Source organism: Phyllobates terribilis, unplaced genomic scaffold (genome assembly GCF_046119375.1).
Source record: "Phyllobates terribilis strain yellow unplaced genomic scaffold, ASM4611937v1 Scaffold_2__4_contigs__length_985480577, whole genome shotgun sequence".
NCBI lineage: Eukaryota > Metazoa > Chordata > Amphibia > Anura > Dendrobatidae > Phyllobates > Phyllobates terribilis.
Window position 1 is genome coordinate 604,137,522 of NW_027362762.1, and position 72,089 is coordinate 604,209,610.

Below are 72,089 nucleotides of genomic sequence, written 5' to 3' on the forward strand. Positions count from 1 at the left end.
CTCACTTCCGCCGTTCGTATCCCGCAGCTCAATGACTTACATCTCTACAGAAGTCGTTGGGCCTGCCAGTTCACCGGCTGAAATGCGATGTGCTGACACGGTGGAATTCAACTCTGACCATGTTGCAGCGACTGTGGCAGCACTGACAAGCCCTGGTGCAATACGTTCTGACGTATAGCCTGGGCCAACGAGATCCAGAGGTGGGGCAAATCACGCTGCAGGAGTGGTCTCAGATCAGGGGCCTATGAAGTTGACGCGCCCCCTGGGCCGTGGGGTACCCTGAGCCGGGCCGGTAGACGCTGGGGGTTGTAGTCACTGTGGCGGTGACCCGGTCCGTGATCCAGGGCGGTCAATCCAAGGGTAATTTCTATATATGGGTTTTATAATGTCCGACTACGCCACCTCTGGAGTGGGGCAAAAGGGGCCACCGCTGCGGAACAGTCCTCTGAAGCTGGTGGTTTTGCAGCAATGGTATTATTACTCACCACAAGAAGAGTGTAGCTTGAGGGCAGTGTGGGTGGATGATGGTGGTTGTAGTGCAGGGAGTCAGTAATGAACACAGAGTCCGTGTGATGCAGTCCCAAGATCTTTACTCACAGTTGTTGCAGTCCAGATTACAGGTACCAGAGCAATCTCACCCGTCGTGCTGTGCGTACTCAGTGAGGGGCTCAGTCCACCCCCAGATAGCTCCGGAGTACTTAGCAGGACCCCCTTCTGTGTGTCCTTTCTCTGGCCTTCTACCTGCACCTCACACCCAGTGACACTTTATCCGGTATCCTCGGGCCTTGGCGGGCGAATTGTGTTCCGTCCCCTGGGTCCTATGTGGCTACCTTCTTAGTGAGACTGGTGTGGACTTTTATCTGCAGTACATGAAATGCTGCAGCCTCCGGTTTCTAGTTGAGCCTTGCTGTTTCTCCGCTAGTTGAGGGACCGGTTCCCCTTATCTGGTCTGACCCCTCTACCTCCTGGTAGCAGCAGGAGTACGGGTGGCCTTCTGCACGGCCCATAGCCCTAGGGTCCCTTCGGTTCCTGGAGCCTTCCTGCTCCCACTCCTCTCTTCTCTCCTTCAGTCCTGGGCCTCCCAGGCTAGGCCCGCCTCATGCCGAGCCTCTGGTCCTGTCACTTTTCCTCCTCTGACTGGCTTGCTCTTTCTAAGATAGCTTCCTATTTATACTCTCCCTGTCATGTGCTCCGCTAAGCTGCTCCCCTAAGCACCCACTACATAGGACCCTTCCACCAGCTAGGGACCTGGGACTGTGCTCTCCCTTAGGAGCAATCTTGCCCTACCTCCACTGCGGGTATGTGTTGGATGCAGGTGTTAGGGTCCCGAGCCATATGCCTTCCTTAACTGAGGGTGAGATACCACACCTCTGGGTGAGATGCAGTAACTCTGTGGCGACTGAGCCCTCAGGGGCGCCACACACCCTTCTGCACAGTTTTGAAATGGCGACGAAGATGTTTAGTGCTGACGACGATGCCATTATCAGCATGACTATTCCGGTGATTTACATGCTGGAGCACACACTAAACAGAATTCAGAGTCAGGTGGTGGGACAAGAGGAGGTGGAGGAAGTAGAGGAGGAGTCGTATGCGGAAGGGATAACATCTCCAAGGTCCAGGCGGTTGGCAGCACCAAGGCGGCAGGCATGGGAGGGTGGGGGAGAGGGATTAACCAGGGCGCATGGTAGCAGCCAAACTGTTGAGGAAGGTGCAGGAGCCGAGGAAGAAGTGGAGGACGAACTGGCGATGGGCATGGAAGACTCATCAGATGAGGGAGACCTTGATCACATTTCTGTTGTGCGAGGTTGAGGGGAGAGGGCAGAGGAAGGAAGCATGATTCTTACCTCGCTACCAACACAACAAGGACTTGGTCCTCCTGGATGCGCAAGACTCATGAGTGCCTTCTTGCTGCACTACCTGCAACATGACCCTCAGATTGTCAGAATTCGAAGTAATCCCGACTACTGGGTTGCCACACTCTTAGATCCCCGGTACAAAAGTAAATTTGCCGAAATAATTCCTGCTATAAAAAGGGATTGACGCTGTTGCAGAATCTTACATGTGTTTTTCCACAAAACACCAGTGGTGAACGTTGTGAATCTCACAGTTCTAACTTGCCAACCGTGGGACTGTCGAGTCTTCATCACTCAAACCGTAACAGTAACACAGTATCTGCTGGTAACAGCAATTTTGTGGAATCGTTTCACCACTTTTTTAGACCATCCTTTGCAAGGCCACAGGAGACAAGAAGTCTGACACATAGTCAACGCCTAGAGAGGATGGTGCAGGAGTATCTCCAAGTGAACATCGAAGCCATGACTGTGTCACTGGACCCTTGCTCATTTTGGTATTCCAATCTGGAAAAATGGCCGGAGCTCGCCACTCACGCCTTGGAGATCTTGTCATGCCCTGCAGCCAGTGTTCTCTCTGAACGTGTGTTCAGCGCTGCTGGTGCTGTGCTGACAGATAAGCGCACGCGTCTGTCCACTGAGAATGTAGACAGACTCACGTTCATAAAGATGAACAAATCATGGATTCGCAAGGACTTTTCTACCCCTGTGTTATCCTTGGGAGACTAAAACCTTGAGGATTTGGTAAAATCACCTCACCAAACTTTTTAAGCATCTGTGGGGCAGTTGATGCCACTTAACCCTAGAACGCATGACCATAAAAATCTACACTTTCATATACCTGGGGCCTTTTAGGCTCGTGTGCAAATAACATGGAATAACTCAAACTCAAATGACAAACAACTATATACATGAAGAATACCTAGAGTTTCAAAATTCTAACTAAAGTAATCTTGCAGAAAATAGAAAACAATTAACAGGGCGGGCCTGCGAGGCCCCAGGTATGCGTTCTAGGGTTAAGTGGTGTCTGTGCCACAATTTTGGGAAAAAATGGAGACTCTTTTTGGAGTCCCCTTGCTGTGTCTTACGTGACGTTGGCATCGTCAATTCCAGGAGGGTTGGGTCGCTCCCCCCCCTTTTTAACTGTAAGAAACTAGATACACTATGGCTTGGGGTAACACAGATGGTTGAGTCTGAAGAGCTCAGAGGTCTGCTCCAAATCTTCAGTGTCTGCTAGTCAGCGTAGAATTTTTAACTGCATCTAGCCTAGGCAATACTTTGGGCGTAGTAGCCCAGCTGCGAAGCAAGCTGCACCGCCTGTGTATCTAATAAGAATTTTTAAATGCATCTAGCCTAGGCAGACTGTGGGGACCCCCAACCAAACCCAGACGCTCAGCCCCCCTACCGCCCCCCTTTCCTTGACAATACAATAATGTAACTCTTACAACTGGATGGGTGAGGATCGGTCACAGCTTTATTAACTCTTTATACTCATTCCATTAGAAAGGCATTTTATTTCTAAAATAATTCAGCTTGTTGCAGCATGCCCTGGGTCTCCACTCCGGCAAGTTGGCCAACAAGTGTAACTCTCCAACATGTCCTTTCTATTTCCAGGCCACGGAGGATCCTGCGTACTCGTATGCAGGACTCTGACCCCCACCCATCACTCTTAACGCTTGTTTCACTCCGTCCTGGAGTCCTGACAGGAATATGTCCAGTTCAATATTCATTAAGTGAACGTCGGGCCGTATGAGGCCTGCTTTATCTCCTTCCAGTTGTCGGTGTCGTACCACTACACCGCCACTGTCTCTTCTAAATTTTGCCATCCGAATATTTATTACCCGCCTTGTCCGTTCGATGGCCGTGATGTCTCGCGCACCTTGCCATACCGCTATTGGCACAATCTCTGACCATACTATCGCTAGTTTTGTGAAAAATTCTCTGAAGCGCTCAGTGTCTAGTTTCATTATTGCCATTAGTTATGCGCTGTTATGATGACCTAGGTTGTTTCCCCGGGCCTGTATAACTAAGATGACCGGACATCTTGCCTCTCTCCCTACCTTGATTACCTCCATTAGTACCTGTGGCCATAGCAGGCCTCTAATACCTCTCTAGTTGAAATATGTGTTATGAAACTCTAATTTCCTCCCGCCTGGGCCGACTTTCGCCCTTTTTTCTGCCCAATACATATACGAGTGGCCTATCACCCACACTGTTGGCTTAGCGTCATCTGTAAAAGAAACAAACCACGTTAGGATAACAAGTCCGGTCTTATGTATCTTGCCAAACACGTTGATCGCCATCTCCCTATCCTCTGAACTTCCGTTTCTGACAGTCCTGCTCTTGCTGCTTCCGTGGCCGCGCCTATGCGGAATGAGTGTGTCCCGTAATCTTTGGGGTGGTTCCCTGCCGATGTTATGCATTTATTAAATATAGCTTGGAACTGGTATCTTGATAATGGCATTCCATCAATGTGTGATAGGAAGAAATTACTTTGTGATCTGATGGTTAGATATGTTTTTACTATTGTTACCCAACTCAGTGTACCGTTTGTGGGTTGTAGAAGTACCCAAGTGCCCCTGCCCGATGGAACCGTTTTCGATTTGTGTATGCGTAGACGTATTGCATTATTGGCTATGACTACGTCCTGGTGTAATAAGCCTCCACTGGTGGTAATTTTGGATTGAGGGACTAATTCGCTTATGCATAGCGCCACAAAGAAGGCGATCACAAATGCAGTAGACAGTAGTGTTGCTTCAAATTGTGAGTGTCATGTTAATGGTGTTAGGGATATGATGTGAGAAATCAGTTTTAGTGACACGGGACGGGACTTCTACACTCCTGACTTGGCTGACCCCTTTTCCACCCTTTTATGGATTGTCTGATGATGAACCTTTGTCACATCTCCCCAATTCAGTAGTTGGAAGTGAAATGCTACTCCGGTCAGACACCGCTGCGCTGATGCCCCTGATATGCCCCTCATAATTAGCTGGTGGAGAAATTCTATGGTGACTTGTGATCTGGCTTGTTCACATTGGTCAACCCGTCTGCCTGCTACTAGTCGTGTCCACTCTTCCCCCGTCTTACCGTATGCTTGCCACGTCGACGGGGCAACTGACGCTCTGATTAATGGCATCAACTATTCGCCACTAGATCCCATAGGGAAGGTGGGCAGCTGTTGCCCGATGGGTGGGCGTTGTGGAAGAGCTCTGTGAAAATCTGCCAATTGAATTGTTATAAAGCGTTAGCAGCAGCTTTAGACCCCTCAGCATAGTGGCTAGCGCGGACCCATACATTGTGTTTTAGGCACAGGAATGCTAGCCTGGGTAGTAGGCCTAGCACTGGGGGAGACGATGATGCCATCTTATTAATGCAGTGCGCTAGGCTGGTGTTTTTTGTTATGAAGCATATATTTTTGTAAGCCAGGCGCGCGCCCCATATTTCTATTGCTACCACTATTGGGAAGAAAAATTATTTTCAGGGCTAGATGCAGCTAAAAATTATTATTAATTTAAAAGCTGGTGGAGCTTGGTATAGATGGACTAATACAATGAGTCCCACATACTGCTAGAAGGCCAAATATTTTTTCAGAGCTAGATGCAGATAAAAATTATTTTTCATTTGCAACCTGATGGAGGTCAGTATAGATGGACTAATAGAGAAAGTCCCACACACTGCTAGAAGGCCAAATATTTTTTCAGAGCTGGATGCAGATAAAAATGATTTTTAATTTGCAACCTGATGGAGGTCAGTATAGATGGACTAATAGAGAAAGTCCCACACACTGCTAGAAGGCCAAATATTTTTTCAGAGGTAGATGCAGAAAAAAATTATATTCAGTTTGCAACCTGATGGAGGTCAGTATAGATGGACTAATAGAACAAGTCCCACACACAGCTAGAAGCCCAAATATTTTTTCAGAGGTAGATGCAGATAAAAATTATTTTTAATTTGCAACCTGATGGAGGTCAGTATAGATGGACTAATAGAGAAAGTCCCACACACTGCTAGAAGGCCAAATATTTTTTCAGAGCTAGATGCAGACAAAAAATTATTTTCAGTTTGCAACATGATGGAGGTCAGTATAGATGGACTAATAGAACAAGTCCCACACACAGCTAGAAGCCCAAATATTTTTTCAGAGGTAGATGCAGAAAAAAATTATATTCAGTTTGCAACCTGATGGAGGTCTGTATAGATGGATTAATAGAACAAGTCCCACACACAGCTAGAAGCCCAATATTTTTTCAGAGGTAGATGCAGAAAAAAAATATATTCAGTTTGCAACCTGATGGAGGTCAGTATAGATGGACTAATAGAGAAAGTCCCACACACTGCTAGAAGGCCAAATATTTTTACAGAGCTAGATGCATACAAAAAATTATTTTTAATTTGCAACCTGATGGAGGTCAGTATAGATGGACTAATAGAGAAAGTCCCACACACAGCTAGAAGCCCAAATATTTTTTCAGAGGTAGATGCAGAAAAAAATTATATTCAGTTTGCAACCTGATGGAGGTCTGTATAGATGGATTAATAGAACAAGTCCCACACACAGCTAGAAGCCCAAATATTTTTTCAGAGCAAGATGCAGAAAAAAATTATATTCAGTTTGCAACCTGATGGAGGTCAGTATAGATGGACTAATAGAACAAGTCCCACACACAGCTAGAAGCCCAAATATTTTTTCAGAGGTAGATGCAGATAAAAATTATTTTTAATTTGCAACCTGATGGAGGTCAGTATAGATGGACTAATAGAACAAGTCCCACTCACAGCTAGAAGCCCAAATATTTTTTCAGATGTAGATGCAGAAAAAAATTATATTCAGTTTGCAACCTGATGGAGGTCTGTATAGATGGATTAATAGAACAAGTCCCACACACAGCTAGAAGCCCAATATTTTTTCAGAGGTAGATGCAGAAAAAATATATATTCAGTTTGCAACCTGATGGAGGTCAGTATAGATGGACTAATAGAGAAAGTCCCACACACTGCTTGAAGGCCAAATATTTTTTCAGAGCTAGATGCAGAAAAAAATTATATTCAGTTTGCAACCTGATGGAGGTCAGTATAGATGGACTAATAGAACAAGTCCCGCACACTGCTAGAAGCCCAAATATTTTTTCAGAGCTAGATGCAGAAAAAAATTATATTCAATTTGCAACCTGATGGAGGTCAGTATAGATGGACTAATAGAATGATGCTATGCCCAAAAGATTTTACTTCACTAGGTGCAGTAAAAAAATTGGTATTCTATACACAGGTGGTATATCTTGCAACATAGATAGGCTACTCCACTGACTAACACACTCTGCAATAGACCAAAAAGGATTAGCTTTGCTAGATTCATCCAAATGCTGTGAAAAAAACTTGCACAGCACTGGCACAGACCTGCCTGGCAAAAACTGATAGGAACTGATGTAACCTAGTCCTGAAAAGGACTGCAATTACAATTAGTCTTTACTCCCACAATCTATCTATTTAAGAGCACAGACCTGCCTGATAAAAGTCGTAGGAAATGCTGTAACCTAGTCCTTAAAAGGACTGCAATCACAACTATTCCCTACTCCCAAGCTATCTGTAGATTTGTGCGAAAATTGGCTTGAAATTAACAAGGTATAGCGCACACAGCAACAGCGGTGCCGTCTAACACGCAGCTGCAGCAGTGAGAAAATGGTGGCGACGGGGAAAATGGCTTGGTCTTATAGGGCAAGCACATGTGACATACACTGCCAATGACACATGCCCTTGCTTGTGTGAAAAAAGCACTTCGCTCCGTGTGTGCGCTGCTGATAGGCTGAAAGATTGCACCTCCCCACTGTAAATGCGGGAAAGAGGAAAAAAAATGGAGATCTTCATTATTCCTGCAGAGATCCATCCCCTGCCCCTCCCCCCACCCCGCTGTACACTCAAACTGCGTATTAACATTAATTTTCATCATTACTGAGAAAAAATGCAGTTATGATTTTGGTGCACGAACAGTTATCGAACATAACCTCGAACAGCCGAATTTTTCTCAAATCGTTCGTGTTCGCCGAACGGCTCGAACACCGCCCAAAACAGCTCGAATTTGAGATTGGCGAACAGTTCGAGTAGAACAACGCTCATCTCTAATGATGACTCCGATATTAGATATGAAATAATATGAGTTCTATAGGTCCGACAATAACGGGACCCATATGTGGAGTAACAAAATCAGCCCTGGAATATGCAGGTATTTTTCCACGGCCGTAACCAACATCGGGGGGCCGTAGTGCAAGAACCCCAGAATAGCAGACTGCAGCAATATGATTCGTAATATCAAAAGAAAGATAAAATCATGAGGGAAAATATAGCGTAGTTTGCGAGCTTCTGCGATTAACAGGCGATGAGTTATCGCAGAAATCAGCGGTTCTAATAAAAATGTACAGGCTGGAGACCGGCCCACATGATGTCACCACCAGGGGCGTGTGGCCAGATCTTCCTTAGGAATAAAAGAGTCTATGGGGAAGACAGAAGTACTCATTGCTGGGGGGAATACGAATTATACGCAAATGGTCCAGTTCAATAACAGCAATCTGGAGAACCCCCCCTCCCACTATATTGAATCGTCCCCGCGATCGTGTAGTGTAAGTAATTTTCACTCTTTATCTTGTTTTATTTTATGTAACTGTTTATGCATTTTAATGTTCCCTTTGTAACATCCTTGTATATATTTTTACTAAACACTGCCTCCCTTTTGTATTAAATATAAAATTTAATAGTTCTGCTTCTTTTGTTCTGTAATCGTTCTCCTCCCCGAAGCCATAAACGCTACCGGGTTGGTTCCTGACCCGATGCAAGTCTATTAACACCGGGCTTGTATCAAACGAGAAACTGGTGGCAGCATACCATATGGGGGATTTGAGGAAGGCTGGCAGTGACGGTCGGAGGTGTGGATATATATTACTGGCGCAGCCAGGGGAATATATATATACCGCTCTCACTGCAGAGGGCCTCAAATACCCAGTGGGCTACAGGACAGCCTCTCCGGCGACCACTCGCTCTAGGTGCAGTACCTTGACTGACCTGAGAGGCAAGGGGGCGCCAGAGAGTTGTGCCTGTATTGTGGAGTCACGGATTGGTGACGTGTAAGGGACAACACACCACCGTGTTTTCCCCCCGCTGGTAGCAGCTTCCTGGCACTACTTACTCTAGGTGCAGTACCTTGACTGACCTGAGAGGTAAGGGGGCGCCAGAGAGCTGCACCCACCGGCCGGCATTTTCCTGACAGATAGCATTTCAAGGGCCATTAGTTTTGCATTGCCAGCATTCAGAGCCTGTGCTCGGGGGTGGTTTGCCGAGTATGGGTGCCCTTTCTCCCATGCTTGTGCTAACGATGGCTGTAGACTGGCCTGGGAGTGTGAGGATGACAGGTAACATGGTGCTGTGGGTGGAATGACACTGTGTCTCTGTACAACAGTGCCAGAGGTTCTTCCATGGCGAACCTGTGAGGAAGCCGAACCAGCTGTGTGCGAGCTGGAGGAAGAGGCTACAACACGAGCTGAAGAGGTGGTAGGTGGCTCTGTAGGTTGGCCTAGGTCTTCAGTGTGTCTTTGTAACTTCACCACGTGCTTGGTCCGCACATGTTTCCACATATTTGTGGTATTGAGGTTGCTGACACTTTTCCCTCTTTTCACCTTCTGATTACACAGCTTGCATTTGACAAAGCAAATGTCATCTGCAACTGTGTCAAAAAAGGACCAGGCACTGCAAGTCTTGGGAGCTCCTGCTTTGGTTTTTGGAAGAGCCATGCTCCTAATGGGTGCCGAAGTGGAGGCTACAGGCAACCAAGTCTGCCCCCTCCCTCTCCCTCCTTTTTGGGCCTTTCAGGGAATCTCTTCCTCAGAGCTGCTCCCACCACCTTCCTGTCCCTCACGCCATGATGGGTCAAGGACCTCATCATCTACACCACCCTCTTCTCGACAGCACTGTACGCATCAGAAAGTGGCACCTGAGTCTCATCATCAGATGCGTACTGAGGTGTGCTGCTGACCATAGCCACTGGCCCACCCGCCTCTTCAGATTCAGAGAGACAAAACGGTTGCGCATCACTGCATACTACCTCTTCTTCAAATTCTCAAATTCTGCTTGGCTGGCCCCCCCTTTCCAAGCCAAGAGATTCAGAGAACAGAAGTAGAGATGTCTCCTGTCCAGGGCTCTCTGACTGCCTGGGCAATTTGGCAGGTGGTGAAGAGACAGATGGGTGCTCTTCAGTGCTCAGTGCTGAGAGGATCTGGAACAAATTGAAGTCGATGCGTTAGCTGCCATCCATCCGACAACGGCTTCAATTTGGTCCTCCCGCAGCAGTGGGGTATGGCTAGATCCTACAAAGCTGCACATAAAGGACTGTTCCCTGGTAAAACTCGGGGATGCTGAGTCACTGGTGCCCGCAGCAGGCACAGAATCCCCACGTCCTCTCCCTGCAGGCACAGAATCCTCACGTCCTCTCCCTGCAGGAACTCCACGCCCACGACCACATGCCTTACTCCCTGCCTTCTTTGTCTTGGTAAACTGATAAAGATAGGCAGAAAAGTACTAAGGGCTTAGTGTGCTTATTCCTGAACAGCTGCTAACAGGTATAAGAAACACTCATTTTATAAAGTGTGGACTAGACTTTAATATGAGCTAATGTGGCATACACAACTGTAAAGTGGAGTGTTTGGTCAACTTTATTTAGGTTTTGTTTGTCACGAAAAGACACTGGATGTGCCCAAAGATGTAATACCGATAGTATCACAAACTTTTTGTAGCTATTACAATGCAGGAAGGTAACCTACAATGCAATAGATGAGGCTACAAAAAATAGGCTAATACTAATCTGGCTGGGGCTGCAGGGCACAAGGCTGCAGAAAGGCTCCTCTATCTACTCCTATATAATGTGTTTGGAACCAATGTAGCTGGATGCGGATGGAACCACCACAATAATAGGAGAAATCAGGAAAAATGATCAATTAGCTAAAAAGGACAATGTATGAGGCAGTGACGCACGCTAAGCGCACTACAACCAGACTTGGCTGAAGCACACACTACAGTGTGAGCTGCACTCACACACAGAGACCTTGCAGACAGCCGTGAACAGTGCAGATGCAGAGTAGTGTTGAGCCAACCCCGTAGTGTTGGGGTTCGGTTCGGTTTGTCGAACACCGGGATGTTCGTGGAACTGTTCGTCGAACACCTTAAAACACAGTCGAACACCGTCGAACACCGTTAAAACCAATGGCAGGTAAACAAAAACACATAGAAACACATAGAAAGCACCTTCAAAGATGTCCAAAAGCTGACAAACTGCTCAGAAGACACTCTGTTTAAAAAAGCCGGCCGGCAATTCAGCAGCGGCATACACCGGTACCCGACAACTTAGACAAGAAGGAATAGAGCATCACACATAGATTAGATAGATAGAAACATGTCAGTCACATATATAAGAAGTACAGTGACAGTGTTGGTTACTGTACTTGTCATTTAGTGTTAAAGGATTTATTTAAAAAAATATTAGTGTTTTCATGCACCGTCTCTTTAAAAAAGCCGGCCGGCAATTCAGCATCGGTACCCGACAATTTATAACCGAAAGAATAGAGCATCACACATAGATTAGATAGATAGAAACATGTCAGTCACATATATAAGAAGTACAGTGATAGTGTAGATTACAGTACTTGTCATTTAGTGTTAAAATAAAGGATTTATTAAAAAAAAAATTGGCGTGGGGTTCCCCATAATTTTAGTCTCTAGCGGAGTTTAAGCAGACGGCTGGGGCAGATGTTTGAAGCCTGGGAAGGGGGTAATACCCACGGAGCTTCCCAGGCTACTAATATCAGCCCCCAGCTGAATACCTAGCCTTTATTTGCTATTAAATTGGGGGACGCCAAAAAAAATTATGTGGGGTCCCTCCTATTTTAATAGCTAGCAAAGGGTAGGCAGACAGCTGGGGGCTGATATTAATAGCCCAGGAAGGGTGCCATGAATATTGGCCCCCTCCCAGGCTAGAAACACCAGCCGTCAGCCGCCCCTGAAATGGCTCATCCATAAGATGCGCCAATTCTGGCACTTAGCCTAGCTCTTCCCACTGCCCTGTAGTGGTGGCAGTGGGGTAATAGGGTTGGGGTTGATGTCAGCTTATAATGCCAGCTGACATCAAGCCCAGATTAGTAATGGAGAGGCGTCTAAAAGACACCCCCATTACTAACCCCTTAGTCAAAGTTAAAAAAACCCCACAAACACCCAGAATAAAGTCCTTTAAATGAAATAAAGACACAATTCTTTATTGATCTAAATTAAACCATACTTACCGTCACGCCCATTCCAGCTGAAGCCAACGATCTCCTGCAATAAAAGTAAAATAATAAAGCAACATCATCCTTACCTTTCCATGGTTCCCACGACAGCTTCAGCTCTGCTACATTCACATGACAGGCTGGACCGCAGCAGAAAGCTGCCATCCAGCTTGCCATGCCGCAGACACTGAGAAGCGCAGGCATGTTTGCGCTCCTCAGTGTCTCGCTGTGACGGCATCCAGATGAGCCGAGGTCATGTCCAATGAACTCAGCTCACCTCATGCACGTCACTGACATGAGCTCACCTCATGCATGTCATTGACAGCGTGGGAAAATTTTCCTGCACTCACTTCATGCGCAGGAGAATTTTCCCACGCTGTCAGTGACGTGCATGAGGTGAGCTGAGTTCATTGGACATGACCTCGGCTCATCTTTATGCCGTCACAGCCAGACACTGAGGAGCACAAGCATGCCTGCGCTTCTCAGTCTCTGCGGCAGGGCAGGCTGGATGGCAGCGTTCTGCTGCGGTCCAGTCTGTCATGTGAATGTAGCAGAGCTGAAGCTGTCGTGGGAACCATGGAAAGGTAAGGATGATGTTGCTTTATTATTTTACTTTTATTGCAGGAGATCGTTGGCTTCAGCTGGAATGGGCGTGATGGTAAGTATGGTTTAATTTAGAACAATAAAGAATTGTGTCTTTATTTCAATTAAAGGACTTTATTCTGGGTGTTTGTGTTTTTTTTTTAACTTTGACTAAGGGGTTAGTAATGGGGGTGTCTTTTAGACGCCTCTCCATTACTAATCTGGGCTTGATGTCAGCTGGCATTATAAGCTGACATCAACCCCAACCCTATTACCCCACTGCCACCACTACAGGGCAGTGGGAAGAGCTAGGCTAAGTGCCAGAATTGGCGCATCTTATGGATGCGCCATTTCAGGGGCGGCTGACGGCTGGTGTTTCTAGCCTGGGAGGGGGCCAATATTCATGGCACCCTTTATTATTTTACTTTTATTGCAGGAGATCGTTGGCTTCAGCTGGAATGGGCGTGATGGTAAGTATGGTTTAATTTAGAACAATAAAGAATTGTGTCTTTATTTCAATTAAAGGACTTTATTCTGGGTGTTTGTGTTTTTTTTAACTTTGACTATGGGGTTAGTAATGGGGGTGTCTTATAGACGCCTCTCCATTACTAACCTGGGCTTGATGTCAGCTAGCATTATAAGCTGACATCAACCCTAGCCCTATTAACCCACTGCCACCGCTACAGGGCAGTGGGAAGAGCTAGGCTAAGTGCCAGAATTGGCGCATCCTATGGACGCGCCATTTCTGGGGCGGCTGACAGCTGGTGTTTCTAGTCTGGGAGGGGGCCTATATTCATGGCACCCTTCCTGGGCTATTAATATCAGCCCCCAGCTGTCTGCCTAGCCATTGCTAGCTATTAAAATAGGAAGGAACCCCAAGTCATTTTTTTGGGGGTCCCCCATTTTAATAGCTAGTAAAGGTTAGGTATTCAGCTGGGGGCTGATATTAGTAGCCTGGGAAGCTCCGTGGGTTTTAACCCCCTTCCCAGGCTTCAAACATCTGCCCCAGCCGTCTGCTTAACCTCCGCTAGAGACTAAAATTACGGGGAACCCCACGCCAATTTTTTTTTTAATAAATCCTTTATTTTAACACTAAATGACAAGTACAGTAATCAGCACTATCACTGTACTTCTTATATATGTGACTGACATGTTTCTATCTATCTAATCTATGTGTGATGCTCTATTCTTTCTGTTATAAATTGTCGGGTACCGATGCTGAATTGCCGGCCGGCTTTTTTAAAGAGACGGTGCATGAAAACACTAATATTTTTTTTAATAAATCCTTTAACACTAAATGACAAGTACAGTATCCAACACTGTCACTGTACTTATTATATATGTGACTGACATGTTTCTATCTATCTAATCTATGTGTGATGCTCTATTCTTTCTGTTATAAATTGTCGGGTACCGATGCTGAATTGCCGGCCGGCTTTTTTAAAGAGACGGTGCATGAAAACACTAATATTTTTTTAAATAAATCCTTTAACACTAAATGACAAGTACAGTATCCAACACTGTCACTGTACTTATTATATATGTGACTGACATGTTTCTATCTATCTAATCTATGTGTGATGCTCTATTCTTTTGGTTCTAAATTGTCGGGTACCGGTGTATGCCGCTGCTGAATTGCCAGCTTTTCATGTTTCACTGTGAGCACTGTTCCCATCCATTTGGGCAACAACTGTAATGCCACAACCACCATGGCTGTGACATTACAGTGAGTGGCAGATAATCCCTGCATGATGTGAAAAAATCCAGTTACACTTTTGGTGCACGAACAGTTATCGAACATAACCTCGAACAGCCGAATTTTTTGCAAATCGTTCGCGTTCGTCGAACTACTTGAACACCGCCCAAAACAGCTCGAATTTGAGATTGGCGAACAGTTCTAGTCGAACACCGCTTAATCTCTAATGCAGAGCACTGTGCACTAGCACTGCAAGACAAAATAAAACTTTTCTATCTGCTCCTTTATAGTGTGTTTGGAACCAATGTAGCTGCATACGGATGGAACCATCACACTAATAGGAGAAATCAGGAAAAATGATCAATTAGCAAAAAAGGACAATGTATGAGGCAGTGACGCACGCTGAGCGCACTACAACCAGACAAGGCTGAAGCACACACTACAGCGTGAGCTGCACTCACACACAGAGACCTTGCAGACAGCCGTGAACAGTGCAGATGCAGAGCACTGTGCACTAGCGCTGCAAGACAAAATAAAACTTCTCTATATACTCCTATATAGTGTGTTTGGAACCAATGTAGCTGGATACGGATGGAACCACCACACTAATAGGAGAAATCAGGAAAAATGATCAATTAGCAAAAAAGGACAATGTATGAGGCAGTGACGCACGCTGAGCGCACTACAACCAGACGTAGCTGAAGCACACACTACAGCGTGAGCTGCACTCACACACAGAGACCTTGCAGACAGCGGTGAACAGCACAGAGAAATGTGCACTAGCGCTGCAAGGCACAGCGGTTTTTAAAGTAGCTTGGGTAAAGCAGAATAGAGCAAATAGGTAGCTAAAACTGTCCCTCAGAACAACAGCGTCCTATCCCTAACTGAATTCACAGCAGAGTGAACTCAAAATGGCGGCGGCAGCTTTTATAGTGCATCATGACATAATTTCAGCAGCCAATCACAGCCATGCCATTAGTTATCATGCTTACATGCCTAACACGATGTGCCCACACTTCTTAGGATCCTCATTGGCTGAATAAAATGAAACTGGCTCATTGCATTATGGGAACTTCTGATTCCGGTATCCGATATTCTAAAAGTTTCGGAACTAAGCATCGGAATTCCGATACCCCGAATATCAGCCGATTCCGATATTTCAGCATCGGAATGCTCAACACTAGTCATGAGGTTATTCTTCTTCAGATACTCTAGTATAGCATCTCTTAGGAAACCCTCCAGGATTTTACCCACAGTAGAGGTTAAGCTTTCTGGAATATAATTTCCAAGTTCAGTTTTTGTCCCCTTTTTGAATATTGGCACCACATTTGCTATACGCCAGTCCTGTGGTACAGACCCTGCTATTATGGAATCTTTAAAGATTAAAAATAATGGTCTATCTATGACGTTGCTGAATTCCTGCAGTACTCGCGGGTAAATCCCATCCGGGCCCGGGGATTTGTCAGCTTTAGTGATTTTTAGATGCCGCCGTACTTCCTGCTGGGTTAAGCAAGTGACATTTAATGGAGAATTTTTGTTATCACTGATCATGTTTTCTGTCATGTGATTTTCTTGTGTAAATACTGTTGAAAAAAAAATCATTTAGCATATTGGCTTTTTCCTCATCCTGATCCACCATTTCACCCAGTCTATTTTTAAGGGGGCCAACACTATCATTTTTTAGTTTCTTACTATTTATGTAGTTAAAGAATATTTTGGGATTATTTTTACTTTCTCTGGCAATGATTCTCTCTGCCTCAATCTTTGCTGCCTTGATTTGTTTTTTACAGAATTTATTTAATTTTCTATATTTATTTAATGCCTCATCACTACCTACTTGCTTTAGTTCTCTTAATGCTTTCTTTTTGTCACTTATTGCACCCCTTACAGCTCTATTTAGCCATAGTGGTTTCCTCCTATTTATAGCATGTTTATTCCCATAGGGTATAGATTGTGCACAGGTCCTATTAAGGATGCTAATAAATGTCTCCCATTTGCTTTGTGTAGTTTTATGTCTCAGGATATCGTCCCAGTTTATTGCACTAAGATCACCTCTCAACCGTTGGAAATTTGACTTCCTGAAGTTTAGTGTCCTTGTAACCCCTTTACTACACATCTTATTAAAGGATACATGAAACTTATTATTTTGCAATCACTATTACCCAAGTGATCCCCAACTCGTATATTTGATATGTGGTCTGGCCTGTTGGTTAATATTAGGTCTAGCAGAGCCCCCCTTCTTGTTGGGTCCTGAACCAGTTGTGAAAGGTAATTGTCTCTCATAGTTGTCAAAAACCTATTCCCTTTGCTGGAACTACAGGTTTCTGTTCCCCAATGTATTTCAGGGTAGTTGAAGTCCTCCATAATAATGACTTCTCCTTGGGTCGCTGCTTCATCTATTTGCTTTATGAGGATATTCTCCGCTGCTTCCGTTATTTTTGGAGACCTATAACAAGCCCCTATCAGTAATTTATTATTTTCTCCCCCTCCCCTTATCTCCACCCACAGGGACTCTAGATCTTCATTAGAATCACATATATTCTCACGCAAGATGGGTTTTAAGGATGATTTTACATATAAACACACACCTCCCTCCCTCGCTTGTTTGCGCGGTCATTTCTGAACAGACTATAGCCCTGTAAATTAACTGCCTAGTCTTGGCTCTCGTCCAGCCATGTCTCAGATATCCCTTCCATGTCATAATTATTTTCCAGCAAAATTAATTCTAATTCCTCCATTTTGTTGGTGAGGCTTCTGGCATTAGTGTACATGCATTTTATGTATCTCTCTGTACCTCTATTCCTTCTTACTATATTGACTGTTCTAACCCCACCCCCAATTTCTTAATTTGTGCCCAGGTCACTATCTGCACTATCTTCCCCACCTATAAAATGAATTTTAAACAATCCCTAGTTTAAACACTCCTCCTACCTTCTAGCCATTTTCTCCCCCAGCACAGCTGCACCCTCCCCATTGAGGTGTAGTTCTTCCCTAGCATAGAACCTGTAGCCAACTGAGAAGTCGGCCCAGTTCTCCAGGAACCCAAATCCCTCCTGCCTACACCAATTCCTGAGCCACTTATTTATCTCCCTATTCTCCCGTTGCCTCTCTGGTGTGGCACATGGTACCGGCAGTATTTCAGAGAATACCACCTTGGAGGTCCTCGCTTTAAGCTTGCAGCCTAATTCCCTGAAATCATCTTTAAGGACCATCCAACTACCTCTAACTTTGTCATCTGTGCCAATGTGCACCATGACCACTGGGTCCTCACTAGTGTTGAGCCACCCCCGTAGTGTTCGAGTTCGGTTCGTCGAACACCCGTATGTTCGCCGAACTGTTCGTCAAACTGTTCGTCGAACACCTTCGAACACTGTTAAAACCAATGGCAGGCAAATAAAAACACATAGAAACACATAGAAAACACCTTCAAAGGTGTCCAAAAGCTGACAAACTGCTCAGAAGACACAACTAACACTTGGAAAAGTGACAAGTACATATAGTCATGCGAAAAGAAAAGAGGTGGAGGAGTAAAAGGAGGGGGAGATACAGATATAGGCATGTCATGCCCTTCTAAAACCAAAAAAGTGCGCAGCTGACATGTTCAGTCCGTTCCTGCCCGTGCCACCTCCGTGTCGCCGGGTTTGTGCCAGAGCCGCGGTGTACCCTGACGGCCAGCCCCCCTCTCCCAATACTGGTGCCTGTCCGCTGGTGGGTCGAGCCCCCCCGCGATGGGGGGGTAACATCTGCAGAAGAAAGACCATCTTCCAGCCAAACTAAGATGTCTACTTCTTTTCGTGGATAATGTGATACGATCCCTTTCTTACGGACACGCCCATCACTACAAATTCCCAGTGAGGCACAAAAACAGCAGGTGCTTCAACGGATATCAAGTGCTCCTTCAAGTGGGCTCTCCTCCACCTCAACTTCAACATCACAAATACTCCAGTCCTCAGAGGTGTCACCCCAATCGCACTTGCTTCCTCACAGCTCCCTAGTCTCCAGCTGCCCATCTGAGTATGGGGTAACACAGATGGTTGAGTCCGCACAGCTGTTTACTCATACTATAGCCTGGGAAATGGAGGTCTGCTCCAGAGCTTCTGTTAATCCAGACGAGGAAATGATCTGCACTGATGCCCAGAATCTTTATAAGTCGGATCCAGGACCAGATGAAGAAGGTTCTGAGCATAATGTAGACCCTCGTTCCCAAACTGTAACTCCTGTTGGTGGAGACAATGATGAAGACGATGATTAGACTCAAATACCTGATTGGAGCGACAACTTGACTTTTCGGTCAGGGCAGGAAGAGGTTGGCTCTGAGGACGACGAGTGTGAAAACACACAGGGTGATGGTGACAAGGTTGGAGATCCCACTTACTGTCAACCCACAGTCAGCCAGTCGATGAGGTCAGCAGAGAAGGTGGAGGATGTGACTAGCCCAGGGGATTGGGATGACTCGGTACCCGGGCCTTTGCCTGCCCTTGGGGATGTCGCGGTGGTCGGCTCCAGGGCCCGTACCCTGGGGTCACTCTTTAAAAGGGTGGATAATTGTTAATTTTATAAGAGTTCGTGATGCCACCTGTGGTATCTGGTGAGAAGCACCAGCACTGCAGCAGTCCACTGAGGCCGGTGATGAGGCAGCCATCGAGCTGCCTCATCACCGGCCTCAGTGGACTGCTGCAGCGCTGGTGCTTCTCACCAGATACCACAGGTGGCATCACGAACTCTTATAAAATTAACAATTATCCACAGGTGGAGCTAGGCCTCAGAAAAGCATATGCAGGGGGAATGCAGGACAGGCGAGACCCAGCTGGGTCAGAGCAAGAACGGGAACGGACACGGTAGTCACTTCAGTACCTTTTACTGGTGGAAATTCAGGCACATCCCGGAGCACTGTAGGGTGAAGGGTGCATATCAGGATCCCCCCCAATGAGCGGGTGTAGGGCCTCCTGTTTCTTGCCTCTGCATAGTAAGTTTCTGACCTGCCTGGAGCTAGGCCTAACTTTGTCTCTGTCCTACGCTGGCTGACCTTATGGTAGGGCCTTGTGTTGGAGTTCACGCTCCCAGTATGCGGGGCCTAAGCGTCTCCTGGCTCTATTACGTATCAGCACCTTAGCGATCCTGGGACTTGTAGTTCTCCAGGGATTCCGGTTATGCCTTACTGGGTCATAGAGATCCCGGTAAGCTCGGATCCGGTGTCCGGTAAATGCTTCGGGGTGAGCTGGTTAAGCTCCTCTGCCCCTTATGTACTAACTCTCCACTCGCCTTCGGCCTACTCGGGCCCTCACTAGGCTATACACACTAACGGCAGCTTGCCGCGCTTCACCGATCTTATGGCACCGGCACACCTTAAGCTCTAACTGGGCTCCCTGAAACTAGCTAGCAGGAGCCTCATGCTCCACTGCTGAACTATTAACTGAGTTCTCTAGACTAGACTGAGCTCCACTGCAGACTGACCTCTCTTAGGCTTCTCTACTGCAGGAACTCTTCAGAGGAACTGAACTGCCTAGCTCCACCTTCCCTATTTATATCCCTAACGGGCTCCCTCTGCTGGTCTGAGGTGGAAGGTGGAGATGTGTGAATGTTTACGGGGGCCTTTTGTGGAGGATTCCATCAATGCACTCTTCTAGGATCTGTGATACCAAGCGCAGCTGGGCGTCACAGATGCTATTGACGACAAGGTTAGGTTGCGCCTTCCTGGACAGAGACGGAGTACTGGAAGCACGTAAACAACTGCATCCTCAACCACAACTCTGCCTTTGACCACAAGTCGTAGTGGCTCTTCAGGTCACATGGGCTCTAAGCCTTGCATAGCCTGGGCATTTTTTCAGATCGATAAAGATGACTCAACTCGTGTTATCTGTAATATTTGTCACCAAAAGCTAAGTAGAGGCCAAAAATCCATAGTTTGAGTACTTCATGCATGAACCGTCACCTGGATATGAAGCATAAGTTGCAGTGGGAAGCTCACTGTGCTACAATGCGGAGTAGCGGGCCGGGCCAACCACCGTCTGCCCCATCTTGTGCATCCGCGGCCTCTTCATCCTCTGTGACTGGGAGGACAGCAGTCACACATGTTTTTGGACCCAGACCTGCCACCTCTTTACCCGCAACAGCCAGTTTGATTGGCAGGTCGTCAGTTCATTTGGAAGTGGAAACACCAGCTGGTGTTGAGCGCTCTTCGACATCGAGAGCACCACCTTTGGATCAAGGCAACCTAACATGTCCGCCTGCATCTTCCTCACAGACCGGCAGTTTGCTGGGGACACCCTACTCAACCCTGTCTAAGCACAACAGCCAGCCCTCGGTCCCTCAGATGTGGACAAGTAAAAGACCATTTCCTCCTAGCCATGACAAAGCGAAGAGGTTGAATTTTACCATCTGCAAGCTGTTGGCTACAGAATTGCTGCCTTTCTGCCTGGTGGACGCAGAGGATTTTCGAGACCTTATGTCCGTCGCAGTGCCCCAGTGCCAGATGCCCAGTCGGCACTACTTCTCAAAGAATGGTGTGCCTGCGCTCCACCAGCATGTCGCACACAACATCACCGCTTCTTTGAGAAACTCTGTGTGTCACAGGGTGCATTTCACCACAGACACTTGGACGAGTAGGCATGGACAGGGGTGTTACATGTCGCTGACTGGGCACTGGGTAACTATGGTGACAGCAGGACAAGGGGCTGCAGTCCAAGTCTTACCGTCCCCACGAGTTGTGCGTCAATCCTCTTTATCTTGAAGTTCCTCCACTGCTTCTGCCTCCTCAACCTCCTCTCGGTCCTCCACCTGCACCCAAAGCCTGTCTGGTAATGCTACCTGCTTTCTAACTGCGCAGAAGGAATCCTGCACACCTCCTTACTATGCTGGCAGCAGGGCTTACTTTGAAAGATCTGGGAAATGTGAGTCACACAGCTGAGGAGTTGTGGTCAGCTCTGGAGACCCAGTTTCATGAATGTTCAAATGCAAGAGAAACATTCTGGCACCACGCTGTTTTTTCAAAGGATCAACCACCAGGGCATAATTCACACTGTGTGCTTCAAGACATCAACGGTGGTGCACATCCAAGAAATATTTCAATCACAAGCAAGAATACAAGGAAAGGCAACACTCACCCAGTCTTCTTTAAAACGTTCCTTTATTTTTGTGTGCGGAGCATTTCAGCGTGCAGCATTGGACTGAGACCCCGAAGGGTGTGCGGGGGAGAGGAAAAAAGGGACAACGGCCATTTCGCTGCCTTCCGGCGCTTCAACGGGTCCAGACCAGGTATGCATTCTAGGGTTAAGTGGTGTCTGTGCCACAAGTTTGGGAAAAAATGGAGACTCTTTTTGGAGTCCCCTTGCTGTGTCTTACGTGACGTTGGCATCGTCAATTTCAGGTGGGTTGGGTCGCTCCACCCCCTTTTAACTATAAGAAACTACATACAGTATGGCTTGGGGTAGCACAGATGGTTGAGTCTGAAGAGCTGTTTACTCAGAGATCTGCTCCAAAGCTTCAGTGTCTGCTAGTCAGCGTAGAATTTTTAACTGCATCTAGCCTAGGCAATACTTTGGGCGTAGTAGCCCAGCTGCGAAGCAAGCTGCACCGCCTGTGTATCTAATAAGAATTTTTAAATGCATCTAGCCTAGGCAGACTGTGGGGACCCCCAACCAAACCCAGACACTCAGCCCCCCTACCGCCCCCCTTTCCTTGACAATACAATAATGTAACTCTTACAACTGGATGGGTGAGGATCAGTCACAGCTTTATTAACTCTTTATACTCATTCCATTAGAAAGGCATTTTATTTCTAAAATAATTCAGCTTGTTGCAGCATGCCCTGGGTCTCCACTCCGGTAAGTTGGCCAATAAGTGTAACTCTCCAACATGTCCTTTCTATTTCCAGGCCACGGAGGATCCTGAGTACTCGTATGCAGGACTCTGACTCCCACCCATCACTCTTAACGCTTGCTCCACTCGGTCCTGGAGTCCTGACAGGAATATGTCCAGTTCAATATCCATTAAGTGTACGCCGTCGGGCCGTATGAGGCCTGCTTTATCTCCTTCCAGTTGTCGTATCACTACACCGCCTCTGTCTCTTCTAAATTTTGCCATCCGAATATTTATTACCCGCCTTGTCCATTCGATGGCCGTGATGTCTCGCGCACCTTGCCATACCGCTATCGGCACAATCTCTGACCATACTATAGTTAGTTTTGTGAAAAATTCTCTGAAGCGCTCAGTGTCTAGTTTCATTATTGCCATTAGTTATGCGCTCTTGTGATGACCAAGGTTGTTTCCCCCGGCCTGTATAACTAAGATGACCAGACCTCTTGCCTCTCTCCCTACCTTGATTACCTCCATTAGTACCTGTGGCCATAGCAGGCCTCTAATACCTCTCCAGTTGAAATATGTGTTATGAAACTCTAATTTCCTCCCGCCTGGGCCGACTTTCGCCCTTTTTTCTGCCCAATATATGTACGAGTGGCCTATCACCCACACTGTTGGCTTAGCGTCACCTGTAAAAGAAACAAACCACGTTAGGATAACAAGTCCGGTCTTATGTATCTCACCAAACACATGGATCGCCATCTCCCTATCCTCTGAACTTCCGTTTCTGACAGTCCTGCTCTTGCTGCTTCCGTGGCCGCACCTATGTGGAATGAGTGTGTCCTGTAATCTTTGGGGTGGTTCCCTCCCGATGTTATGCATTTATTAAATATAGCTTGGAACTGGTATCTTGATAATGGCGTTCCATCAATGTGTGATAGGAAGAAATTACTTTGTGATCTGATGGTTATATATGTTTTTACTATTGTTACCCGACTCAGTGTAGCGTTTGTGGGTTGTAGAAGTACCCATGTGCCCCTGCCCGCTGGAACCGTTTTCGATTGGCGTATGCGTAGACGTATTGCATTATTGGCTATAACTACGTCCTGGTGTAATAAGCCTCCACTGGTGGTAATTTTGAATTGAGGGACTAATTCGCTTATGCATAGCACCCCGAAGAAGGCGATCGCAAATGCAGTAGACAGTAGTGTTGCTTCAAATTGTGAGTGTCATGTTAATGGTGTTAGGGATATGATGTGAGAAATCAGTTTTAGTGACACGGGACGGGACGGCTACACTCCTGACTTGGCTGACCCCTTTTCCACCCTTTTATGGATTGTCTGATGATGAATCTTTGTCACATCTCCCCAATTCAGTAGTTGGAAGTGAAATGCTACTCTGGTCAGACACCGCTGCACTGACGCCCCTGATATGCCCCTCATCATTAGCTGGTGGAGAAATTCTATGGTGATTTGTGATCTGGCTTGTTCACATTGGTCAACCCGTCTGCCTGCTACTAGTCGAGTCCACTCTTCCCATGCCTTACCGTATGCTTGCCACGTCGATGGGGCAACTGACGCTCTGATTAATGGCATCAACTATTCGCCACTAGATTCCATAGGGAGGTTGGGCAACTGTTGCCCTATGGGTGGGCATTGGGGAAGAGCTCTGTGAAAATCTGCCAATTGAATTGTGATAAAGCGTTAGCAGCAGCTTTAGACCCCTCAGCATCGTGGCTAGCGTGGACCCATACATCGTGTTTTAGGCACAGGAATGCTAGCCGGCATAGTAGGCCTAGCACTGGGAGAGACGATGATGTCATCTTATTAATGCAGTGCGCTAGGCTGGTGTTTTTTGTTATGAAGCATATATTTTTGTTAGCCAGGCACGCGCCCCATATTTCTATTGCTACCACTATTGGGAAGAAAAATTATTTTCAGGGCTAGATGCAGCTAAAAATTATTATTAATTTCAAAGCTGGTGGAGCTTGGTATAGATGGACTAATCGAACAAGTCTCACACACTGCTACAAGCCCAAATATTTTTTCAGATATAGATGCAGATAAAAATTATATTGAATTTGCAACCTGGTGGAGGTTAGTATAGATGGATTAATAGAACAAGTCTCACACACTGCTACAAGCCGAAATATTTTTTCAGAGCTAGATGCAGAAAAAAATTATATTGAATTTGCAACCTGGTGGAGGTTAGTATAGATGGACTAATAGAACAAGTCTCACACACTGCTACAAGCTGAAATATTTTTTCAGAGCTAGATGCAGAAAAAAATTATATTGAATTTGCAACCTGGTGGAGGTTAGTATAGATGGACTAATAGAACAAGTCCCACACACTGCTAGAAGGCCAAATATTTTTTCAGAGCTAGATGCAGATAAAAATTATATTGAATTTGCAACCTGGTGGAGGTTAGTATAGATGGACTAATAGAACAAGTCTCACACATTGCTACAAGCCGAAATATTTTTTCAGAGCTAGATGCAGAAAAAAATTATATTGAATTTGCAACCTGGTGGAGGTTAGTATAGATGGACTAATAGAACAAGTCTCACACACTGCTACAAGCTGAAATATTTTTTCAGAGCTAGATGCAGAAAAAAATTATATTGAATTTGCAACCTGGTGGAGGTTAGTATAGATGGACTAATAGAACAAGTCCCACACACTGCTAGAAGGCCAAATATTTTTTCAGAGCTAGATGCAGATAAAAATTATATTCAATTTGCAACCTGGTGGAGGTTAGTATAGATGGACTAATAGAACAAGTCTCACACATTGCTACAAGCCGAAATATTTTTTCAGAGCTAGATGCAGAAAAAAATTATATTGAATTTGCAACCTGGTGGAGGTTAGTATAGATGGACTAATAGAACAAGTCCCACACACTGCTACAAGCCGAAGCCCAAATATTTTTTCAGAGCTAGATGCAGATAAAAATTATATTGAATTTGCAACCTGGTGGAGGTTAGTATAGATGGACTAATAGAACAAGTCCCACACACTGCTTCAAGCCAAAATATTTTTTCAGAGCTAGATGCAGATAAAAATTATATTGAATTTGCAACTTGGTGGAGGTTAGTATAGATGGACTAATAGAACAAGTCACACACACTGCTACAAGCCAAAATATTTTTTCAGAGCTAGATGTAGATAAAAATTATATTGAATTTTCAACCTGGTGGAGGTTAGTATAGATGGACTAGTAGAACAAGTCCCACACACTGCTACAAGCTGAAATATTTTTTCAGAGCTAGATGCAGATAAAAATTATATTGAATTTGCAACCTGGTGGAGGTTAGCATAGATGGACTAATAGAACAAGTCCCACACACTGCTACAAGCTGAAATATTTTTTCAAAGCTAGATGCAGATAAAAATGATATTGAATTTGCAACCTGGTGCAGGCTAGTATAGATGGACTAATAGAACAAGTCCCACACACTGCTACAAGCTGAAATATTTTTTTAGAGCTAGATGCAGATAAAAATTATACTGAATTTGCAACCTGGTGGAGGTTAGTATAGATGGACTAATAGTACAAGTCACACACACTGCTACAAGCCGAAATATTTTTTCAGAGCTAGATGCAGATAAAAATTATATTGAATTTGCAACCTGGTGGAGGTTAGTATAGATGGACTAATAGAACAAGTCCCACACACTGCTACAAGCCAAAATATTTTTTCAGAGCTAGATGCAGAAAAAAATTATATTGAATTTGCAACCTGGTGGAGGTTAGTATAGATGGACTAATAGAATGATGCTATGCCCAAAAGGTTTTACTTCCCTAGGTGCAGTAAAAAAAATTTTATTCTATACACAGGTGGTGTAGCTTGCAATACATATAGGTTTCTCCACTGACTAACACACACTGCAAGACGACAAAAAGGATTTGCTTTGCTAGATTTAGCCAAATGCTGTCAAAAAAACTTGCACAGCACTGGCACAGACCTGCCTGGCAAAAAGTGATAGGAACTGATGTAACCTAACCCTGAAAAGGACTGCAATTACAATTAGTCTTTACTCCCAACCTATCTATTTAAGAGCACAGACTGGCCTGATAAAAGTCGTAGGAAATGATGTAGCCTAGTCCTTAAAAGGACTGCAATCACAACTATTCCCTACTCCCAAGCTATCTGTAAATGTGTGCGAAAATTGGCTTCAAATTAACAAAGTATAGCGCACACAGCAACAGCGGTGCCGTCTAACACGCAGCTGCAGCAGTGAGAAAATGGTGGTGACGGGGAAAATGGCTGGGTCTTATAGGACAAGGACATGTGACATACACTGCCAATGACACATGCCCTTGCTTGTGTGAAAAAAAGCAGTTCGCTCCGTGTATGCGCTGCTGATAGGCTGACAGACTGCACCTCCCCACTGCAAATGCGGGAAAGAGAAAAAAAAATGGAGATCTTCATTATTCCTGCAGAGATCCATCCCCTGCCCCTCCCCGCACCCTGCTGTACACTCAAACTGCGTATTAACATTAATTTTCATCATTACTGAGAAAAAATCCAGTTATGATTTTGGTGCATGAACAGTTATCGAACATAACCTTGAACAGCCCCTCCCAGTAATCTGTCAACCCGATCAGCGATGTGCCGGACTCGAGCGTAAGGTTAGCAGCACACTGTTCGACGATCCCTGTCTTTGTGATAGATTGCCCTATCTGTTCCCCTAATGATTGAGTCCCCCACTACCAGCACTTGCCTGGCCTTCCCTGCTCTCCTCGTTCCCCCCTTACTGGAGCTGACACTCCTCCGGCTTTCAGAGGACATGCCTTGCTGCAGCAGTGCTACGCCTGTACTGACATCACCCTCTCATCTGCCAACTTTGCAAACTTATTGGGGTGTGCCAGGTCAGGACTAGCTTCCCTGGCACTCTTCCCTCTACCCTCCCTTCTAACTGTCACCCAGCTAGCTGCCTCACTGTCCTGCAGCTCCATACTACCATACTCCCCCACATCTACCCCATCATTGAGCAGCTGACTCCTTTCCATATTGTCTATGGATCCCAGTGTTGCCAGCTGCTCATTTAGATCCAGTACCTGGGTTTCCAAATGCACAACATGCACGTATCATAACATAACAGTATGCACCCACGACCGGCTGTTCAAAGATTGCATACATGTGGCAAGATGTACACTGGATAGCATTGTCAATAATGGAGCTCATTTCCCAAAGGGGATTGCACTAGACAGAAATGTTAGGTAAATAGAAATGTAAAGAATAATAAAATGCAGACAGCAATTCAGTCCAAATTCCTCCCTTCCAAACTCCCTGAATCCAAAGTCACTGAATCACAAGTCACACCCTTACTTCCATTTTTTCCCTTTAGCAGCAATGCACCCTACAGCTCAATGTACTTCCAAAGGATGGGAAGCCCCAACCAGCTGCCACTTATAAACCCTTAATTAAGACCACTCACCCTTAATTAACCCCTTGTGAGTATAGCTACACCTAAGGATTTAAGTGCAATGTAGTTAACCCTTAGACACACAGGTAGTAAAATAAGAGACTGTAAAACTGTAGAAAGAAAATAGATTTTAAAAAGCCCAATAAAATTATACACCTTGAATGCATCTCCCTTGGGACTATTTTCTCAGATAATATACTTTTTCATAAATTTATGTGGATTTTTTATGGAACTATATACCTTTTATGGATGAATTTTTCTAAATAAAAATACACGTTTTATTGGAAGTGCTGGATCAACTGCCTTTGTTATATGGACTGTCTTTAAGGCATGATGCTGGTGCTGCTCTGGTTGCATGGTCTGCTGGATTCTGGTTGGTTGATACATATCTCCACTGAGAAGGCTGTGAAGACATCCTAATTCTGAGTCCTTGGTTGTTTACCCATACATAGAATTTCCTAGTCTCGTTATGAATGTAGCCTAACACTACTTTGCTATCAGTGAAGAATTCTACATCTTTCAGATGTAGGTCAAGCTCTGACGTGATGAGTTCTGCCAGTTATATGGCAAGAACAGCAGCACGGATCTCTAGTCTGGGTATGGTAGATTCGGGACATGGCGCTAGCTTGGTTTACCCATGACGAATTCTATGTGGACATGACCTGTGACATCTATACAGGCCCGGCTTCAACACACGGTGCACCCGGGCAAGTGCCGAAGCACTGAGCAAGCAGGGGGTGCCCACTAGCTGTCAGGGACACCGGCACTCTGGGGCCCGTGAGTGGGGACCCCCGCTTGCTCAGGGCCCTGGCACTTGAAATACTTACCTCTCCTTGGTCCTCCGCAGGTTCTGCATCTTCCGTGCCTCCTGACTGTGAAGTCTCAGGGCAGAGGGCACGATGACATTACTTTAGCGTGCCCTCTGCTGAGCAGTCACAGTGCAGACAGCAGGAAAACTGCGATGCTGAGGACTCCGGAGCAGCTCTGTATGGAGCATTATATGGGGCCCAATATGTATGGAGCATTATATGGGGCCTATTATGTATGGAGCATTATATGGGGCCCATTATGTATGGAGGATTATATGGGGCCCATTCTGCATGGAGCATTATATGGGGCTCATTATGTATGGAGCACTATAAGGAGCCCATTATACTGTGTGGTGCATTATATGGGGTCCATTATTCTGTATGGAGCATTATATGGGGTCCATTATTCTATATGGAGCATTATATGGGGCTCATTATACTCTATGAAGCAATATATGAGGTTCATTATACTGTATGGAGGACTATGTGGTGCCGATAATTCTGTATGGAGGACTATACTGTCTGGTCTAAAATGAAATCTTTTAAATCCCCCTCAGGGCACACACTATGCGTTGCAAGGATTAGCCGGTTTCTGAGCTATTGTAAGATTTACAATAGATATCATTCATGTAATGGAAGAAGTAAGTGAAATATTTGGCATTGTACTATACCTATATTTCTTTGCCGTATCTGTGCACCATGAATCATGGTATGTGTTAAAGGGGCCCACGAAAACCTGGAGCCGGCTTTGCATTTTAATCCAAGGGTATCATACAGACTGATTGTGGACAAGACGCCTCGTCGTGTGAAGGGTTTTTGCTCTAGGTAAACCTGAATCGTGAAAGTATCAACTGAGCCCTAGACTGCGTTGTACAGGAAGAAAGTCTGTAGCTATGTCTAGGTCTTTCAATTCAGTGGTGTAGTCATTGGTGGGAAAGGCCTCTATCACATTTTTGCTATTAGAAGCTATCCTATGCAGTCTGAGATTAGAACAAACAAGTGCACTCTGAGTTCTCTTGAGTAGGCTGATTGCAGCCTCTTTAGACTGTCATTTATCTGTACATAGAAGTCTCTTTCAATGAACTGTCTTACGTCTTCATCAAAGTCTCTTTCACTTTCTCATCCGGACCGCTTAATACCGTAGATTGCTATCGCAGGGGATGGACTATTGCTAAAAAACTTGCACCTTCAGACGATATTCTACAATGTCTTTGGTAGGTTCATTATCTCTCAACCAGAAGAACCATAGAAAGTCTCTATGTTCATCATCGACAAAAAACAGTGAAACATTTGTTGTATGTCTACAGTGATTTGCAACTGTTTCTTTCCGGTATCTGATGAGAACACTGATGAGAGCATTGTTGAGGTCGGACCCGTTAAAAGAACATCATTCAAGGAGAGTACTTGGTATTGTGAGCTGGAGAGTATAGGTCCAGGCTTTTTGGGGTGATAGACACCGAATATTGGGAGGTACCAGCATTCCTCGTTCTCTTTAAGAGGTGGAGCTACCTCCGCGTGGCCGTTTTCGAATATTTTGCCCATGAAAGCAAAGCAGTATTTTTTCATTTCCAGCTTCCTTAATTAAGAAGCTGTGATTTAGGAAGGCAAGGCGCTTTAGTGCCGTCTCTCTGTTGTTAGGAAGATGGGTTCTCTGTGGGTTTAAATGGTAGCGGAGCCACCCAGCTGTTGTTCTCATCTTTGTGAAATCCTTGATCCATTATCTTCAAGAATGTCTCATCTTCGATGAAATGGTCTAATTTATAATCCTCTTTAGTCCTTTGGAAGACAGCACACCCTAGGTGATCTTTGTCTCTGTAGCAAAAGTAATCCATGGCGTATCTGTTTTCCCTGTTGGGACAGGGTAGGAAAAAGGATGGACGTCTGTTCTCTAATGTGTTTGTGTAGAGAGAGTTGACTTTTGGTTTGTGAGTGTTTCCTAGGGAAACGTCCACTATGATGACCCATCCCAGGTCTACCTTCTGAGCGTAGGGCATGTTATGAGGACCATTTATCTGCTTCCTCATTTTGTGGACACTGATGCCTCTCCACAGCAAAAGGACCAACTTTGCTTGAGGACTGAGTGCGTGAATGAGATGCACTATGCTTCTCAAGTGAGGATGATGTAGAGTTACTTCTAGTATGGAGATCTCTTCTCTATTCGGGATCAAATTACACTCAATTAATGTAGGAAGAGGTAAGGACGTCTGCCCATCTAGGGATTCGATTTGATAACCTGTGGCTCACTTCAGGAGGTGCACTGTCTTTCCCCTCCCTGCTGTGCTCTGTAGGTCAATCTAAGAGTGAGGGAGTCTGTGGCGTTGGCGTAGAGTGTATTGTGCTTATGGCTATTACTCTCTGAACAAGTTAGTTTTATTGGCTTTGCAGTCTCCAGCTAAGTGAGATGTAGATGCACAACACTTGTAGCATATGTTGTTATCTTTGAGGAAGGATCTACGGTCTTTAAGGGATCTTTCCCTAAAACTCCTGCACTTTTGCAGTGGGTGAGGCCTTTTATGTAGGGGGCACTCCTTGTTTGGGTTGTTAGTGACTCTTCGGTGTCTGCTGTAATGTGGGTCTTGTGTAATGAATCTGTAGAAGACACATTTGTTTTGTGCACGGTGATAGGTGTGCCTCTTGGGTTACGGACTGAAGTAGGCTTACCTGTTCTTGGGTTGGCAGGATCTATGGTGGAGAGTTCAAAGCTGGGATCATTCCTGATCTTAGCCTGCTGGCGTACGAAGTCTACAAAGAAGCAGAATGGAGAGAACAGCACGTTGTGTCGCTGTTTGTAATCTGAGCCCCGGTTGACCCATGTCACTTGCAAACTGTAAGGTAGTTTCTGCACTATGGGTTTGATGCCCCTGGCTGTGTCTAGGGATGTGAGGCCTAGAAGGTCTCCTACAGTCTTGGTGTTCCAACAAGAGGTCGCTCAATTCTCTTAGCTTGTGAAAGCTCTTGTTAAAGATTTTAGGAAAGTCCTCCAACCCTTTAAAGAGGGTGTCACAGGTTTATCAGGTGTGACAGACAGTCATTCTGGATCCAACTGTAGAAGGTCACTGCTCTTGGCTCTGCAGGCACCTTCTTGATTTTTTTCTCTGTAGTGTAGTGATATCCTTCGCCCTCTAGGATCTAGCAGTGACCTCCACCTTCTGCTGCTAATTGACACAGCTTTGTTGGATGTTTAAATACCTTCAGTCTCTCCAGAGAGTCGCCGGTGATAGCTCTATTTTCCTCTGTCCAGGCTTGAAGTACTAGTAATCGGCTAGTGTCTTCTTGGAGTTCCCTTGGAGGATAGTTAGCGTGATCTCTGTGGTATCAAGTAAATTTTTTCCCTTGTCTGTTTACCTGTTTGTCTTTAGCTGCAGTGGGGGCCGATTAGTGCTCATACCGTCCCCTCCCTCTCCCTATCTAGGGTCTATTACATAGTAACATAGTTTTAAGGTTGAAGGAAGACTGAGTCCATCTAGTTCAACCCATAGCCTAACATGTTGATCCAGAGGAAGGCAAAAGAAAACCATGTGGCAAACACTAATCTCCACATTGGGGAAAAAAATTCCTTCCCGACTCCATACGACAATCAGACTAGTTCCCTGGATCAATGCCCTATCAAGGAATCTAGTATATATAACCTGTAATATTATACTTTTCAAGAATTCATCCATGCCCTTCTTAAATTTTAATAGTGAATCACTCATTACAACATCATGCGGCAGAGACTTCCATAGTCTCACTGCTCTTACAGTAAAGAATCCCCGTCAGTGACTATTGTGGCACCCCAGGGTTCTGGTTACCACAGTAATAGCAATATTACGTCTGTGAGCAGGTGGGAGGTCTCCTGGTCAGGAATCCTAAGCATGCCACACCTCCTGCCCAGTCCTGGGAGGGGAAGAACTTCCCCTATATAAACTGGGGCTGAGGTGGGGTTAGAAAAGAACACAGACAGAGACAGAGACACAGTCTGGTCTGGTGTGGAGCAGTTGCAGGGAAAGTGACAACAGGAGCTCTGTGGGAGCAGTGATAAAAGGGGTCAGAGACTGGAAGCTGTAGAGCTCGTCCTGACTGAAGAGATCTCACCGGACACGGAGTCCGAGGCTGTGGGGACTGAGCCATACCCAGCAGCAGAAACCGACCGGCAGGGGATTTCAGGTCCTCTGGCCAAGAAACCCGAAGGCACGGTCACACGCAAGGGACCAGCACCGCCGTCGTGGAGCGGAGGCTACCAGAAGGCCCCGAGTCACCGGCCATACGGGTGAGCACCACACGGTACACTCAGGGACGTGGGCTACTTTTACCCGCTTCTAGCAAGGTAGCCAAGAAGAGTACAGTTAGTTGGGGAGGCCTACAACTCCGCCTGGCCAGGGGAGATCCTGTCTGCTCACGGACTGACCAGACCCCGACCGCTAGCCAGTACTCCCGGGAGGGTCTATCTTTGTCACCAGTAAAGACCCTGAACTACACCGCACCGTCTCTGAGTGGTTCCTGGTGCCTGCGTGCAATTCTACCATCCCCTTCATCCACGTCCGCTGCCCTGAGGCCATACCCCTCCCATTGGGGGTTATACTACCCACGCTGCACAACTGTACCACCGGCCTCAGCGGTCTGCCCTGCAGCGGCGGTTTCGTAACCGCATTCAACGGGTGGCGTAGTCGAACAATATCACATCTGCCACTAAAAACATCGCCACTTAGTTTGACACCCTGGGCACGGACCGGGTCACCGCCACGAGAACTACAACCCCCAGCGATCCGGCTCCGGGTATTCCCCCTGCACAGCAGCAGCAGCACAGGCCCAGGGGGCGCGTCACTATGATTAAACCTTCTTTCCTCCAGACGTAGAAGATGCCCCCTTGTCCCCGTCTCTGGCCTCAGAGTAAAAAGATCAGTAGAAAGGTCTTTGTACTGTCCCCTCATATATTTGCACATAGTAATAAGATCACCCCTAAGCCTTCGTTTTTCCACAGTAAATAACCCCAAGTGTAATAACCTGTCTTGGTATTGCAGACCCCCCAGTCCTCTAATAACCTTGGTCGCTCTTCTCTGCACCCTCTCTACTCCAGCTATGTCTTTCTTATACACTGGAGACCAAAACTATGCACAGTATTCTAAGTGTGGTCGCACTAATGACTTGTATAGAGGTAAAATTATGTTCTCCTCATGAGCATCTATGCCTCTTTTAATGCATCCCATTTTTTTATTTGCCTTTGCAGAAGCTGCCTGACACTGGCCATTAAATGTGAGCTTGTCGTCCACCAATACACCCAGGTCTTATTCAGTTACAGTTTTGCCCAGTGTTTTATAATTAAGCATATAATTATACATTTTATTTCCTCTGCCCAAGTGCATTACCTTACATTTATCCCCATTAAAGCTCATTTGCCATTTATCAGCCGAAGCTTCTAGTTTCCATAGATCCTCCTGTAATATAAAATTGTCCTCCTCTGTATTGATTACCCTGCAGAGTTTAGTGTCATCTGCAAATATTGAAATATTACTCTGTATGCCCCCTACAAGGTCATTAATAAATATGTTAAAAAGAAGGGGGCCCAATACTGACCCCTGTGGTACCCCACTGTTAACTGAGACCCAGTCTGAGTGTTTTCAATTAATAACCACCCTTTGTTTCCTATCACTGAGACAATTATTAACCCACATACATATACTTTCCCCTATCCCCATTGTTCTCATTTTATGTATCAACCTTTTGTGTGGAACCGTATCAAAAGCTTTTGAAAAGTCCATATACACAACATCCACTGCATTTCCTTGGTCCAGTCCAGAACTTGCCTCCTCATAAAAACTGATCAGATTAGTTTGACAGGAACGGTCACTCGTAAACCCATGTTGATATTGGGTCATGAGGTTATTCTTCTTCAGATACTCTAGTATAGCATCTCTTAGGAAACCCTCCAGGATTTTACCCACAGTAGAGGTTAAGCTTACTGGCCTATAATTTCCAAGTTCAGTTTTTGTCCCCTTTTTGAATATTGGCACCACATTTTCTATATGCCAGTCGTGTGGTACAGACCCTGTTATTATGGAATCTTTAAAGATTAAAAATAATGGTCTATCTATGACGTTGCTTAATTCCTGCAGTACTCGCAGGTGTATCCCATCCGGGCCAGGGGATTTGTCAACTTTAGTGATTTTTAGAAGCCGCCGTACTTCCTGCTAGGTTAAGCAAGTGACATTTAATGGAGAATTTTTGTTATCACTGATCATGTTTTCTGTCATGCGATTTTCTTGTGTAAATACGGTTGAAAAAAAATCATTTAGCATATTGGCTTTTTCCTCATACTCATCCACCATTTCCCCCAGACTATTTTTAAGGGGGCCAACACTATCATATTTTAGTTTTTTACTATTTTTGTAGTTAAAGAATATTTTGGAGTTATTTTTACTTTCTCTGGCACAGATTCTATCTGCCTCAATCTTTGCTGCCTTGATTTGGTATTTACAGAATTTATTTAATTTTCTATATTTATTTAATGCCTCATCACTACCTACTTGCTTTAGTTCGCTAAATGATTTCTTTTTGTCACGTATTGCGCCCCTTACAGCTCTATTTAGCCATAGTGGTTTCCTCCTATTTCTAGCATGTTTATTCCCAAAGGGTATATATTGTGCACAGGTCCTATTCAGGATGCTAATAAATGACTCCCATTTGCTTTGTGTAGCTTTATGTCTCAGGATATCGTCCCAGTTTATTGCACTAATATAATCTCTCAACCGTTGGAAATTTGCCTTCCTGAAGTTTAGTGTCCTTGTAACCCCTCTACTACACATCTTATTAAAGGTTACATGAAAACTTATTATTTTGTGATCACTATTACCCAAGTGACCCCCAACTCGTATATTTGATATGCGGTCTGGCCTATTGGTTAATATTAGGTCTAGCAGTGCCCCCCTTCTTGTTCGGTCCTGAACCAGTTGTGAAAGGTAATTGTCTCTCATAGTTGTCAAAAACCTATTACCTTTACTTGAACTACAGTTTTCTGTCCCCCAATGTATTTCAGGGTAGTTGAAGTCTCCCATAATAATGACTTCTTGAGTCGCTGCTTCATCTATTTGCTTTACGAGGATATTCTCCGCTACTTGCATTATTTTTGGAGACTTATAACAAACCCCTATCAGTAATTTATTATTGTTTCCCCCTCCCCTTATCTCCACCCACAGGGACTCTACATTTTCATTATATTCACATATATCCTCCCGCAAGATGGGTTTTAAGGATGATTTTACATATAAACACATCCCCCCCTCGCTTGTTTGTGCGGTCATTTCTGAACAGATTAAAGCCCTGTAAATTAACTGCCCAGTCATGGCTCTCGTCCAGCCACGTCTCAGATATCCCTACCATGTCATAATTATTTTCCAACAAAATTAAATCTAATTCCTCCATTTTGTTGGTGAGGCTTCTGGCATTAGTGTACATGCATTTTATGTATCTCTCTGTACCTCTATTCCGTCTTAATTTATTGACTGTTCTAACCCCACCCCCAATTTCTTTATTTGTGCCCAGGTCACTATCTGCACTATCTTCCCCACCTATAAAATGAATACCCTCCCCCCAATCCCTAGTTTAAAGACTCCTCCAACCTGCTAGCCATTTTCTCCCCCAGCACAGCTGCACCCTCCCCATTGAGTTGCAGCTGGTCCCTAGCGTAGAGTCTGTAGTCAACTGAGAAGTCGGCCCAGTTCTCCAGGAACCCAAATCCCTCCTTCCTACACCAGTTCTTGAGCCACTTATTTATCTCCCTAATCTCCCGTTGCCTCTCTGGCGTTGCATGTGGTACCGGTAGTATTTCAGAGAATACCACCTTGGAGGTACTTGCTTTCAGCTTGCAGCCTAATCCCTGAAATCATCTTTAAGGACCTTCCACCTACCTCTAACTTTGTCATTTGTGCCAATGTGCACCATAACCGCTAGATCCTCACCAGCCCCTCCCAGTAATCTGTCAACCCGATCAGCGATGTGCCGGACTCGAGCACCAGGTAGGCAGCACACTGTTCGACGATCTATCTATCTATCTGTTCCCCTAATAATTGAGTCCCCCACTACCAGCACCTGCCTGGCCTGCCCTGCTCTCCCATTTCCCTCGTTAATGGAGCTGACACTCCTCCGGCTTTCAGGGGACATGCCTTGCTGCAGCAGTGCTACCCCTGTACCGTCACTCCCCTCATCTGCCAACTTTGCAAACTTATTGGGGTGTGCCAGATCAGGACTAGCCTCCTTGGCACTCTTTCCTCTACCCCCCCTTCTAACTGTCACCCAACTAGCGGCCTCACTGTCCTGCAGCTCCCTACTACCACCCTCCCCCACATCTACCCCAGTGAGCAGCTGCTCAGTGAGCAGCAGACTACTTTCCATATTGTCAATGGATCTCAGTGTTGCCAGCTGCTCATTTAGATCCAGTACCTGGGCTTCTAAACGCACAACGTGCACACATCTCGCACAATAGTATGCACCCACGACTGGTTGTTCAAGAATTGCATATATGTGGCAAGATGTACACTGGATAGCATTGTCAATAATGGAGCTCATTTCCTAATGGGAATTGCAATAGACTGAATGTTAAGTAAAAAGAAAAGTAAAGAATTAATAAAATACAGACAGCAATTCAGTCCAAAGTCCTCCCTTCCAAACTCCCTGAATCCAAAGTCACTGAAAAACAAGTCACACACTTACTTTCGTTCGCACTTACGCTCCGGTCACACTCAGCTCGTTCACACTTGCAAACTAAGAGATTTAAAGAGTTTTTTTTCCCTTTTGCAGCAATGCACCCTACAGCTCAATGCACTTCCAAAGGACTGGATGCCCAACCAGCTGCCCCTTATAAACCCTTAATTATGACCCCTCCCCATTAATTAACCCCTTGTGAGTATAGCTACACCTCAGGATTTTAGTACAATGTAGTTAACCCTTAAATACACAGGTAGTAAACTAAGAAACTGTAAAACTGTAATGAGAGAATAGGTTTTAAAAAGCCCAATAAAACTAAACAGGTAGAAAAGCACTCAGCAGGTCACAATTCAGCAACTCACAGCAATTCACACAGGTATTTTCTGCAGTATTCCCAAATACCTCTTCACTGAAAAACAAGTCACACACTTACTTTCGTTCGCACTTAGTGAAAGAACATGTCAACAGATAGAGCTGTTGGTTAAGTTATCACAAGACACTGCAATTCAATGTTACAAAGGCATAAGTGAAACTGGTTATTAGAGATGAGCGGTGTTCGACTCGAACTGTTCGCCAATCTCAAATTCGACCTGTTTTGGGCGGTGTTCGAGCCGTTCGACGAACGCGAACGATTTGCAAAAAATTCGGCTGTTCGAGGTTATGTTCGATAACTGCTCGTGCACCAAAAGCGTGTCCTGCATGTCTGGCGCTATTTAGAGCACCAATCATGCGGGGATTGTCTGCCACTCACTGTAATGCCACAGCCATGGTGGTTGTGGCATTACAGTGGTTGCCCAAATCGATGGGAACAGTGCTCACAGTGAAACATGAAAAGCCGGCAATTCAGCAGCGGCATACACCGGTACCCGACAATTTAGAACAGAAAGAATAGAGTATCACACATAGATTAGATAGATAGAAACATGTCAGTCACATATATAAGTAGTACAGTAATCTATGTGTGATGCTTTATTCTTTCTGTTCTAAATTGTCGGGTACTGGTGTATGCCGCTGCTGAATTGCCGGCCGGCTTTTTTAAAGAGAGTGTCTTCTGAGCAGTTTGTCAGCTTCTGGACACCTTTGAAGGTGTTTTCTATGTGTTTCTATCTGTTTTTGTTTGCCTGCCATTGGTTTTTACGGTGTTCGACGAACAGTTCCATGAACATCCCGGTGTTCGACGAACCGAACCGAACCCGAACACTACGGGGGTGGCTCAACACTACTGGTTATATGCATTTCTGTAAAAGCATGACAGGATTAACAATCTGCAAAAATATCCTAATAAATGTTCTATATTAATTGGCGAATCCCAGAAAACATTTCAATACTTTAAAGTCACGAGGTTGAAATCAATCAATTATGGCTTGCACCGTCCCAGGATCCATCTTAAACCCTTCTACTGATACAAAGAATTGATGCAAAGAATTTTCCCTGAGGTTTTGTAAAACTAAACAGATTTGTTCATAGTGCAAATCCAGAGCAGGTGACAAAATTAGAGTATCATGAAGATTGTAGTGTCAGCGTCTCTGCCTCCTGTCCGGCAGAGAAGCTGATCCCCTCACCGCCGTGGCTCCGGTCCTGCATTCTCCGGCTCTCCTGTTGCATCTGCCCAAGATGCGCAGATCCCTGCTTGTGCGCTCCCTCCCTCTTGCCTGTGCAATGTTGTTGTTTGTGTACTAAACACTTCTTCAGCACACAGGTCCCAGTGCTGTCCACCAGCCTGTCTATCAGCCATGCCTGCCAGCCTGTCTATCAGCCGTGCCAGCCTGTCTTTCAGCCATGCCAGCCAGCCTGTCTATCAGCCATGCCCGCCAGCCTGTCTATCAGCTGGGTCCACTTGTCAGTCTGCCAACCTAGCTTGCCTGCCTACCTGCATCACCTACCTGTCTACCAGCCATGCTCATCTGCTTCGTCTGTCTGTGTGGTGCCCCTGAGGGTTCAGTCGCCACAGAGGTGTTGCATCTCAGCCAGAGATGTGGCATCTCACTCTCAGGTAAGGAAGGAGTACAGCTCAGGACCCTAACACCTGCATCCAACACACACCACTCCAGGCCAGCAGGAGGGGCAAGATGCCTCCCACGTACTTGCTGAGCCCCTTTCCTGGCTGGAGTGAGGGGAACCTAGCTGGTAAGGGGAACCACATAGTGGGTGTGGGTGGAGGAAGTAGTTAAGGGGAGCACATAGAAGACAGACTAGTCAGAGGAGGAAAGTGACAGGAGCAGAGGCTCTGCAGGAGCTCTGCTCCAGATGCGGGCCTAGACAGTGAGGCCCAAGTTGTAGAGGAAGGAGAGAAGAGAGGAGAGGGAACAGTAAGGCTCCAGGAACCAGAAGAAAGGACCCCAGGGGTACAGGCAGTGCGAGAGGCCACCCGTACGTCCGAACCTACCGTGAGGTGGAGGGGTCAGGCTGCATACAAGGAACCAGGTCCCTCAGCTAGCAGAAGACTGTACGTCTTAACTAGAAACCAGAGGTTGCAGTATTTCATGTCCTGTAGCCAACATTCCATACCAGTCACACCAGGAAGGTAGCTATATAGGACCCAGGGGACGGAACAGACGTCGCCCGCCAAGGCCCGCAGATACTGGACTGGGACACTTTTTATGAGGTTCAGGGAGACAGCCAGAGAGAAGACACAGAAGGGGGTCCTGCTATGTACTCCGGAATTACCTGGGGGTGGACTGAGCCCCTCACTGAGTAAACGCAGCACGGCACGTGAAGTTATTTTGACGTCTGTAACTTGGACTGCAATAGCTGTGAGTAAAGACCCTGAGGACTGCACTTCCTAGTCTCTGTGTTTCTTGCTGCGCCATCTACCCCTGCACTACAACGCCCAGCACAACCAACCTGCAATATCCACACTGCCCTGGAGCTAACTCTTCCTGTGGAGAGCCACACCATTCCTGCTGCAGTAACATCAGCTTCAGAGGACTGCTCCGCAGCAGCGGCTCCCTTTAGCCGCATTCCACAGGTGACGTCATGAACTCTATAAAAACACTATAAATCCCCTATCCATAACTCTTTTTATTGACCGCCCTGGGTCACGGACCGAGTCACCGCCACTGTGACATTCCCTCAGCATACACCGGCCCGGCACTGGGTACCCCTCGGCCCAGGGGGCGCGTCATCTGCTTAGGCCATCAGTCCCGAGGAAGTCACCTGCTCTCACACAGGGCCGGTCCCAGAGTGACACCTGGTCCACCTTCCCGCTCCCTCCATGGTTCACGGAGTAAATTAAGCCGCCATGCAGACTGGGGCAGTCCGGGTAGGCACTTAGTTGAGCCCCTCTGGTCCCTCCTTGTATCACAGCACAGAGATTCCACCACCCGGACCCGTAACAGTTTGCACAGGCCATGGAATCTGGTAGCTCCCAGGCTCCTTCGCTCTCAGACCTGTACCAAGAGGTCTCCCGCAAGATCCTGTCCTATCTGCGGACTGTCAACTCCCACTTGGATGCGCTGTCCACCCCGACTATGTCCGCCTCTAACTAAGCGACATCCACTTCGATGGCACCTCAAACCAGTGGTGCTGTGACACCCGGCTTAGGACCCCGGCTATTTGCTCCACCACGTTTTGGCGGTGATCCCGCTCTTTGTCAGGGCTTCATTTACCAGTGCACGCTGCAGCTCGAGCTCCTGACTCATCAGTTCTCTTCTGATTGGGTTAAAGTGGTATTTATCATGTCTCATCTCACCGGAGAGGCGATGGCGTGGCTCAATCCCCTATGGGAGAGAGGGGATCCCCTGGTGTGAAATCTTCAGGCTTTTCTTGCGGCCTGCCGCAGGTTTTTTGATGAACATGCATATGTTTGATGCACATCCTCGACTGCCTCCTCTCTTCTTCGTTTATGCCAAGGGAGTCTCACTGTGGGCCAGTATGCGGTGCGGTTCCGGACCCTCGAATCTGAACTGGCCTGGAATAACGAGGCCCTAGTATTTACCTTTTGGGAGGGCATTTCCAGACGGATCAAGGACGAACTAGCTAGCGGTGACACACCCTCCTCTCTGGACGACTTGGTGTCTTTGGCCACACGGATCGACATCGGGTTCCAGGAGTGTTCCAGGGAGGTGATCAGTGAGAGATCGCTGTGCCTTGCACCAACCTTCCAAAGGCTGGTCTCCCCACAGGCCTCTACCTCGGCATCTACTCCTGAAGCTATGCAGATAGACCAGGTTAAGATGGGCAAGTCTCGCCAGGTGGTCCGTCGCACTGAGGGCAGATGTTTTTACTGTGGCAGCTCGGAACACCTAATACGCTTTTGTCCAGAGAGACAGGGAAACTCCAGTGCAGTGCCTAGGATCGCTTGGAGAGGTCTTCCTGGGCAAAAATTCTTCCTCTCCATCCCTGACCCTGTCATTTTCAATAACCTAGAGGTTCTCTAGTCAGGGGAACATTAGCATGCAATACCTCCTGTCTCAGGCCAGTAGGGGGAGCAGGCTGCCCCTATAAAAGCTGGAACTGGGGGCAGGGTTAGAGAGAACTTGAAGGCCTGTCTCAGGACTGAGAGGTGTCCCATCGCAGAGAGGGACAGTTGTATTGCACCCTAAGAGGAAGTGTGGCAGTAGGAGAGCCACAAGCCAGAGACAAGAGGCGAAGTGAGCCTGTCTTGGCAGATAAAGAACCAAATCTACCAGACTTTGGTGTCTGAGGCTGTGAGGATTCCACGTCCTACAGCAGATAACCAGTCCGCAGGGGACTGTATGTTCCTTGGCCTAAGAAGCCCGGAGGCTCCGCCACAGCAGAAGGAACCAGCAGAGCCGTACCAGGCCGGGAGTAGAAAGGGACTCACGTTGCAAACCATACGGGCGAGAGGACACGGTGAGCTCGGGACCGTGGGCTGTTACCCTACCAGGAGGAGATAGCCAGAAGGAGTGCAGAGAGCACGGTAGGCCTACACCCTCACCCTGACCAGGGTCAATTTCCCAATTGCTCTCAGACTTCCAGGTCCCCTCCTAGCCGGGACTGTTTGCGGGTCAGTTCACCTGATCTAGTAAAGACCCTGCACTGCAATCTGTTGTCTGTGTGCTCCTTGCTCCTCCAGCACTAACGGTACTGGGACGCCCTACACCATCACCCCCATCTTCCATTATACTGCCCTGGGGCCGCACTCTTCCCATGGGGAGTCACACTATCCCCGCTGCATACATCATCAGCCCCAGCGGTCTACCTGGCAGCGGCGGTCCACACTGACCACAATCCACGGGTGGAGTAGTCGGACATCACTTAAAACTTATAAAGGCACTACCACTGGTCTGACCACCCTGAGCCACGGACCGGGTCGCCACTACTACCCCCATCGTCTCCCTATTGCCCGGTTCCAAGTGCCCCACGGCCCAGGGGGCGAGTCAGCTTTGGCGTAGTCGGCAGGATAGTAACCAACCCGCCACAAATGGGTATTGTGTGCCTGAAAAAAGACTGTACACGCACCTGAAAAGAGGTTTCCCGCCATCCGGAGCCGTTTCCCGCCATTTCCAGCCATCTCCCGCCATCTTCCGTCGGTTCCCGCCATCGGACGCCATCTTCAGGACGCCGCGCGGGAAGAAGAGGGGCGTGGACGTCCAAACCGCGCGAGACCCGAAGCTCCGCCCCACGCACCGACGCTGCGCAAGGTCCTGGAAGGGAGAGAAAGCGACGCTGACGTCACCAGGACGCGACGCAAGGTCCTCGTCTGGAGCAGCACCAGCGGAGCCGCGGCCTACAGAAGAGGATCGTTGGAAAGTAGGCCGCGCTTAACTAGGGGGGATGAAGATGTCGGACACAGAGGCGCCCACTACCACCAGCGCAGCTGCAGCGGCAGTGATGCCATTTTCCCTGCCCTACATCCCTGGAGCGGCCTGGCTGCCTAAGTACTCAGGGGAGCCCCATGCCCTGACTGATTTTAAGGAAAGGCTGTACAGTTTGTTCCAGGTTTACCCCCTGACAGAGGAACAGAAGGTCAGCATACTGACGGGGCAGTTAACTGGTGCAGCCCAGCGGGAGGCAAAGTCGTGGCCCGCTGAGGAGGAAAGGACTGTGAAGGACATTCTGGCCCAGCTGCGAGGTACCTTTGATACCCGTATGAGATAGGGAAAGGGGAGAGTTGGAAAAGTGTGGATATAAGAAAATTAAATTAAAATACATAAACTTTATTGATTAGTTAAAATCCTATAAATGTGAAATTACTCATGCATCTATAGATGCATATAAGGTAACCACTTACTAGTTGAAAAAGTGGTACCCACTAATAAATCTGGCTGGATGTAGTGTAGGGCAAATTATGGGACACCTCAGTCAAGTCCCTCTAATGTAGGACCGAGGTTATATATATATGTTAACCCCATATATTGGAATAGCCTAAATATGAATGTCAGGTGGAACAACTAAAGACACATATAGTCGCTATAATAGCAAATTGTACATGTATCAATCTGCCATAGGGCATTACTATTCACCACCTGACAGACATATATATGTATATATGTATAGGCTCGCTTAAATCCAGTTGTTTTAAATATTAACAATGGGAGATGTCAGAAATCAGCACTCGCCTTCTGTTCAATCACACAATTGCACAGTACGTGTATTTAGGCTGCTATTAATGAGCCGGCACTGTTCAAAATCATTAGCAGGAGGAGATCACACTGACAAGCGATTGTCTCCTCTGTTACACTGAGGGGCCGTCCGCTGCACCGAGCGGCTCCTCACATGTCAGAGGTTAACGATCACACTGTGATTCAGCCTGTCCAGCTGTACAATTGATCGCCCGAGTGAGGAATAATATATTATCCCCTGTCTCATTCCCTGCACGCACGTGCCGGCATGCCCAGCACAAACAGCTGATCGCTGCAGTGTTGAGCAGTCCGCTGTCTCGTAGCTGCACACGTGTTTGATGTGTCCGACTCAAACAGCCGAACACTGCGGCTATACTCTATATGATCCGCTACAGCTAAGGGTGCTGACACAGTTCTCCCTTATTATAATGCTGCCATATTATGCATATTCCTAGGGTAGATTCTCATTCCCCCCTACACTATCATGCAGCTCAGATAAATTCCCTGACGCGCGTTTCGCCGGTATACCGGCTTTTTCCTAAGGGTGAGGTCGGCCTCCAACTCCGGATCTTTATACCATCCAAAGTGATTGACATGAGTATCGACCAATCATATTATGTTAATCAAAAGAAAAAAACAAACATTTCCTTTCTCTAAATCAAATGATTCTTATGTGTATAAATCATATTATTTGAACAATATTAGGACAGGCAAATTGTCCATTTGTATAAATTATAGAAGTAACACAAAAGGAAGAATAATGTGAGTATGATTCGAGACATTAATATTCTAGAAATCAGTACTCATACTTTACAATTGATTGATCTTTCAAAATTGAATATATTTGGAGTAGCTCCTCTAGTTAAATTCCCAGAGAGATGAAAAAGAGGGAGATATAGTATATAGGGAATAATTAGAAGAGGAAGATTTGAAATAGAAATTATTCAGATCTCATTATAGATTATATTCATAATTACTATCAGTTTTACTTTGTGTCTCTCGTTGTTACAAATGACACTTATTTCCATGTATTCCCTATTATGTTAAAGAGTATATGGACTATGATGTACATGTCCCACATACCATCAAAAAAGAGAGAAGGATTTTTAATAAGATTTTAATTACAAAAAGCATCCAAAATTGAAGCTCTCAGTTAATCCGTCTGGATTCACAGAATTACATCTAAAAATCCACTCACTTTCTTTTTTCAAAAGCATGGAATCCAAATCTCCGCCTCTATTGTCCAATTTTATTTGACAAATTGCCCAACCTTTCAGATCTTTCCATTGTGATTGATGTTTCATTTTGAAATGTCTAGCAATCGATGTTGGGGTAAATAATTTCCCCTGTTCCTGACTTCTCTTCTCGTCCCTATCATAATTAACAATGCTTTGAATATGTTCCCTTATTCGGGTTCTCAGATCCCTTATTGTTTTCCCAACATATTTAAGCCCACAGGTACATTCAAGGCAATAAACTACCCCACTGGTGGCACAATTAATATGTTGGTAAATTGTATATTTCTTCCCAAAGGCATCCATGAACCATTTTCTAGGAACTAAAACCCGACATGCCTTACACATTTTGCATGGGAAAAAACCGGGATCTCTTGTTCTTATGGACACATTGTCCCTCTTAAAATGACTAGATACTAGAAAACTTGAAATTGAAGTACTTTTTCTATACCCAGAAGATGCTCGTGATGTTACACAATTTCTCAAATCCACATCTGATCGAATGATGTCCCAATGTTTATTAAGAATATCCAGCATCGTTTGCCATTCATCGTGAAATTCTGTAATGAATCTCACGACATTATTGTCATCTCTATTTTTCTTCTTAGGGACCAGGAGCTCATTTCTCTCCACTCTTAGGGCATAATTATATGCCTTTTTAATCATTCTCCCTGAGTAGCTTCTCTCCAGGAGTCTAAGTTTCAGTTCTCGAGCCCGTTCTTTGAAAAGCTCAAAAGTTGAGCAGTTCCGTCGTAAGCGTATAAATTCTCCTTTCGGAATTGCTCTAATAGTACTGATCGAATGGGCACTTTTGGCATCCAAGATGCTATTGGTAGACGTCTCTTTCCTATACAAATCAGTTTGCACCAAATTATTTACATCTCTTTGAATCATTATATCTAGGAAGGGGATCTTTTGCCTGTGGAGAGCCAGTGTAAGTTTTAAATTGAGGGAATTGTTATTCAGTATGTTTATAAATTCATGTAATTTACGGAAGATAAATTACATGAATTTATAAACATACTGAATAACAATTCCCTCAATTTAAAACTTACACTGGCTCTCCACAGGCAAAAGATCCCCTTCCTAGATATAATGATTCAAAGAGATGTAAATAATTTGGTGCAAACTGATTTGTATAGGAAAGAGACGTCTACCAATAGCATCTTGGATGCCAAAAGTGCCCATTCGATCAGTACTATTAGAGCAATTCCGAAAGGAGAATTTATACGCTTACGACGGAACTGCTCAACTTTTGAGCTTTTCAAAGAACGGGCTCGAGAACTGAAACTTAGACTCCTGGAGAGAAGCTACTCAGGGAGAATGATTAAAAAGGCATATAATTATGCCCTAAGAGTGGAGAGAAATGAGCTCCTGGTCCCTAAGAAGAAAAATAGAGATGACAATAATGTCGTGAGATTCATTACAGAATTTCACGATGAATGGCAAACGATGCTGGATATTCTTAATAAACATTGGGACATCATTCGATCAGATGTGGATTTGAGAAATTGTGTAACATCACGAGCATCTTCTGGGTATAGAAAAAGTACTTCAATTTCAAGTTTTCTAGTATCTAGTCATTTTAAGAGGGACAATGTGTCCATAAGAACAAGAGATCCCGGTTTTTTCCCATGCAAAATGTGTAAGGCATGTCGGGTTTTAGTTCCTAGAAAATGGTTCATGGATGCCTTTGGGAAGAAATATACAATTTACCAACATATTAATTGTGCCACCAGTGGGGTAGTTTATTGCCTTGAATGTACCTGTGGGCTTAAATATGTTGGGAAAACAATAAGGGATCTGAGAACCCGAATAAGGGAACATATTCAAAGCATTGTTAATTATGATAGGGACGAGAAGAGAAGTCAGGAACAGGGGAAATTATTTACCCCAACATCGATTGCTAGACATTTCAAAATGAAACATCAATCACAATGGAAAGATCTGAAAGGTTGGGCAATTTGTCAAATAAAATTGGACAATAGAGGCGGAGATTTGGATTCCATGCTTTTGAAAAAAGAAAGTGAGTGGATTTTTAGATGTAATTCTGTGAATCCACACGGATTAAATGAGAGCTTCAATTTTGGATGCTTTTTGTAATTAAAATCTTATTAAAAATCCTTCTCTCTTTTTTGATGGTATGTGGGACATGTACATCATAGTCCATATACTCTTTAACATAATAGGGAATACATGGAAATAAGTGTCATTTGTAACAACGAGAGACACAAAGTAAAACTGATAGTAATTATGAATATAATCTATAATGAGATCTGAATAATTTCTATTTCAAATCTTCCTCTTCTAATTATTCCCTATATACTATATCTCCCTCTTTTTCATCTCTCTGGGAATTTAACTACAGGAGCTACTCCAAATATATTCAATTTTGAAAGATCAATCAATTGTAAAGTATGAGTACTGATTTCTAGAATATTAATGTCTCGAATCATACTCACATTATTCTTCCTTTTGTGTTACTTCTATAATTTATACAAATGGACAATTTGCCTGTCCTAATATTGTTCAAATAATATGATTTATACACATAAGAATCATTTGATTTAGAGAAAGGAAATGTTTGTTTATTTCTTTTGATTAACATAATATGATTGGTCGATACTCATGTCAATCACTTTGGATGGTATAAAGATCCGGAGTTGGAGGCCGACCTCACCCTTAGGAAAAAGCCGGTATACCGGCGAAACGCGCGTCAGGGAATTTATCTGAGCTGCATGATAGTGTAGGGGGGAATGAGAATCTATCCTAGGAATATGCATAATATGGCAGCATTATAATAAGGGAGAACTGTGTCAGCACCCTTAGCTGTAGCGGATCATATAGAGTATAGCCGCAGTGTTCAGCTGTTTGAGTCGGACACATCAAACACGTGTGCAGCTACGAGACAGCGGACTGCTCAACACTGCAGCGATCAGCTGTTTGTGCTGGGCATGCCGGCACGTGCGTGCAGGGAATGAGACAGGGGATAATATATTATTCCTCACTCGGGCGATCAATTGTACAGCTGGACAGGCTGAATCACAGTGTGATCGTTAACCTCTGACATGTGAGGAGCCGCTCGGTGCAGCGGACGGCCCCTCAGTGTAACAGAGGAGACAATCGCTTGTCAGTGTGATCTCCTCCTGCTAATGATTTTGAACAGTGCCGGCTCATTAATAGCAGCCTAAATACACGTACTGTGCAATTGTGTGATTGAACAGAAGGCGAGTGCTGATTTCTGACATCTCCCATTGTTAATATTTAAAACAACTGGATTTAAGCGAGCCTATACATATATACATATATATGTCTGTCAGGTGGTGAATAGTAATGCCCTATGGCAGATTGATACATGTACAATTTGCTATTATAGCGACTATATGTGTCTTTAGTTGTTCCACCTGACATTCATATTTAGGCTATTCCAATATATGGGGTTAACATATATATATAACCTCGGTCCTACATTAGAGGGACTTGACTGAGGTGTCCCATAATTTGCCCTACACTACATCCAGCCAGATTTATTAGTGGGTACCACTTTTTCAACTAGTAAGTGGTTACCTTATATGCATCTATAGATGCATGAGTAATTTCACATTTATAGGATTTTAACTAATCAATAAAGTTTATGTATTTTAATTTAATTTTCTTATATCCACACTTTTCCAACTCTCCCCTTTCCCTATCTCATATGACTACTTTGGTGGTGTACACCTGTGGATATAGATCTGATGAGAATAGACTATTCTTTTGACCTTTGATACCCGTACCTCCGCTGAAATTAAAATGCGGTTCTATGGATGTAAGCAGCGGGCACAGGACAGCATCAGAGACTATGCCCTAAACTTGCAGGAAGCCTTGAGGGCCATCAAACAAACTGACCCTGGCAGCGTGCAGGAAACGGATAAGCTGCTAATAGAACAATTCATAGAAGGTCTGCTGTCTAGCGCCCACAGGGCCCAACTGCGCCTCATGTTCTTTCAGAACCCTGATCTGACCTTTGCCCAATTTAAGGACAGGGCCATAAGGGTGCTCCGTGAACCCGCAACAAGTGGTGCTATAAACCCCCGGCGCCCTGCTCTCACCTACCACCAGGAGGCGGCGCCCTCCTCTATGGACTCTGTGGTGGCCGCTGCACAGGCCCTGAACCAAGCCCCGTCGAAAGATCTGCATCACCAAGTCCAGGAGCTGACCAGGAGCGTCGCAGCGTTGACCAGGACCGTCCAAGCGTTACAAGTGGACCCGTCAAGACCCATCTAGTTGGCTTCAAGTCCGGAGGATGTCCCGTGGCGTCGACAGAGGAGGATCCCGTCGTTCCGAGGGAGGCCCACAGACTGCTATGCAGAGGATGGACAGCCCATTTGCTGTCGATGCAACCAGCCCGGACACATTTCCAGGTACTGTAATTTAAACGGGTCCAACCTGGAGCAGAGGGCCAACCCCCAGGCATAAGGTCACCAGGCCCTTATAATTGGCGTGATAAGTACGTTGGGGGGGCGCCCGGTTTTACCCGTGGTGCTGGACGGTATCCCCATGAGCGCCTTGCTGGATACTGGGTCGCAAGTAACCACTATCCCTTAGGTACTTTTTAAGCAGTATTGAACTGATGCTGATATCACACGGTATCCAGACAGTAACTTGAGCATCATCGCCAGTAATGGCTTGCCCGTGCCGCAGATGGGGTTCAAGGAGATGACCATTAAAATTGGTAAAGTTGAACTACCGGCACAGGGAGTGATTATTGTGGACATTGACCATCGTGAAAGTCATCCTAAAATAACTGTGGGTACTAACGTGATTGAAAATTGTCTTTCAGAGGTAATTGTAATTCTATAACAGGTGGCGGTGAATGCTAGTTCCAGCCAACAGAGAGTCCTCAACAAGGAGATAAAAGCCCTGATGAGACGGTAACAGGTAGAACTGTCTGGTGGTGAGATCGGTAGCGTAAGACTGAGTGACCCATTCCCCATTTCCATGCCTCCCAAAAGTGAAATGATGATCTGGTGTCGGACTGCAATCGGGTTGAGAGGTAGAGACTACCAAGCCATGGTAGAACCCGTGTGCTCAGACAGCAGGCCCACCATTTTGACAGCTCGGGGGGTGGTTGATGTCCGTCATGGGAGGGTGCCAGTTCGCATTCTCAACATTGGGGAGAGAGAGGTACACTTACCCAGGTACGCTACACTTGCCAAACTGTTTGTTGTCGAACACAAAGCTATCAGGGCCGTGGAACCCTTGCCTCCATCTCCACAGGCGGAGGGTAATGGCTCCCAGAAACAAAAGGAGGACTGGTGCCAGAAACTCCATGTGGGTGCTGACTCCACTCCCCTGCACCAAAAACAAGGAGTCTACCGGGTGGTACAGGAGTACGAGAGAGTCTTTAGTAAGCACCTGCTAGACTTCGGCAGAGTAAAAGAGATAGAACACCACATCCCCACAGGGAGCCACCCACCAATAAAAGAGAGACACAGGCCTGTACCCCCTGCACATTATCAGAACGCCAAGGGTATGCTGCGGGAAATGAAAGAAGTCATTAGAGATAGCTGTAGCCCCTGGGCAGCCCCCCTGGTTCTGGTAAAAAAGAAAGACGGCACCATGAGAATGTGCGTGGACTATAGACAAATCAACCGTATCACCCACAAAGACGCATATCCGCTGCCTAGAATAGCAGAGTCTTTAGCAGCACTAAAATCAGCTAACTTCTTTTCTACTTTGGACCTTACTAGCGGGTACTGGCAGGTTCCTGTGGCAGAGGCTGACAAGGAGAAGACCGCCTTCACCACCCCGATGGGACTGAGTGAGTTCAACTGTATGCCCTTCGGGCTCTGCAACGCACCAGGGACCTTCCAGAGGCTGATGTCTAGGGCACCGAAACTTCGAGATGGTCCTCCTTTACCTGGACGACGTGATCGTCTATTCGAAGACTTACCAGGACCATCTAAAGCACCTGGCCGAGGTGTTCGAAGCCCTGGCAGGCTATGGCCTGAAGGTGAAACCATCAAAGTGTCAACTGTTGAAACCAAAGGTCCAGTACCTAGGGCACGTGGTAAGTGCGGAAGGAGTAGCCCCCGACCCTGACAAGGTCACGGCAATCAAGAGATGGCCCAGCCCCTCAAACATCAAAGAAGTAAGGCAGTTCCTCGGGTTGGTAGGCTACTACCGAAAGTTCATCCCCGGGTTCACTAAGATGGCAGCTCCTATGCAGGACCTCCTGATAGGACAGTCTAAGTCCAGAAGCCAAAAGCCACCCTTCAAGTGGGATAAACCGGAAGAGGAGTCCTTCCGCCAGTTGAAGATGGCCCTAACAGGGGATGAGATCCTAGCCTACCCTGATTATGGCCAGCCTTTTATTCTCCACACAGACGCCAGTAATGTGGGACTGGGAGCCGTACTGTCACAAAACCAACAGGGCAGAGAAAGGGTGATCGCGTACGCCAGCCGGAAGCTGAGGCCCACCGAGAGGAACCGGGAGAATTACAGCTCCTTCAAGCTAGAATTCTTGGCGGTGGTGTGGGCCATAACGGAACGCTTCAAGCATTACCTGGCCTCCGCAAAGTTCACTGTGTATACGGATAACAACCCGTTAACACACCTAGACAGTGCAAGACTTGGTGCCCTGGAACATCAGTGGATGGCCCGTCTCTCCAATTATGACTTCGTGATCAAGTACCGGGCAGGCAAAACCAATGCCAACGCTGACGCCCTATCGAGAATGCCTCACTTACCTGAAGGTGACGAAGACCCAGAAGAGCTGGAGGAAGTAGAACTCCCCGCGTTTCACCGGTATGGGGCCGCTCAATACTCCCACCGCGTGAAGGAGGAAGATTTAACAACCGTTATGATTAGAGATGAGCGTTGTTCTACTCGAACTGTTCGCCAATCTCAAATTCGAGCTGTTTTGGGCGGTGTTCGAGCCGTTCAGCGAACACGAACGATTTGAGAAAAATTCGGCTGTTCGAGGTTATGTTCGATAACTGTTCGTGCACCAAAATCATAACTGGATTTTTTCTCAGTAATGATGAAAATTAATGTTAATACGCAGTTTGAGTGTACAGCAGGGTGCGGGGAGGGGCAGGGGATGGATCTCTGCAGGAATAATGAAGATCTCCATTTTTTTTTCTCTTTCCCGCATTTGCAGTGGGGAGGTGCAGTCTGTCAGCCTATCAGCAGCGCACACACGGAGCGAACTGCTGTTTTTCACACAAGCAAGGGCATGTGTCATTGGCAGTGTATGTCACATGTCCTTGCCCTATAAGACCAAGCCGTTTTCCCCGTCGCCACCATTTTCTCACTGCTGCAGCTGCGTGTTAGACGGCACCGCTGTTGCTGTGTGCGCTATACCTTGTTAAGTCCATCTATACTGACCTCCATCAGGTTGCAAATTAAAAATAATTTTTATCTGCATCTACCTCTGAAAAAGTATTTGAGCTTCTATCTGTGTGTGGGACTTGTTCTATTAGTCCATCTATACTGACCTCCATCAGGTTGCAAACTGAATATAATTTTTTTCTGCATCTAGCTCTGAAAAAATATTTGGCCTTCTAGCAGTGTGTGGGACTTGTTCTGTTAATCCATCTATACAGACCTCCATCAGGTTGCAAACTGAATATAATTTTTTTCTGCATCTAGCTCTGAAAAAATATTTGGCCTTCTAGCAGTGTGTGGGACTTTCTCTATTAGTCCATCTATACTGACCTCCATCAGGTTGCAAATTAAAAATAATTTTTATCTGCATCTACCTCTGAAAAAATATTTGTGCTTCTAGCTGTATGTGGGACTTGTTCTATTAGTCCTCTATACTGACCTCCATCAGGTTGCAAACTGAATATAATTTTTTTCTGCATCTAGCTCTGAAAAAATATTTGGCCTTCTAGCAGGGTGTGGGACTTGTTCTATTAGTCCACCTATACTGACCTCCATCAGGTTGGAAATTCAAAATAATTTTTGTCTGCATCTAGCTCTGAAAAAATATTTGGCCTTCTAGCAGTGTGTGGGACTTTCTCTATTAGTCCATCTATACTGACCTCCATCAGGTTGCAAACTGAATATATTTTTTTTCTGCATCTACCTCTGAAAAAATATTTGGGCTTCTAGCTGTGTGTGGGACTTGTTCTATTAGTCCATCTATACTGACCTCCATGAGGTTGAAAATCGAATATAATTTTTTTCTGCATCTAACCCAGCCAATAGTTTTGGCCTAATACCACAGTTTGGCCACTCAGCTCTGCTCGGTTCCCATCCATTGTTTTTTTGTGCAAACAACTCCAGAGTTGTGAATTAGTTAACCACCAAAATGAGTGGAAAACGGCCTGCTGCTGGTGGAAAGGGGAATAGGCGTGTTGGGAAGGGGAAAAAAGGTTGTGTCCGTGGGGTAGGTGTTAAAGCAACAGTAACATCTGCAGAAGAAAGACCATCTTCCAGCCAAACTAAAATGTCTACTTCTTTTAGCGGACAATGTGATAAGATCCCTTTCTTACGGCCACGCCAATCGCTACAAATTCCAGATGAGGCACAAAAACAGCAGGTGCTTCAACGGATATCAAGTGCTCCTTTAAGTGGGCTCTCCTCCACATCAACTTCAACATCACAAATACTCCAGTCCTCAAAGGTGTCACCCCAATCGCACTTGCTTCCTCACAGCTCCCAAATCTCCAGCTGCCCATCTGAGTATGAGGTAGAACAGATGGTTGAGTCTGCAGAGCTGTTTACTCATACTATAGCCTGGGAATCAGAGGTCGACTCCAGCGCTTCTGTGAATCCAGACGAGGAAATGATCTGCACTGATGCCCAGAATCTTTATGAGTCGGATCCAGGACCAGACGCAGAAGGTTCTGACCATAATGTAGACCCTCATTCCCAAACTGTAACTCCTGTTGGTGGAGACAATGAGGAAGACGATGATGAGACTCAAATACCTGATTGGAGCGACAACTTTAGTTTTTTGTCAGGGCAGGAACAGGTTGGCTCTGAGGATGACGGGTGTGATAACGCACAGGGTGATGATGATGAGGTTGGAGATCCCACTTACTGTCAACCCACAGTCAGCCAAGAGATGAGGTCAGCAGAGGAGGTGAAGGAAGATGCTAGTGATGACGAGGTCAGGTTGCGCCTTCCTGGACAGAGACGTAGTACTGGAAGCACGTCAACAACTGCATCCTCAAACACAACTCTGCCTCTCACCACAAGTCGTGGTGGCTCTTCAGGTCGCATGGGTGCTAAGCCTTGCATAGCCTGGGCATTTTTTCAGATCGATAAAGATGACCCAACTCGAGTTATCTGTAACATTTGTCAGCAAAAGCTAAGTAGAGGCCAAAAAATACATAGTTTGAGTACTTCATGCATGAACCAGCACATGGACATGAAGCATAAGTTGCAGTGGGAAGCTCAGTTTGCTACAATGCAGCCTAGCCGGCCGGGCCAACCACCGTCTGCCATATCTTGTGCATCCGCGGCCTCTTCATCCTCTGTGACTGGGGGGACAGCAGTCACACCTGTTTTGGGGCGCAGACCTGCCACCTCTTTACCCGCAACAGCCAGCGTGATTGTCAGGTCATCATTTTCTTTGGAGGTGGTAACACCAGCTGGTGTTGAGCGCTGTCCGACATCGATAGCACCACCTTTGGATCAAGGCAACCTAACATGTCCGCCTGCATCTTCCTCACAGACCGGCAGTTTGCCGGGGACACCCTTATCAACCCCGTCTAAGCACAATAGCCAGCCCTCGGTCCCTCAGATGTGGACAAGTAAAAGACCATTTCCTCCTAGCCATGAGAAAGCTAAGAGGTTGAATTTCACCATCTGCAAGCTCTTGGCTACAGAAATGCTGCCTTTCCGCCTGGTGGACACAGAAGATTTTCGAGACCTTATGTCCGTCGCAGTGCCCCAGTACCAGATGCCCAGTTGGCACTACTTCTCAAAGAAAGGTGTGCCTGCGCTCCACCAGCATGTCGCACACAACATCACCGCTTCTTTGAGAAACTCTGTGTGTGACAGGGTGCATTTCACCACAGACACTTGGACGAGTAGGCATGGACAGGGGCGTTACATGTCGCTGACTGGGCACTGGGTAACTATGGTGACAGCAGGACAAGGGGCTGCTGTCCAAGTCTTGCCGTCCCCACGAGTTGTGCGTCAATCCTCTTTATGTCAAAGTTCCTCCACTGCTTCTGCCTCCTCAACCTCCTCTCGGTCTTCCACCTGCACCCAAAGCCTGTCTGGTCATGCCACAAGCTTTCTAACTGCGCAGAAGGAATCCTGCATACCTCCTTACTATGCTGGCAGTAGGGCTCAACGTCATCAGGCGGTTTTTACTTTGAAATGTCTGGGAAATGTGAGTCACACAGCTGAAGAGTTGTGGTCAGCTCTGGAGAATAAATTTCATGAATGGTTGTCTCCACTGGACCTGAAACCAGGGAAGGTCGTGTGCGACAATGCTGCAAACCTGGGTGCGGCCCTTCGCCGGGGCAATGTCACACACGTGCCTTGTATGGCTCACGTGTTGAACCTGGTTGTCCAGCAATTTTTAGCCCACTATCCCAGACTAGATGGCCTTCTGCAGAGGGCACGGTCGCTGTGTGCTCACTTCCGCCGTTCGCATCCCGCAGCTGAGCGACTTATATCTCTACAGAAGTCGTTGGGCCTGCCACTTCACCGGCTAAAATGCGATGTGCCTACCCGGTGGAATTCAACTCTGCACATGTTGCAGCGACTGTGGCAGCACCGACAAGCCCTGGTGCAATACGTTCTGACGTATAGCCTGGCCAACGAGATCCAGAGGTGGGGCAAATCACGCTGGAGGAGTGGTCTCAGATCAGGGACCTATGCACCCTTCTGCACAGTTTTGAAATGGCGACGAAGATGTTTAGTGCTGACGATGCCATTATCAGCATGACTATTCCGGTGATTTACATGCTGGAGCACATGTTAAACAGAATTCGGAGTCAGGTGGTGGCACAAGAGGAGGTGGAGGAAGTAGAGGAGGAGGAGTTGTATGCGGAAGGGCTAACATCTGCAAGGTCCAGACGGTCGGCAGCACTAAGGCGGCAGGCATGTGAGGGTGGGGCAGATGGTTTTACCAGGGTGCATGGTAGCAGCCAAACTAGTGAGGAAGGTGCAGGAGCCCAGGAAGAAGTGGAGGACGAACTGATGGAAGACTCATCAGATGAGGGAGACCTTGATCACATTTCTGTTGTGCGAGGTTGGGGGGAGAGGACAGAGGAAGGAAGCATGATTGTTACCTCGCCACCAACACAACAGGGACTTGGTGCTCCTGGATGCGCAACACACATGAGTGCCTTCTTGCTGCACTACCTGCAACATGACCCTCGAATTGTGAGAATTAGAAATAATCCTGACTACTGGGTTGCCACACTGTTAGATCCCCGGTACAAAAGTAAATTTGCCGAAATTATTCCTGCCATAGAAACGGATGCACGCATGCAGGAGTATCAGCAGAGACTGTTGCAGAATCTTACATGTGCTTTTCCACAAAACACCAGTGGTGCACGTAGTGAATCTCACAGTTCCAACTTGCCAACCGTGGGACCGTCAAGTGTTCAGCACTCAAACCGTAACAGAACCACAGTATCTGCTGGTAACATCAATTTTGCGGAATCATTTCACCACTTTTTTAGCCCATCCTTTGCAAGGCCACAGGAGACAAGAAGTCTGACACATAGTCAACGCCTAGAGACGATGGTACAGGAGTATCTCCAAGTAAACATTGAAGCCATGACTGTGTCACTGGACCCTTGCTCTTTTTGGGCTTCCAATCTGGATAAATGGCCGGAGCTAGCCACTTACGCCTTGGAGATCTTGTCATGCCCCGCAGCCAGCGTTCTGTCTGAACGTGTGTTCAGCGCTGCTGGTGGTGTGCTGACAGATAAGCGCACGCGGCTCTCCACTGATAATGTAGATAGACTCACGTTCATAAAGATGAACAAATCATGGATCCGAAACGACTTTTCTACCCCTGTGTCATCCTGGGGAGAGTAAAAGCTTGATGATTGGTTAAAATCACCCTACCAACCGTTTTAAGCTTTCAAATTACTAATCATGTTTATCTGTATCTTGGCTGGAAAATAATTTGGGCTTTGTAGCAGTGTGCAGCACTGATTCTATTAGGCCATCTATAATAAGCTCCACCAGATTTAAAATTACTAATCATGTTTATCTGTATCTTGGCTGGAAAATAATTTGGGCTTTGTAGCAGTGTGCAGCACTGATCCTATTAGGCCATCTATACTAAGCTCCACCAGATTTAAAATTAATAATAATTTTTAGCTGCATCTAGCCCGGAAAATAATTTTGGGGCTCCGAGATGCACAAGACACATAAGTGCCTTCTTGCTGCACTACCTGCAACATGACCCTCATATTGTCAGAATTCGAAGTAATCATGACTACTGGGTTGCCACACTCTTAGATCCCCCAAACTTTTCGATCAACCTTTTCATTTTATTAAAGACCAAAAAAATTGTCATTTTTGAAATTATAAGCATTAGCAGGTTATTAGAAACTGAAATCAAACAGTTTTCAACTCAAAACTTTATTCTAGGTGCTGTTACATTTTCACATAGGACCCCTTGTTCGAAAGGAGCTTCTGAACTCTCTCGTCCATTGAATTTGTCAGGTTTTGGATGGTTTCTGCTTCAATTGTTTTGCATGAGGACAGAATACCCTCCCAGAGCTGTTGTTTAGATGTGAACTGCCTCCCGCCATCATAGACACTCCTTTTGATGATGCTCCAGAGGTTCTGAATGGGGTAGAGGTCAGGGGAGCATGGGGGTCACACCATAAGTTTGTCCCCTTTTATGCCCATATCAGCCAGAGATGCAGATGTTTTATGTGCAACATGAGATGGTGCATTATCATGCAAAAAAATGATCTTGCTGTGAAATACACGATTCTTCTTCTTGAACCATGGCAGGAAGTGCTGTTTGAGAAAATCCACATACATTATGGAGTTCATCTTTAGCGCCTTCAGGGATCCTAAAGGGGCCGACAATCTCTCTCCCCATGATTCCAGCCCAAAACATTACTCCACCTCCTCCTTGTTGGCGCTGTAGCCGTGTTTGCGTGGGGTGTCCATCAACCAGCCATCCTCCACTCCATCCATCTGGACCATCGAGCGCTGCACGGCACTAATCCGTGAACAAAACAGTTTTGAAATCAGTCTTCATGTAATGTTTAGCCCACTGGAGCCGTTTCTGCTTGTGTGAAGTTGAAAGAGGAGGTCGACAGGATGGCATATGCACAGCTGCAAACCTCTGAAGGACCCTGCATCTTGTTGTTCGGGGGACGTTGGAGGCACCAGCAGCTTCAAAAACTTGTCTGCTGCTATGACAAGGCTTTTTTGCCGCTGCTCTTTTAACCTGACGTAATTGCCTGTAGGAAAGAGTCCTCAATTTGCCCTTATCAGCACGCACACGTGTGTACTGTGAATCAGCTACATACTTATTGATTGCCAAGACACTTCATCCTGATCATCGCACAATGTTGATTGTAGTCATGCCTTGACCTAAACACTCCACAATTTGTTGCTTCTCAGCAGCCGACACATCCTTTTTCTTTCCCATTTTGGCAGAAAATGTAGGCTGCTTAATAATGTGAGACAGCCTTCTTAAGTAGTCTTGCCTTTCATTGGACACACCTGCCAAACTAATTAGCACAGGTGTCTGCAATTGCTTACAGTGATATAAAGAGCCCTGACACATATCACCATCAATGAGTTTAACTGACAAACAAACAAATTCTACCCTTATCACTCCTAAACACTATTTGCATAATAATTTGGAACACAGTGTACATGTGCTTTTCCACAAAACACCATTGGTTCACGTAGTGAATCTTACAGTTCTAACTTGCCAACCGTGGTCTGTATGGAGTTGTTCAATAAAGGGCCCAAAATTAAGATAACATAGATGGGAGAGGTATCTATGAATAGGAATTCCTAAGTATTTGATACCCTGTGAGGGCCAGGCAAAGGGAAAGTTGGACTGGATGGAATCCTATATGGATTTGGGGAGGGAGACATCGAGGGCCTCAGACTTCGCTGCATTGATTTTAAAATTTGACCATGTAACAAAGTGATCTATTTCAGCCATAACAGCATGGATGGATATATGTGATTGAGTGATATATACTAGGACATCATCAGCAAATAGAGAGCACTTGTACTCGGTGCCTCCCACCTCAATCCACCTAATATTGGGATTACGGCGAATTGATGAGAGCAGGTGCTCCGTCACTAGGATGTATAAGAGAGGGGACAGAGGACATCCCTGCCTTGTCCCATTGGTGATTGTGAAAGGTGATGAAAATGTTCTGATGCACCCCCTGGGCCTTGGGACACCCGGAGCCAGACCCTTTTTGGTGGATGCTGGTGGTTGTAGTCTTCGTGGCGGCGACCCGGTTCCGTGGCTCAGGGTGGTCAAACTAGTGGCGGAACTATTTATGTGGTTTTGATGTTTAAATGTTCGACTACGCCACCCGTGGATTGCGGTCAGAGTGAACCGCCGCTGCAGGGCAGACCACTGAGGCTGGTGTTGTTGGTGCAGCAGAGCGTAGCATAACTCCCCACGGGAGGAGTATAGCCTCAGGGCAGTGTATGCGGAGGATGGGGGTGATGGTGCAGGGCAGCAGCAGTAACGACACGGAGTCAGTGATGCAGTCCAGGGCCTTTACTCACAGTTCTTATTATCCAGACCACGTCTGCAGGTAACGGCTGCCCACGTCGTACTGTGCTCACCAGGTGAGGGGCTCAGACAACTCCCAGATAACTTTGGAGCGCTTCACAGGACCCCCTTTGTGTGTCCTTTGTCTGGCCTTTCTTACCAACCCTTCTATCCGGCTGCCTCGGGCCTCCTCTTGGTAAACTTGGCGCCAGTTTCCCTGACCCTATGTGGTGCCTTCCTAGCGGGTGTAGCGAGGGGCTGCGCCACATAAAATGTCACAGCCTCCGGTTTCTAGCTGAGGGTCATTTCCTGCCTCCACTAGTTTCGGGGACCGGTCTCCCCCTTTGGCCTGACCCCTCCACGCAGGTGGATTCGGGCGTGCGGTGGCGACTCGCCCGTCCGCACCCCTGGGATCCCTTCATTCCTCGTTCCTGGAGCCTTCTCCGCTCCTCTTCCTTCCTTCTCCCTCTTCCAGGCCTGGGCCTCTGTTACTAGGCCCGCCTCCGGAGCAGAGCTCATGCAGAGCCCCTGCTCCCTGCCACTTCTGCTCAGACTTCTCTGCACTGAACTAAGATGGTGCCCACCTTTTATACTCCCTTCTCAATGCACCCAGGAACTGCTTCCTCCTTGCTCCTGCACTACAGGGTTCCCCTTCCTCAGTGTTCCCTCCCCCCACTCCAGCCAGGGACAGGGACTGTCGTGCCCATCTCAGAGGCATATTGGTCGCCCTGCCCCACGGCAATGTGGTGTAATGCATGCAGGTGTCGGGTCCTGATCCACACTCCATCCTTACCTGAGAGTGAGATATCACACCTCTGCGTGAGGTGCAATACCTCTGTAGCAACCGAGCCCTCAGGGTGCTACAGTTCCATTTATCTTCAGCCTAGGCGACGTATTGTGATACAGGGCCGTGATTTTGGCTATAAAAGGGTCCCCTAGACCCCTACCCCAAGCTTTTAAAGAGAATCATATATGGCGTGCCAGGAGACTCTATGGAATGCTTTCTCAGCATCCAACGAGAGTATCTAATTACAAATTTTTAACTGCATCTAGCCCAGGAAATACTTTGTGCCTAGTAGCAGTGTCTGCTAGTCAGCGGATTATCCCGGCTGTTAAGCAAGCTACACCACCTGTAGTTTGGACACTTAATTTTTTCAAAGGAAATGCTTCGGGACCACGGGATACTCAGTGAAGAGCATCAGGAGGCACCCCAAGGCATAGGGGCTGGGACTGGCAGTAGGATGCCTTGCGGTGGACAGTCGAGCTCGATCCTTATAAAAGCTTTTTAACTGCAGCAGCTTTAGTGGATGCTACTGGAGCTGGAATTACGCGGCTGCTGGCATGAGACTTGCCCTCCAATAGATCCTTGTAAATGGATTTAAAGTGTATTCATTCAAATTAGAGAGACAATTTAAATTAAAAAGCTTAGAGCTGCCTCCACCACAGGGGGGCTCGCTCGACCCACCAGCGGACAGGCACCAGTATTGGGAGAGGGGGGCTGGCCGTCAGGGTTCACCGCGGCTCTGGCGCAAACCCGGCGACACGGAGGTGGCACGGGCAGGAGCGGACTGGCCGTGTCGGCTTCTCACTTTTTGGATTTTAGAAGGGCATGACATGCCTATATCTGTGTCTCCCCCTCCTTTTACTCCTCAACCTCTTTTCTTTTCGCATGACTATATGTACTTGTCACTTTTCCATGTGTTAGTTGTGTCTGCTGAGCAGTTTGTCAGCTTTTGGACACCTTTGAAGGTGTTTTCTATGTGTTTCTATGTGTTTTTGTTTGCCTGCCATTGGTTTTAACGGTGTTCGAAGATGTTCGACGAACAGTTCGACGAACAGTTCGGCGAACACACGGGTGTTCGACGAACCGAACCGAACTCGAACACTACGGGGGTGGCTCAACACTAGTTATGATCAATCTCCTACCTCACCACAGCTGGGCCGAGACCCAAGATAGTGACCCTGCAATCCGCCTGGTGAAAGATCTGCTGACCCAGGAAGATGCCCTCTTAGATCTGGATGCTCCAGAGGAAGCCAAGCAGCTATGGAAAGAGAAGAGCAAGCTGTTCCTCTATGAAGTCAAGCTGTGCAGAAGACTTGTCAACCACCGGACACACGAGCTGACCTGGCAAGACGTGGTCCCAAGGCGGGATGCAGCTATGGTCCTGGGGGCTTACCATGACAGAGCGGGGCACTTCGGTTGGAAGAAACTAGAGTTCCTGCTAAGAGGACTGATCTTTTGGGTCGGCATGAGAGGGGCTGTATAGAAGTGGTGCAGGGACTGTGGCCCTTGTAACTTAAGGATAAAAGACAACACCAGCCAGAAGACACCCTTGAAGCCCATCGTCACCCAGCAGCCTATTGAGCTGGTAGCTCTGGACCTCGTCAAATTGGCTCCAAGCCGGTCAGGATACATCTACGCCCTGACAATTGTGGACCACTATTCCCATTTTCTAGTGGTGTTCCGGTCCCGGTAAAAGACTTGACAGCCCAAATGGTGGCCAGCGCCTTCCAGCAATACCTCTGCCGTCCACACGGGTATCCGGAACAAGTCCTGACAGACCAGGGTCCAGCATTCGAGGCCGAAATCTTCCAAGAGTTCTGCAACCTCTATGGCTGTAAGAAGATTCGGACAACACCTTACCACCCACAAACCAACGGGATGTGTGAGAAAATGAACAATATAGTCATTGATCTCCTGAAGATGTTGCCCCTGGAGGAACGCAGCCTGGGGCCAGAAAATCTGCTGGACCTGATAGACTTATACAACCATATCCCGGTGAACGCTACAAACTGCACCCCGGCTTACCTGATGCGAGCCAGACCAGGTAAGCTGCCCCTAGATCTGGAGATGGGAGTCCTAACACCTGAGGACATCTCCCCGGATGCGGACTGGGATATGGAGAGGCGACTGCGGTACAAGAAGGTACAGGAGAGTGTGGAGAAGAGCCTGGCCCAGGTGAGAGAAAGGCAAGAAAGACTCTTCAACCAACACGCCCCTGCTGGTCCCCTAGAACCAGGTGAGCAGGTCCTGAAGTGAAAGAGAAGGCTACATAAGTTGGATGACCAGTGGGAAAGGGAACCCTACACCGTACTGCAGTCTGATCACGACAACTCAAAGGTGTGCGTGATCACCAAGGATGGAGGAGAAACCACTAGTACCGTCTCCAGAGACCACCTAAAAAGGTGCCCGAGCAAATCCGTAGTGCAGAAGAGGATCAAAGTGACCTTGAACCCGCAGAGGACAAGGAAGAAATGATCAGCACCATTCTCGGAGAGTTCTCTCAGTCCTGGACTCGAATAAACGATGCCATAGTGGTACCCGTCCTGCATTTCCTGCAACCGGTTCAGCAACAACCTACACCAGAGCCAGAAGGTGAAGAAGAGCAAGCAGTTCCAGAGGCAGAAGAGCCGGTACCAGCAGCCTAGGAGAATCAACCCTCTGCTGACAGTGAGCCTGCCATGCCTGCGGTAAGCCAAAGGACCCTCAGACAGCTGCCTGCCCTGCCTGTAAATCTAGCCAGTGACTGTACCCTAAATGGTAGTGAAGAAAACCAGGTCGGTCCACCACCAGACAGTGGGTTACGCAGGTCCACCAGGAGCACAAAAGGGCAGATACCCGCTCGCTGGAGAATATAGGGTACACTAACATTGTAAATAACCCTGTTGCCAAATGTTGAAATGTTTGCCAAGTTACCTGCATGATTATTAATAGTGTCTTTCAGTTTCTTGCAGTTACTGTACGGACTCAAAGGTTATGGACTTTTAATAACCGGGACTTTGTATGGACTGCGTTCGGAGCCTAACCAAGGAATGAGCTAAGATTGTAAAGGACTTGGGGTAGGACAGACCCCCCACCTGGTTAGGCTCCCCGTTGTGTTGGTGATATGGACACCCGGTCACAGACCACACTGTGACCTTAAGAATAGTGTTGAGCCACCCCCGTAGTGTTCGGGTTCGGTTCGGTTCGTCGAACACCGGGATGTTCGAGGAACTGTTCGTCGAACTGTTCGTCGAACACCTTAGAACACCGTCGAACACCGTTAAAACCAATGGCAGGCAAACAAAAACACATAGAAACACATAGAAAACACCTGCAAAGGTGTCCAAAAGCTGACAAACTGCTCAGAAGACACTCTCTTTAAAAAAGCCGACCGGCAAATTCAGCAGCGGCATACACCGGTACCCGACAATTTAGACAAGAAGGAATAGAGCATCACACATAGATTAGATAGATAGAAACATGTCAGTCACATATATAAGAAGCACAGTGACAGTGTTGGTTACTGCACTTGTCATTTAGTGTAAAGGATTTATTAAAAAAAACATTAGTGTTTTCATGCACCGTCTCTTTAAAAAAGCCGGCCGGCAATTCAGCATCTGTACCCGACAATTTAGAACAGAAAGAATAGAGCTTCACACATAGATTAGATAGATAGAAACATGTCAGTCACATATATAATAAGTACAGTGATAGTGTTGCTTACTGTACTTGTCATTTAGTGTAAAGGATTTATTTAAAAAAATAATAGTGTTTTCATGCACTGTCTCTTTAAAAAAGCCGGCCGGCAATTCAGCAGCGGTACCGGACAATTTAGAACAGAAAGATAGAGCATCACACATAGATTAGATAGATAGAAACATGTCAGTCACATATATATGAAGTACAGTGATAGTGTTGGTTACTGTACTTGTCATTTAGTATTAAAATAAAGGATTTATTATTAAAAAAATTGGCGTGGGGTTCCCCTTAATTTTAGGCTCTAGCGGAGGTTAAGCAGACGGCTGGGGCAGATGTTTGAAGCCTGGGAAGGGGGTAATACCCACGGAGCTTCCCAGGCTACTAATATCAGCCCCCAGCTGAATACATAGCCTTTACTAGCTATTAAAATGGGGGACCCCCCAAAAAAAATGACGTGGGGTCCCCCCTAATTTAATAGCTAGCAAAGGCTAGGCAGACAGCTGGGGGCTGATATTAATAGCCCAGGAAGGGAGCCATGAATATTGGCCCCCTCCCAGGCTAGAAACACCAGCCGTCAGCCGCCCCAGAAATGGCGCATTCATAGGATGCGCCAATTCTGGCACTTAGCCTCGCTCTTCCACGCTGCCCTGGTGCGGTGGCAGGGGGTAATAGGGTTGGGGTTGATGTCAGCTTATAATGCCAGCTGACATCAAGCCCAGGTTAGTAATGGAGAGGCGTCTATAAGACACCCCCATTACTAACCCCATAGTCAAAGTTAAAAAAAACACAAACACCCAGAATAAAGTCCTTTAATTGAAATAAAGACACAATCCTTTATTGTTCTAAATTAAACCATACTTACCATCACGCTCATTCCAGCTGAAGCCAACGATCTCCTGCAATAAAAGAAAAATAATAAAGCAACCTCATCCTTACCTTTCCATGGTTCCCACGACAGCTTCAGCTCTGCTACATCGAGATGACAGGCTGGACCGCAGCAGAACGCTGCCATCCAGCCTGTCATCCCGCAGACACTGAGAAGCGCAGGCTTGCTTGCGCTGCTCAACGTCTCTCTGTGACGACATCCAGATGAGCCGAGTTCATGTCCAATGAACTCGGCTCACCTCATGCACGTCACTGACAGCGTGGGAAAATTCTCACGCTGACGCGCTGATTGCAGGAGAATTTTCCCACGCTGTCAGTGACGTGAAGGAGGTGAGCTTAGTTCATTGGACATGAGCTCACCTCATGCACATCACTGACAGCGTGGGAGAATTCTCCTGCACTCAGCACTTCAGCGTGAGAATTTTCCCACGCTGTCAGTGACGTTCATGAGGTGAGCCGAGTTCATTGGACATGACCTCGGCTCATCTGGATGCCGTCACAGCGAGACAGTGAGGAGCGCAAGCATGCCTGCGCTTCTCAGTGTCTGCAGGATGACAGACTGGATGGCAGCGTTCTGCTGCGGTCCAGCCAGTCATCTCGATGTAGCAGAGCTGAAGCTGTCGTGGGAACCATGGAAAGGTAAGGATGAGGTTGGTTTATTATTTTTCTTTTATTGCAGGAGATCGTTGGCTTCAGCTGGAATGGGTGTGATGGTAAGTATGGTTTAATTTAGAACAATAAAGAATTGTGTCTTTATTTCAATTAAAGGACTTTATTCTGGGTGTTGTGTTTTTTTTAAATACTTTACTAGAAATTCATGGCGGTCATGTCTAATACTGGCGTGACCCCATGAATTTTGGGCTTGGGGCCAGCTGATAATACCAAGCTGGCCCTAACCCCTTTATTACCCAGTGAGCCACCGCACCAGGGCCCTGGATGAGTTGGGTACAGCGCCAGAAGATGGCGCTTCTATGAACGCGCCATTTTCCGGGGTGGCTGCGGACTGCAATTTGTAGCGGGGGGGGGGGCCCAGAAAGCTTGGGCCTCCCTGCGCTGCAGATTCCAGCCCCCAGCTGCCTAGTTGTACCTGGCTGGACACAAAAATAGGGCGAAGCCCCACGTACTTTTTTTTTAATTATTTCATGAAATTCATGAAATAATTAAGAAAAAAAGGCCTTCCCTATATTGTTGTGTCCGGCCAGGTACAAATAGGCAGCTGGTGGTTGGGGGCAGCCCGTTCCTGCCTGCTGTACCTGGCTGGACACAAATATAGTGCGAAGCCCCACTTCAATTTTTTTTAATTATTTCATGAAATTCATGAAATAATTAAGAAAAAAGGGCTTCCCTATATTGTTGTGTCCGGCCAGGTACAAATAGGCAGCTGGTGGATGGGGGCAGCCCGTTCCTGCCTGCTGTACCTGGCTGGACACAAATATAGTGCGAAGCCCCACTTCAATTTTTTTTAATTATTTCATGAAATTCATGAAATAATTAAGAAAAAAAGGGCTTCCCTATATTGTTGTGTCCGGCCAGGTACAAATAGGCAGCTGGTGGATGGGGGCAGCCCGTTCCTGCCTGCTGTACCTGGCTGGACACAAATATAGTGCGAAGCCCCACTTCAATTTTTTTAAATTATTTCAGGAAATTCATGAAATAATTTAAAAAAAATTGACGTGGGGCTTCGCACTATATTTGTGTCCAGCCAGGTACAGCAGGCAGGAACGGGCTGCCCCCAACCACCAGCTGCCTATTTGTACCTGGCCGGACACAACAATATAGGGAAGCCCTTTTTTTCTTAATTATTTCATGAAATAATTTAAAGAAAATTGACGTGGGGCTTCGGCCTGTTTTTGTGTCCAGCCAGGTACAACTAGGCAGCTGGGGGCTGGAATCCGCAGCGCAGGGAGGCCCAAGCTTTCTGGGCCACCCCCGCTGCAAATTGCAGTCCGCAGCCACCCCGGAAAATGGCGCGTTCATAGAAGCGCCATCTTCTGGCGCTGTACCCAACTCATCCAGGGCCCTGATGCGGTGGCTCACTGGGTAATAAAGGGGTTAGGGCCAGCTTGGCATTATCAGCTGGCCCTAAGCCCGAAATTCATGGGGTCACGCCAATATTAGACATGACCACCATGAATTTCTAGTAAAGTATTTAAAAAAAACACAACACCCAGAAAAAAGTCCTTTAATTGAAATAAACACACAATTCTTTATTGTTCTAAATTAAACCATACTTACCATCACGCCCATTCCAGCTGAAGCCAACGATCTCCTGAAATAAAAGAAAAATAATAAAGCAACATCATCCTTACCTTTCCATGGTTCCCATGACAGCTTCAGCTCTGCTACATCGAGATGACAGGCTGGACCGCTGCAGAACGCTGCCATCCAGCCTGTCATCCTGCAGACACTGAGAAGCGCAGGCTTGCTTGCGCTCCACAGTGTCTCTCTGTGAGGGCATCCAGATGAGCCGAGTTAATGTCCAATGAACTCGGCTCACCTCATGCACGTCACTGACAGCGTGGGAAAATTCTCCTGCACTCAGCGCTTCAGCGTGGGAGAATTCTCACACTGAAGCGCTGAGTGCAGGAGAATTCTCCCACGCTGTCAGTGACGTGCAGGAGGTGAGCTGAGTTCATTGGACATGAGCTCACCTTATGCACGTCACTGACAGCGTGGGAAAATTCTCCTGCACTCAGCGCTTCAGCGGGAGAATTCTCACGCTGAAGCGCTGAGTGCAGGAGAATTCTCCCACGCTGTCAGTGACGTGCAGGAGGTGAGCTGAGTTCATTGGACATGAGCTCACCTTATGCACGTCACTGACAGCGTGGGAGAATTCTCCTGCACTCACCGCTTCAGCTTGAGAATTTTCCCACGCTGTCAGTGACGTGCATGAGGTGAGCCGAGTTCATTGGACATGAACTCGGCTCATCTGGATGTCGTCACAGAGAGACGCTGAGCAGCGCAAGCAAGCCTGCGCTTCTCAGTGTCTGCGGGATGAGAGGCTGGATGGCGGCGTTCTGCTGAGGTCCAGCCTGTCATCTCGATGTAGCAGAGCTGAAGCTGTCGTGGGAACCATGGAAAGGTAAGGATGAGGTTGCTTTATTATTTTTCTTTTATTGCAGGAGATCGTTGGCTTCAGCTGGAATGGGCGTGACGGTAAGTATGGTTTAATTTAGAACAATAAAGGATTGTGTCTTTATTTCAATTAAAGGACTTTATTCTGGGTGTTTGTGCTTTTTTTAACTTTGACTATGGGGTTAGTAATGGGGGTGTCTTATAGACGCCTCTCCATTACTAACCTGGGCTTGATGTCAGCTGGCATTATAAGCTGACATCAACCCCAACCCTATTACCCCCTGCCACCGCACCAGGGCAGCGTGGAAGAGCGAGGCTAAGTGCCAGAATTGGCGCATCCTATGAATGCGCCATTTCTGGGGCGGCTGACGGCTGGTGTTTCTAGCCTGGGAGGGGGCCAATATTCATGGAACCCTTCCTGGGCTATTAATATCAGCCCCCAGCTGTCTGCCTAGCCTTTGCTAGCTATTAAATTAGGGGGGACCCCACGTCATTTTTTTTGGGGGGTCCCCCATTTTAATAGCTAGTAAAGGCTATGTATTCAGCTGGGGGCTGATATTAGTAGCCTGGGAAGCTCCGTGGGTATTACCCCCTTCCCAGGCTTGAAACATCTGCCCCAGCCATCTGCTTAACCTCCGCTAGAGCCTAAAATTAAGGGGAACCCCACGCCAATTTTTTTAATAATAAATCCTTTATTTTAATACTAAATGACAAGTACAGTAACCAACACTATCACTGTACTTCATATATATGTGACTGACATGTTTCTATCTATCTAATCTATGTGTGAAGCTCTATTCTGTCTGTTATAAATTGTCGGGTACAGATGCTGAATTGCCGGCCGGCTTTTTTAAAGAGACAGTGCATGAAAACACTATTATTTTTTTTGATAAATCCTTTACGCTAAATGACAAGTACAGTAAGCAACACTGTCACTGTACTTCGTATATATGTGGCTGACATGTTTCTATCTATCTAATCTATGTATGATGCTCTATTCTGTCTGTTATAAATTGTCGGGTACCGCTGCTGAATTGCCGGCCGGCTTTTTTAAAGAGACAGTGCATGAAAACACTATTATTTTTTTAAATAAATCCTTTACACTAAATGACAAGTACAGTAATCAACACTGTCACTGCACTTCTTATATATGTGACTGACATGTTTCTATCTATCTAATCTATGTGTGATTCTCTATTCCTTCTATTCTAAATTGTCGGGTACCGCTGCTGAATTGCCGGCCGGCTTTTTTAAAGAGACGGTGCACGAAAACACTATTATTTTTTTTGATAAATCCTTTACGCTAAATGACAAGTACAGTAAGCAGCACTTTCACTGTACTTCGTATATATGTGGCTGACATGTTTATATCTATCTAATCTATGTGTGAAGCTCTATTCTTTCGGTTCTAAATTGTCGGGTACAGGTGTATGCCGCTGCTGAATTGCCGGCTTTTCATGTTTCACTGTGAGCACTGTTCCCATCGATTTGGGCAATCACTGTAATGCCACAACCACCATGGCTGTGGCATTACAGTGAGTGGCAGACAATCCCTGCATGATTGGTGCTCTAAATAGCGCCAGACATGCAGGACACGCTTTTGGTGCACGAACAGTTATCGAACATAATCTCGAACAGCCGAATTTTTTGCAAATCGTTCGGGTTCGTCGAACAACTCGAACACCGCCCAAAACAGCTCGAATTTGAGATTGGCGAACAGTTCTAGTCGAACACCGCTCATCTCTACTTAAGAACTCAATCTGTGCGTCACTTTCCTGATAATGTTTTATGGTCATGCATATTGTCTTTGTTTATAGCTTAGTCCCGGAGTACTAAATTTTACTAGGGGGAATGTGTCACCCTGGCCTGGATGCCCCAAATATAATAAAGCTGTGTCTGAGAGCAAGGGGGAGGTTCTCTAGTCAGGGGAACATTAGCATGCAATACCTCCTGTCTCAGGCCAGTAGGGGGAGCAGGCTGCCCCTATAAAAGCTGGAACTGGGGGCAGGGTTAGAGAGAACTGGACGACCTGTCTCAGGACTGAGAGGTGTCCCAGAGCAGAGAGGGACAGTTGTATTGCACCCTAAGAGGAAGTGTGGCAGTAGGAGAGCCACAAGCCAGAGACAAGAGGCGAAGTGAGCCTGTCTTGGAAGATAAAGAACCAAATCTACCAGACTTTGGTGTCTGAGGCTGTGAGGATTCCACGTCCTACAGCAGATAACCAGTCCGCAGGGGACTGTACGTTCCTTGGCCTAAGAAGCCCCGAGGCTCCGCCACAGCAAAAGGGACCAGCAGAGCCGTACCAGGCCGGGAGTAGAAAGGGACCCACGTTGCAAACCATACTGGCGAGAGGACATGGTGAGCTCGGGACCGTGGGCTGTTATCCTACCAGGAGGAGATAGCCAGAAGGAGCGCAGAGAGCACGGTAGGCCTACACCCTCACCCTGACCAGGGCAAATTTCCCAATTGCTCTCAGACTTCCAGGTCCCCTCCTAGCCAGGACTGTTTGTGGGTCAGTTCACCTGTTCTAGTAAAGACCCTGGACTGCAATCTGTTGTCTGTGTGCTCCTTGCTCCTCCAGCACTAACGGTACTGGGACACCCTACACCATCACCCCCATCTTCCATTATGCTGCCCTGGGGCCGCACTGTTCCCGTGGGGAGTCACACTATCCGAGCTGCATACATCTTCAGCCCCAGCGGTCTACCTGGCAGCGGCGGTCCGCCCTGACCGCAGTCCACGGGTGGCGTAGTCGGACATCACTTAAAACTTATAAAGGGACTACCACTGGTCTGACCACCCTGAGCCAGGGACCGGGTCGCCACTACTACCCCCATCGTCTCCCTATTGCCCGGTTCCGACTGCCCCATGGCCCAGGGGGGAAGTTCTCCTGGGACCCACCCCAACAGGCTCGGCTCCCGAGGGGGCAGAAGTCTCTTCAACGGGAGCCAATGAGGCTGCTCCCTCCTGAGGTGTGGCGCCCTGTGTCACATCATATGGATCAGGTAACTGACCTGATTCCCCTTTCTCTGAAGGACATACCACATTCTTAATACTCTCTCCACATGGGGACAGATTGATTGCAGGGGGCAAGTAAGCAGGCACGGAGGCAGACCCACCATCAAATTTAATAGCATTATGGATGCCCACCCCTCGGGACACTGCCTGTGGTTCCATTGTAACGGGGACGGCATCTTTAAACCAGCATGGGATGGTCCACCTGTCCCCACCAGCTCGACCTCGTAGACTGGAATCTCAGGGCCCACCCGTTTGTTTACCAGATACGGAGTCGCCTCCGAACGTTCACTCAGCTTTCCGAACCGTCATTTGATTCTCACCAACACTCTATCCCCCGGGGAGAAAGGCTCGGTTTGCATGGGACGCGTGTCCCTATGGGTCACCTGGCTGAGTCGATCACCCACCACCTGATACACCACCCTCAATCGCCGCCGGTGTTCCCGAACCCATTCTGATGAGGTCTGAGGGTGATTGGAGGAGGGATCTGGCATGCTCAAATCCTCAATGTCCTGCCCTGGCCTCCCGAACATCAACATGTATGGTGAGTAGCCCAACCAAGCATCTCATCTTCCGCCCTTCAAACTCTACTTCCAGCACTGGACTACATACGAACATATCTTGTTCTTCCCATCAAGGGCTTTGTAGGGGGTGGGCCGCTGTTGCTCGCCCTCTCATGGCAGCGGCAGGGAGTTTAACGCCGGCAAAGGTGGCTCTGGGGCTGCAGACATCCGGCAGTACCGGGAGATGTGTCCCCGATGCTCACACCTCCAGCAGTTGACCGCTCCTCATGGACGAGAACTTCATTCGAGCAGGGCGACCTGGCAGTCTGTGGAACCACCATTCCAGAGGGAGTAGTGACCGGCCCAGCTCTGAGTTTAGACACCTCCAGCTTTAGCTCCTTCAGTTCGGCACACAGAGCCTGTACAACGTTTACCAGTCCTCCCCCTCCTGAAACTGGTGCCGGACCTCCCTCCAGCTGTGCACTATCAACTGCCCCTTTGGCCACCAGAGTAGACTCCTCCTCCCTTTCCACCGCGGCCCGATAAATCTGCCAGAAGGATAA